This window comes from Lissotriton vulgaris, chromosome 1_1 (genome assembly GCF_964263255.1).
Source record: "Lissotriton vulgaris chromosome 1_1, aLisVul1.2, whole genome shotgun sequence".
Classification (NCBI taxonomy): Eukaryota; Metazoa; Chordata; class Amphibia; order Caudata; family Salamandridae; genus Lissotriton; species Lissotriton vulgaris.
In genome coordinates this window covers 1,238,505,013-1,238,577,101 of record NC_141685.1, presented here as the reverse complement: position 1 = coordinate 1,238,577,101, position 72,089 = coordinate 1,238,505,013, and positions in this window count along the sequence as shown.

Below are 72,089 nucleotides of genomic sequence, written 5' to 3'. Positions count from 1 at the left end.
AGACCATTTCATCAGGCCCGCAGTACCCCACCCCAAACCACCTGTTCCAACCCCCCCAGTGGAAGATCCTGTGAGTATTTTATGCGGACACTGGTATGCTGGAGGCAGCACCTCCAGCAGTGTTGAATAACCTGCAAGTCCATAGGACCCACTCTAAGTGGCCTCTTGGGATTCAGAAATACCTGAAATATAGTGCAGACAGAGGCTCAGTACCATGTCATTGGTATCCCCCCAGTGCCCATCCATTTGAAGATCGTCTGGTTGTACCACTGGAGCTGTGCCGCTAAATAGTAGGACTCGAGATCCGGTGCCTCTAGTCCCCCCTCCATTGTCGGGTGCTGCAGCTTGGACAGTTTCCCCCCTGCGTCTGCCCGTTACCCAGAAAAGTTCAATTCTAAATTAATCCAAGTCCTGCAATATTGGATGGAGAATGATGATAGGCAGCATGGAAAAGAAGTAGGGCAGTCATGTGAGTGCCACCATTTTTGCCACTGTAGTTCTCCTGGCTACAGATAGCAGTAAGGACTTCCCAAAGTCTACCCTAGTTTGGAGCACCCTGAGAGCTGAGCCAATGTTACCCTCCAGGAGATCATGAGGGTTGTGGTAAATTCAGACCCCTAAATATTTCAGGCAGACCCCTTACCAGACAAGTCCTCACAGATCCTGAGGCTGGGGCACATCACTGCAAAGCAGGAATAGATTCAATTTTTGTCAAATAATGCCCTGGTCTGATGCACTTCCAAAACGCTCCAGGAGTGCAATCGCACCGACAGGTCCTTGTCCACATCACGCAGGAACAAGAGCATATTGTCTGCATATAAGACGTTGTAGTGTGACATGCCCTGCAATTCTAACCCTTGAAATGAAGCACCAGAGTGTGTGCAGCTAGCAAATGGCTAAACTGCGATGGCACACTGTAACAGGGAAAGTTGGCATCCCTATCTAGTTCGCCGTCCTACAACATAGGAGTCGGAGATACATTTACTGGTTCAAACTCATGCGGTATGCACCAAATAAAGGAGCCTAGTCCACTGGAGGAACCCAAGCCCCAGACCTGTTTCAACATCACCTAATATGGAAAATCTAATGTAGGCTATCGAAGGCTTTTGCAAAGTCAAATGCCACAATCACTGCCCTGTGTTTATCTAGAACCTCCACTTCGAGGATCAATAGGAGCCTGCGAATATTGATTGCTGTGTTGCACCCTGGAATGAACCTAGCTTGGTCAGCATGGATCACCTTGGGCATGAAAGGCATGAAAGGCAAGAGGCAAGTAGCTAATATCTGACTTCGAATTTTATAGTCCATGTTAAGCATCGATTGGGGCGGCATGCCCTAACATTGTGAGGGGGTAGCCTGGTTTTTGTAGTGGGATCACTAAAGCCTTGGTGGTGGAGTCGAGTAAGGGGCCCGCTTATTGGGCAGAGCATAGAAGACTACCAACTTCAGCACCAGTTCCTTGGCATACATTGCAAAAAATTCTACTGACAGGCCATTGGTCCATGGGACTTTGCCTTGTGCCATTGCCTTGGTTGCAACCTGTCTTGCTGAAGTGTGATAGCATCTCCTAAGTTATTGACCTCCTCCCTCTTAAGCATCAGAAGTACCACCGGGTGCAAAAATTGGGCTATTATTTGGGAGGGAAATATCAGTGGGGGAAGCATTTTGTATTATATAGTACTCCTCAAATCTACTATTTATGTTGTTCTGAGTGTAGAAATGCTCACCCAGCTCTAATTCTACCTCTAGGATTTAGGAGCTCCTGTATACTGTGTTGGGGAGCCATGCCAGTAGGGTGCCTGCTTTATCTCGCTCAGCATGGGCATGTATCATGTACTCACGATGGTCAAAGCAGAGGATCTTCTCAGTCTGGACCACCAGCAGTTAGTTAGCATCCAAAAGTGGTTGCTTTAGACCTGGGTTCCCAGGCCTGGCTAGGTCCATGTCTCTTAACTCCCTCTCATGGGCTTTGACTTCCGCCACTAGTGTGTGCCATACTCCCACTATCTCAGCTACATACCACCCCCTAATGACTGCTTTAAAAGCATACAACTCAGTCAGGGGGGAATCGGTAGTAGCCTCATTGTTTACAAAGTAGTCCCATATGGCCTCTCTAATAGTATGTAAGAACACAGGGTCCTTTAAGGTTTTGCCATAGGCGTCTGTCCAGCATTTGTGGACACTCTCTAGGGATAGTAACTGTGGGTTGTGGCTCAAGACCGGCCGACCGAGATATTCTATATTCTGGACAGCTCTGTGGACCCTCGGGTGCACAGGAAAGCATTGAGATGCATATGTAGTTTATGCATTTCCTAGTACAATGAGTAATCCCTGATCCCGGTTTGTAGGCTCCTCCAAAAGTCCACCAAACCCCATCCCTGTTGCCAGTTTGTGAAAACCCATGCCAACCGGAGAACCAGGGAATCCCCAGTGGTGGGTGGGATCTGTGAAGAATCTGATTCACAACAATATTATAATCTCCATCCAGTAAAATGCTCTGAGCCTTATATGAGGCTAGAATTGTAGACAATTCAGCAAAGAACCCATCTTGGTCTTTGTTAGATTTATAGATCCCAACAATAGTCAAGTCACGACCTACAAGATGAGCCAGCACTATCACGTACCTCCTGTCAGGATCGATCAATATACTTGTTTTTTGGAATGGCACCCCCGGTCGAATCTACAGGAGAACCCCTCTGGGAAAGGCCGAGCGTGAAGCTGTATATATCTGACACATCTATTTCTAGCATATCTCTTCCTTCTCAGTGGTAGTGAGATGGATCTCATGTAGGAGAGCTATATGTGCTCCCCGTCTCTTTAGGTATGTATCTACCTAGTACCATTTGGCCATTTTGTTGAGACCCCATACATTCCAGCTCAGTTAGGTGTCCATACCACCTTGGGAGATATCTGGTTGAGCAGGCAGAGGCAATCAAACATATAAACTCCAGAAAACATAACTCAATGATCCAATTCCCCAAAACCAGGACTAGAAGTAAACGACTCCCCATCCAAACCATTGAACAAACATTCAACACACGTGCAGTCATTACACGCAAAACTTCAGCACGGATGCGCCAGCCATGATGCCTCCTGGCTTCATATTACACCATGCAAAAGGCAGGAAAAGTAAGTAAGCCCACAATTGGCCCAGTGGCAAAATAACAATAGAGCAAGTGCAGTTTACAGTTTCAGACATGCCTCACACAGGGTACTGTTCCATATCTTCAACATCTGCACAGTGAAATTATTTCATCTTAAAGTGCCGGCGGTAACGTGGGGCAGGGAATTCTCAGAATTTTGTGTTGAGACCGAGGCGCGGTCAGAATCAGTGTCATCCTCTCCAATCACAGAAGGGGGGATTAGAGCCAGCTCAGCTGATGGCCGCCACCCCCCTCTGACATTTGTGGAGTGCCTGGAAGTGAGGTAAGACCACACCAGTTAACCCCCACCTTCTTCCTAGGAAGTCTCAGGATCGTCCCCTGATTGGCAGCAGCTGAACCTTCCCCAGTCTGACGGAGGCAGTCATACCAGTCCCAGAGCAATAGAGGGGAGGTACAAAAAATGTACTTCAAATGTACTTCATCCCCATGAGTCACTCGTAGCCAGGCAGGAAATAACATTGCATAAGAAATACCAAGAGTGCTGAGACGCTTTTTGTCATCCAAAAATGAGACTCGCTGTTTTTGAACATCTCTGGAGAAGACCAGAAAGACCATTACCCATTGGTTTTCCACCATAATGTTTCCTTTCATCTGGGTGTGGTTTAAACTGTGATTGCAATCTATGTATAGTGTTAGGGTTTGGCCACCACGAGTATGGGGGATTCTCCTGACAGTGGCACTCACACCGGCAAGTGCATGGAGCTGAGAGAGTCCTTCTGGGGCCATTTTGTTGTCAAGCCATTGCTCCAGAAAGCTGGTCATGTTCGCATTGGGTCCCTCTATGAACTCTGGTTGTCCTATGATCCAAAGATTATTCCTCCTGGCCCTATTTTCAGCACCTTCATCTCTACTCTCTAAGGTATTAACTCTGCCCACCATGTGTGACATCTGTTCACGCATGGATCCCACTTAAGGGGTAATGTCCTCTAGTCAGCGTTCTGTAGTAGCGACACTTTCCTCCAGTCTTCGATGTTCATCTCTCAGAAGCCCTATAACCCTTACTGTAGTATCAGTTTTCTGCTCACAGGCCTCCTGTAGCAATGGCCTGTAGCAAAGTGTGTAGTGTTGTGCCATGCTGACCTTCAGGTTGAGGCCCAGGGCCCGAGGCCATCTCATCCATAGTAGTGGGATTCGACTCCAGAGGGCGACAGCAGTCATTTGATTCTTTCTTTTTTTAATATTTACTCATCTCTGCTCGCTAGAATAAGCTTTGGGGAGGGACGGTGGGTGGCACAATAGGCAAGTTTAATGCGTCTGTTTGTTTGACTCCCTAAGGTTCCAGGGCCTATGTATGGATGGAATCCAAGATATGTGCTGTAGTTAACACTCACGTTCTGGTACAAGGAGTAAACTTGGGGGGGCAACCCAGTCCTCATTGCTCTCAGGCAGGTCTCCAGGGAAGTCTCAAGCCCAGGGAGTCATGTGGGGGAGGGGTGTAGTTCTGTCTGCAAATATGGATCAGTGTTCAGGGTAATGGGTCACTCCTTACAAGCACTGTGAATGATTTCCGGGTCCTCACCAGGTTGGGAATGTGCCCCATGCAATAGCTCCTCATTTTGCTAAATGACAGCATTGAAAGGAGAAGAGAGGGAAGATAAACCCCAGCACCAAGTCATCAAGGGGGGAAGAGGGGAAATGCAAGAGGTCCCCCAGACTGTCCAAGTATTATGGCTGGGCTGTGCACTCACAGCTATTCAATGCATGATCACCAGGTCATTAGGATATACAGGGACTTCGAGACACATGCACAGTGACAATGATGTGCTGCACTCCTGGTCTCCTGTTCATGGTGCAGTACAGCGTCAGGTAGCTAGGTCGTGGTGGTTGGGGAAGGGGAGGCCTATGTACCCTCTACCATACAGTGCCAGCAGAAACCGGTGATGCCAGGAGCTTGATCAGGTATGGTAGGCCTCACACCACAGAGTGCTGATAGTCACGCCAGCTCACCTGACATGTTGTTTCCTTGCAGGGCCGTCCACACCTCGAGGTTGCATGGGGCCACCCAGTGAGATCCCCGCTCAGGTCTGCTATGTTGTAATCATCTCAGGCCCCTGCAGCCCTTCACTGTGAGCTGCTGAAGACAAGCACCCCTTGGCTCTCTCGTAGAAGACACACGGCACATCTTCCGGCACTCTGTGTCCTCGCTCCACAGTTTGCTCCCACTGCCTTCACTTGGGTAGGGGCCTCATCAGGTCTCTGAGGATACACTTGCAGTTCAATGCTGCTTGTTACAGCCCATACAGGCCCTGGAGGCATTAACTTCAGTGGGAGACGCCCCAGAACGAAAGGCGTGCCCCAGTCACAATCACCAGTCCCAGGCAGTTGGGATCCCCGGTCGGTAGCAGACGGAGGTCCCGGGAAGATAAGGAGGCAGGGAAGTGGAAGCCGGCGGTCCGGCCCTACAGTTCGCTCCCGTAAGGCCCTTCTGGGCACTCTTGAAGCCGCAGCACCAGAAACTGTGTAATATATAACAAGGACAACCCTAAATGTCCTCAGGGACTAGGGTAAGTACTAGCTACATGAACAGAGTTGATTGTAGGTCTCTGTCTAGTGTAAGGGTACATCCACTATTACTCCAATGGGGAGACCCACAATCAATTTATTCTTCAACTAATCCAGTGGTAAATACTCACTCAGAACATAATTGTAAGAAGCAAATGGACTGTAATAGATACAGTTACAGATACACCTCAGTAAGCCGGGAGCACAAGGCAGGCAATATGTGCCTCATCTCACCACATCTTGCGCACTCTGCACCGGCTGGCCTCTGCTGCTCATCCAGCAACCCAATGAGCGATCCTGGGTCAGGGCTTGCCGCCTTCGCCCAGGGTCCCACCACAGTCCAGGGAATCAGGGATGTTGACAAAGCAATGCATGGCCGCTACATTAGGGCTGCTCCACCATCTTGAAAATCAGTCAACCTGGTCTCCACTGCAAACTGGCCAATTTAATGGATCAAATATCCCCAAAGGGCACAGTGCAGGGTGGCAGATAGGCTGGGGGCCTTGGTCTCTTGTGAGACCCGGCCTATTCTGGCAATTAATGTGTAGGATAACCCCGTATGACGGTGTGCGTTGCGGGAATGCCACAGCTCATGTCCTATGCCTTTGTCACCTAGCCACACCCCCCTGGCTCGAGGGCAATTAGACCATGGCAAGATATTTGTTTTGTGTGTGTATACTGGAATGTGAGCCATCACAGTGATCTTGGCATGCTTTGTTATTGTTTTCTTAATGCACATTACCAAATAAAAATATTCAAACCATTGAAAACTATGTCTGAGGGGTTCCCCATTTTATTCTATATTATTCAACAAAGTACAGTGCCTCAAAGTCTTCAGTGAAGTTCTGAATAAACATCCACACATTATAAATGTCAACTTTACATAGAATGTCTCTATAGCACTGCATAATATCTACTCAACATGGGCACATTTCCAGACATTGGCTGGTGGATAATCTGTTCTGAAGAGAAGGTTTGGCATTTCTCACAGATTTTTGGCAAAACGCTTTAAACCACTACCTGCTTTGAAATGTACCTCTCCAAACCACACCAGGTGCACTCAGCCTTTACCTTATTTAACATGGACTGATTGCACCTAAACGTTTACTGACAGGTAAACCGTACACTATGCAATGTTCACCTCTGCAGTCAGGCTTGGCTCGAGGCCCTACACTATCCTCATTCTGTGTAAGCACACGTGTACAGACAACAATTCTATGCTGTATTTTAACGCAGGCTGTTTAATAAGATTTTTTTTTCAAATTATGAAACAGTTTAAGGGGTAATGTGAATAGCAGGATCATGGACGATGCCTTCAGTGATGTCATGTGAGATGTCACCAGTGATGTCCAGAACATGTAATTAGTGATGCAATATGGTAATGTGTGAGATTATAAACTGTGTATGATGGGGCCATAAGTTATAGTTAGTTGACTCAACTGTGAAGGATGAATATCAGTGTTTTTCGGGGTTTTTGAAATGTTAGTTTTTGTGGCAATACTACATTACTTTAACTTTTTTCAATGAATTCCTTGTAATTTTTTAACTTGAGTTAAGATCTTATTACCATGCCTAACTATACTATCATTTTAACCTGTGCTTTTGTCAGTGTGTTTCTGTTTTTTTTGGATCATATTCAAAATGCTACATGTATAACGGATTCTTCAGGTGGGTAAATCCACTGTGCACGGTGTACGACCATGCACAGTGGGGACTGGGCACAAGGCATCTCCTCTGGCTAGACCATGCACCCAACTGTTTGCAAACATCCACCTAATCCAGTCTGCACACAATCTCTAGTTGTGTGTAGAGTAGATCAAGTGAAGGGTGTTGTCTCTGGACAATAATTTGTTTGCCATCATTTAAAGGTTTTTACTTTTTTTAGCTTATTTTTGTTTATAACTTTTCAAATGATTTAAATTGTTTTTTAACAGTATTCAACTATTGTATATGTTTTTACTTTGTAAATAATTGTAAAATTCTTTTTTATGTAATTTTTTTTATATCTTATGTTTGGTGCAAGCCTTGCTGTTCTCTTTTTAGGAGGCACTGCATGTTTTATTGAGAATGTATTTTTAATTGTCATACTATAAGCAACAACGTTCAGAGAATGTTTACAATATGTAGCAAAATGCTACATATTGTCATCATACAATCTTTCTTTTGGCACTGTACTTCGTGTGCTGCAGTTTTTCTCCTTTTTCTACTTCTTGTACTCTTTGACATTCTTCGTGAGCTACATGGTTGGAATGCATAGCCCACAGGTGCTTTCACATACCACTTGTACCTTTGGAGTACTGACCAGGTCTACCGTTGTGGAGCACCTGCTACATAAGGTGAATGGAATTTCTTGTGTATTTTTTTTTTGTTTTGCCCCCTGGAAAAGAAAAGAATTCTCCATACAAAAAAATTATATTTCGGACATAGTTAGTCGTTTTGTTGCAGAGGTTGCAGATGTTGATGGCAGTGCTATGAGGTCGTCACACTGTGAGGATCCAGATCTGGAAGGGCCTGTAAATAGTGTGACAGTAGCTTCTCCAGTGGAATTTTCCCTGAGACCATAATGGAGGTTGATTGTTTTCACAACAATCTGACTCTATAAAACACCAATGTGCTTATGGTGCTCAAGAAATTTATATGTCCCTCAGTGGCCAATCGGATGGCTGCTTTCATTTTTATTGTTTTATTTTGTTGCTGTCCCATTGGTACCGGGGTACTCCCATGTGGCCCATAAAGCCAATGATTGAGTGTGGTATCACTCCTAAGAGGCCTTTGCTTCCCTTTTTTGGGTCCTGCAGTAGTAACACCGGCCCCCAAAGAGTTTAAGTTTATTTTCCTATGAAGATCTCATCTAGTTACACGTTTGAGACTAGGGTTTTGTTGACAGGCCAAAATGACTAAGTCGATTTGTAGTTTTTTATTTTTTTTAAACTCCCCTTTTAGGTGTTACTGTCCCGTGGTTCCTAAGCTCCCGCCAAATGTTCTGCATTAGGGGGCACATGCATCATTGCAAATTGCATTCGCAAATGGTGAGATTCGCAAAAACCGTCCATTTGCGAATGCAATTTGAATTTTTGGGATGCATGAAGGGTGAAGGCCCTCGCAATTTGAGAATTCGCAAATATTTGAGAATTCTCAAATTACGATTGCATTTAAGGAATCGCATTTTGCAATTTTTTAAATGCAATGCATGACATTTTAAAAAATTGCGAATTCACACTTAGGGGGAGCAAATTACCATGAGGTTGAACCTCATGGTAATTTGCGAAAACTTGGAAAAAATAAACCGTTGTGCATTTTTCAAAGTTTCATGTTGTGCACACACATGCCCTTAGGGCATGTATGTGCACAACATATGTGCACAGATTGATTTCAGGGGTGCAACAGGGTGTCCTTTGGACACCCCTGCACCCTTGAAATTGCATTCTCAATTTGTGATTCGCTAATTGCTAATCGCAAATTGAGATTTCTTCCCATTCATTCCTATAGGCCTCAAGGACCATAGGAATGAATGAGGAGGTATTCCTTGATTGCGATTCGCAATTTGCGAGTCGCAATTAAGGAATAATAAGAAATCGCAATTTATTTAGCAATTTCTTCATGCATAGCCATTTGTGATTCCTTATTAGTGATTCCTTATTTTTCGCTAATAAGGAATCACAAATGGCAGTGTTTATTTATTTATTTATTTATTTATTGACATTTGTAGAGCGCGGCGAATACCCGTGGGCGTCTCGGCGCTAATTAAGGGATGGATCAGCAACTGGGGTAAAGAAGATATACAAGGCTATTGGTCAAATAACCACGTCTTTAGCTGTTTGCGGAATGTGAACAGGGAGGGACTTGCTCGGATATGTGCAGGAAGGGTGTTCCAGAGTCTAGGGGCGGCAACCAGGAAACGCCTGTTGCCCCAGGTGACTGTTCTAGTGCGAGGCACAGCCAAGAGGTTCTGAATAGAGGAACGAAGAGATCGGGTTGGGACATGATGGAGAAGATTCTGTTTGAGAAAGTGGGGACCTTGATTATTGAGTGACTTGTAAACAATACACAGCGATTTGAATTTGATACGGCTGCGTATCGGGAGCCAATGGAGATCCCTAATGATGTTTGTAACTGGTGCGAACTTGGGGATCCCAGCCAGCATTCGTGCGGCTGCATTTTGGATTGACTGCATCTTATTTGTCACTCGGACTTGGGCATTTAAGAATAGAGCGTTACAATAGTCCAAGGAGGACAGGACTAGTGAGCTGACCAGTGTTTTCCCGGCCGTGTTCGGTAGGAAAGGTAGTATTTTCCTAATCATTCTCAATTTCATATGAGCTGAAGCCGCAGTTTTATTCGCATGTGCCATAAAATTGAGGCCAGCATCGAAGATGACGCCTAGATTTCTCACTTTGCTAGCTGGACTCGGCGTAGTAGGCCTAGGTATCTGGAGGAGACTAGGTTCACACGTTGTGTAATCTGTCCTAAATTATTTGAGGGGGATTATTCAAAAAGTAAATTTCAAAATGGAATCAGGAGGAGAACACCCTGAACCTTAAGACCCTGAACAAGTAGAGGAGGAAAACAGAGGCCCTACAGAATCCATAGTTTAAGAATTGTCTACAATTCCACCTGCCGAGAAAACGGTCAATGCCAAGAAATCTAGGTGCAAAATCTGTGTCAAGGAGTTGAGCTTTGGTACTTGAATGCATAAACACCTAAATGCATGGAGGTGAACGCTGCAAAAAGAAGAATACAGGAGGTGCCGGTGGTATCTACATTTGCCACTTCCCTCCAACATGCGGTGACTCCTGGAGACCCCTTCCACAGGATCTTTTGCTGGCACTGTGGCAAAGTTATCTCTGTGAGCAAGCAGAGTGCCATGGCTTGGAAGAACTAGCTAATAGCTCATACGGAAAATTACCTACAAAATAAAAATCATTTAAAAACATAAAATCAGGGTTCCTTTTAGAACCACATACATTGGTATAAATATTAAAGAAAAACTTATGTTGTTTGTCATGTCTCTCCCCAATTGTTAAAGTATGTTACTGTGGACAAGTACCTAGAAGTAGTCATGTTATATTTGCAAATATTGCCACAGACGTTTTACAAATCCAATGATATTTTTTAACTAACCTAAACAAATATGTCCTTCCTGCCTCCAGGCCCCGCGCTCAACCCTCCATGAAGTGGCCAAAACATGTGTCCAATCTGCCACAAGACGGCTAATCCCTGCTGTGTGTTGCTGAAGGGTGTGTACTTCGCGGGTTGGCCAACCCCAACTGCACACAGACATTCCCTGCACCCAACCCCCCAACAGGTTGCCATTCCTTTTTTTTTAATCGGTTTTATTTTTGGTACCGCTGCACTCACGGAGGCCTTGCTGGATTGCTGGATTGCTGGATCCCATGGTAGTACTTCAGTACCTTAGACAAAACAAGCATTGGAAATGCAATAGGTCTCGCATTAGGAAAGTTTGAGCTATTGGTATTTTAAATGACACTTTTTTTATTTATGTGTTGGTTTTGAAAGTAGCAAAATTAATAGCTTTGTCAGTGACAATGTCAATAGTTTTAACTTTTGCAAATGTGACACCTATAGCATTTGTAATGCAATGTGTGTTTTATTTACGTGACTTAGATGTCTGGATATTACAAATAACAATGGCTTTTAATTTTGTAAATAATGAATACTTAAATAAAAGTTATTGTAATTTATAATGGCAATAGCTTAAACGTTTGTAAATAACTTTTGTGAAGATTATGTTCAGTGTATTTTATTGTGACGAAAATCCAAGAACATTGCATTTGCACCTACACACACACAGAGCCACACACACACACACACACATAGATGTGGTAGTGGTGGATCTGGGGGATATGGTGGTGGTTAATGTGGTGGTGGTGGTGATGGTGGATGTGGTGGTGATGGTGGTGGTTGAGGGGGTGGATGTGGTGGTGGATGTGGTGGTGGTGGTGGATGTGGTGGTGGTGGAGGTGGTGGATGTGCTGGTGATGTGGTGGATGTGGTGGTTGTGGATGTGGTGAAAGTGGTGGTGGATGTGGTGGTGGATGTGGTGTTGGAAGTGATGGTGGTGGGTGTGGTGGATGTGGTGGTGGTGGATGCGGTGGTGGATGAGGTGGTGGATGTGGTGGTGGATGTGGTGGTGGTGGTGGATGTGGTGGTGGTGGATAAGGTGGTGGTGGTGGATGTGGTGGTGGATGTGGTGGTGGTGGTGGATGCGGTGGTGTGGTGGTGGTGGTGGATATGGTGGTGGTGGATGCGGTGGTGGTGGAAGTGGTGGTGGATGTGGTGGTGGTGGTGGATGTGGTGGTGGTGGATGTGGTGGTGGTGGATGTGGTGGTAAATGTGGCGGTGGATGTGGAGGTGGATGTGGAGGTGATGGTGGATGTGGTGGTGGATGTGGTGGTGATGGTGGATGTGGTGGTGATGGTGGATGTGGTGGTGGATGCGGTGGATGTGGTGGTGATGGATGCGGTGGATGTGGTGATGGTGGATGCAATGGTGGTGGTGGATGCGGTGGTGGTGGTAGTGGTAGATGGGGTGGTGGTTGTAGTGGATGTGGTGGTGGATGTAGTGGTGGTGGGTGTGGTGGTGGTGGATGCGGTGGTGGTGGATGCGGTGGTGGTGGATGTGGTGGATGTGGTGGTAGGTGTGGTGGTGGATGTCATGGTGGATGTGGAGGAGATGGTGGATGTGATGGTGGATGTGGTGGTGGTGGTGGATGTGATGGTGGATGTGGTGGTGACGGTGGATGTGGTAGTGGATGTGGTGGTGGATGCTGTGGATGCGGTGGTGGTGGATGCAGTGGATGTGGTGGTGGTGGATGCGGTGGTGGTGGTGGATGGGGTGGTGGTTGTGGTGGATGTCATGGTGGATGTGGAGGTGATGGTAGATGTGGTGGTGGTGGTGGATGTGATGGTGGATGTGGTGGTGATGGTGGATGTGGTGGTGGATGTGGCGGTGGTGGATGTGGCGGTGGTGGTGGTGGATGTGGCGGTGGATGTCATGGTGGATGTGGAGGTGATGGTGGATGTGGAGGTGATGGCGGATGTGGTGGTGGATGTGGTGGTGTGGTGGATGTGATGGTGGATGTGGTGGTGATGGTGGATGTGGTGGTGGATGCGGTGGATGTGGTGGTGGTGGTGGATGCGGTGGTGGTGGTAGTGGTGGATGGGGTGGTGGTTGTAGTGGATGTAGTGGTGGTGGGTGTGGTGGTGGTGGTGGATGCGGTGGTGGTGGATGTGGTGGTGATGTATGTGGTGGATGTGGTGGTGGTGGATGTGGTGGTTGTGGTGGTGGTGGATGTGGCGGTGGATGTCATGGTGGATGTGGAGGTGATGGTGGATGTGATGGTGGATGTGGTGGTGGTGCTGGATGTGATGGTGGATGTGGTGGTGATGGTGGATGTGGTGTTGGATGCGGTGGATGTGGTGGTGGTGGTGGATGTGGTGGTGGTGGATGCGGTAGTGGTGGAAGTGGTGGTGGATGTGGTGGTGGTGGTGGATGTGGCGGTGGTGGATGTGATGGTGGTGGATGTGGTGGTAAAGGTGGCGGTGGATGTGGAGGTGGATGTGGAGGTGATGGTGGATGTGGTGGTGGATGTGGTGGTGATGGTGGATGTGGTGGTGATGGTGGATGTGGTGGTGGATGCGGTGGATGTGGTGGTGATGGATGCGGTGGATGTGGTGATGGTGGATGCGATGGTGGTGGTGGATGCGGTGGTGGTAGTGGTAGATGGGGTGGTGGTTGTAGTGGATGTGGTGGTGGATGTAGTGGTGGTGGGTGTGGTGGTGGTGGATGCGGTGGTGGTGGATGCGGTGGTGGTGGATGTGGTGGATGTGGTGGTAGATGTGGTGGTGGATGTCATGGTGGATGTGGAGGTGATGGTGAATGTGATGGTGGATGTGGTGGTGGTGGTGGATGTGATGGTGGATGTGGTGGTGATGGTGGATGTGGTGGTGGATGCTGTGGATGCGGTGGTGGTGGATGCGGTGGATGTGGTGGTGGTGGATGCGGTGGTGGTGGTGGATGGGGTGGTGGTTGTGGTGGATGTCATGGTGGATGTGGAGGTGATGGTGGATGTGGTGGTGGTGGTGGATGTGATGGTGGATGTGGTGGTGATGGTGGATGTGGTGGTGGATGTGGCGGTGGATGTCATGGTGGATGTGGAGGTGATGGTGGAAGTGGAGGTGATGGAGGATGTGGTGGTGGATGTGGTGGTGTGGTGGATGTGATGGTGGATGTGGTGGTGATGGTGGATGTGGTGGTGGATGTGGTGGTGGATGCGGTGGATGTGGTGGTGGTGGATGCGGCGGATGTGGTGATGGTGGATGTGGTGGTGGTGGTGGATGCGGTGGTGGTGGTAGTGGTGGATGGGGTGGTGGTTGTAGTGGATGTAGTGGTGGTGGGTGTGGTGGTGGTGGTGGATGCGGTGGTGGTGGATGCGGTGGTGATGTATGTGGTGGATGTGGTGGTGGTGGATGTGGTGGTTGTGGTGGTGGTGGATGTGGCGGTGGATGTCATGCTGGATGTGGAGGTGATGGTGGATGTGATGGTGGATGTGGTGGTGGTGCTGGATGTGATGGTGGATGTGGTGGTGATGGTGGATGTGGTGTTGGATACGGTGGATGTGGTGGTGGTGGTAGATGTGGTGGTGGTGGATGCGGTGGTGGTGGAAGTGGTGGTGGATGTGGTGGTGGTGGTGGATGTGGCAGTGGTGGATGTGGTGGTGGTGGATGTGGTGGTAAATGTGGCGGTGGATGTGGAGGTGGATGTGGAGGTGATGGTGGATGTGGTGGTGGATGTGGTGGTGATGGTGGATGTGGTGGTGATGGTGGATGTGGTGGTGGATGCGGTGGATGTGGTGGTGATGGATGCGGTGGATGTGGTGATGGTGGATGCGATGGTGGTGGTGGATGCGGTGGCGGTAGTGGTAGATGGGGTGGTGGTTGTAGTGGATGTGGTGGTGGATGTAGTGGTGGTGGGTGTGGTGGTGGTGGATGCGGTGGTGGTGGATGCGGTGGATGTGGTGGATGTGGTGGTAGATGTGGTGGTGGATGTCATGGTGGATGTGGAGGTGATGGTGGATGTGATAGTGGATGTGGTGGTGGTGGTGGATGTGATGGTGGATGTGGTGGTGATGGTGGATGTGGTGGTGGATGTGGTGGTGGATGCTGTGGATGCGGTGGTGGTGGATGCGGTGGATGTGGTGGTGGTGGATGCGGTGGTGGTGTTGGATGGGGTGGTGGTTGTGGTGGATGTCATGGTGGATGTGGAGGTGATGGTGTATGTGGTGGTGGTGGTGGATGTGATGGTGGATGTGGTGGTGATGGTGGATGTGGTGGTGGATGTGGCGGTGGTGGATGTGGCGGTGGTGGTGGTGGATGTGGCGGTGGATGTCATGGTGGATGTGGAGGTGATGGTGGATGTGGAGGTGATGGTGGATGTGGTGGTGGATGTGGTGGTGTGGTGGATGTGATGGTGGATGTGGTGGTGATGGTGGATGTGGTGGTGGATGTGGTGGTGGATGCGGTGGATGTGGTGGTGGTGGATGCGGCGGATGTGGTGATGGTGGATGTGGTGGTGGTGGTGGATGCGGTGGTGGTGGTAGTGGTGGATGGGGTGGTGGTTGTAGTGGATGTAGTGGTGGTGGGTGTGGTGGTGGTGGTGGATGCGGTGGTGGATGCGGTGGTGATGTATGTGGTGGATGTGGTGGTGGTGGATGTGGTGGTTGTGGTGGTGGTGGATGTGGCGGTGGATGTCATGGTGGATGTGGAGGTGATGGTGGATATGATGGTGGATGTGGTGGTGGTGCTGGATGTGATGGTGGATGTGGTGGTGATGGTGGATGTGGTGGTGGATGCGGTGGATGCGGTGGTGGTGGATGTGGTGGTGGTGGATGCAGTGGTGGTGGTGGATGCAGTGGTGGATGGGGTGGTGGTTGTGGTGGATGTGGTGGTGGATGTCATGGTGGATGTGGAGGTGATGGTGAATGTGTTGGTGGATGTGGTGGTGGTGGTGGATGTGATGGTGGATGTGGTGGTGATGGTGGATGTGGTGGTGGATGTGGTGGTGGATGCAGTGGATGTGGTGATGGTGGATGTGGTGGTGGTGGATGCAGTGGTGGTGGTAGTGGTGGTTGTAGTGAATGTGGTGGTGGATGTAGTGGTGGTGGGTGTGGTGATGGTGGTGGATGCGGTGGTGGTAGATGAGGATGTGGTGGTGGATGTGGCGGTGGATGTCATGGTGGATGTGGTGGTGGTGGTGGATGTGATGGTGGATGTGGTGGTGATGGTGGATGTGGTGGTGGATGTGGTGGTGGATGCTGTGGATGCGGTGGTGGTGGATGTGGTGGATGTGATGGTGGTGGATGCGGTGGTGGTGGTGGATGGGGTAGTGGTTGTGGTGGATGTCATGGTGGATGTGGAGGTGATGGTGGATGTGGTGGTGGTGGTGGATGTGATGGTGGATGTGGTGGTGATGGTGGATGTGGTGGTGGATGTGGTGGTGGATGTGGCGGTGGTGGATGTGGCGGTGGTGGTGGTGGATGTGGCGGTGGATGTCATGGTGGATGTGGAGGTGATGGTGGATGTGGTGGTGGTGGTGGATGCGGTGGTGGTGGTAGTGGTGGATGGGGTGGTGGTTGTAGTGGATGTAGTGGTGGTGGGTGTGGTGGTGGTGGTGAATGCGGTGGTGGTGGATGCGGTGGTGATGTATGTGGTGGATGTGGTGGTGGTGGATGTGGTGGTTGTGGTGGTGGTGGATGTGGCGGTGGATGTCATGCTGGATGTGGATGTGATGGTGGATGTGGTGGTGGTGCTGGATGTGATGGTGGATGTGGTGGTGATGGTGGATGTGGTGTTGGATACGGTGGATGTGGTGGTGGTGGTAGATGTGGTGGTGGTGGATGCGGTGGTGGTGGAAGTGGTGGTGGATGTGGTGGTGGTGGTGGATGTGGCGGTGGTGGATGTGGTGGTGGTGGATGTGGTGGTAAATGTGGCGGTGGATGTGGAGGTGGATGTGGAGGTGATGGTGGATGTGGTGGTGGATGTGGTGGTGATGGTGGATGTGGTGGTGATGGTGGATGTGGTGGTGGATGCGGTGGATGTGGTGGTGATGGATGCGGTGGATGTGGTGATGGTGGATGCGATGGTGGTGGTGGATGCGGTGGCGGTAGTGGTAGATGGGGTGGTGGTTGTAGTGGATGTGGTGGTGGATGTAGTGGTGGTGGGTGTGGTGGTGGTGGATGCGGTGGTGGTGGATGCGGTGGTGGTGGATGTGGTGGATGTGGTGGTAGATGTGGTGGTGGATGTCATGGTGGATGTGGAGGTGATGGTGGATGTGATAGTGGATGTGGTGGTGGTGGTGGATGTGATGGTGGATGTGGTGGTGATGGTGGATGTGGTGGTGGATGTGGTTTTGGATGCTGTGGATGCGGTGGTGGTGGATGCGGTGGATGTGGTGGTGGTGGATGCGGTGGTGGTGTTGGATGGGGTGGTGGTTGTGGTGGATGTCATGGTGGATGTGGAGGTGATGGTGGATGTGGTGGTGGTGGTGGATGTGATGGTGGATGTGGTGGTGATGGTGGATGTGGTGGTGGATGTGGCGGTGGTGGATGTGGCGGTGGTGGTGGTGGATGTGGCGGTGGATGTCATGGTGGATGTGGAGGTGATGGTGGATGTGGAGGTGATGGTGGATGTGGTGGTGGATGTGGTGGTGTGGTGGATGTGATGGTGGATGTGGTGGTGATGGTGGATGTGGTGGTGGATGTGGTGGTGGATGCGGTGGATGTGGTGGTGGTGGATGCGGCGGATGTGGTGATGGTGGATGTGGTGGTGGTGGTGGATGCGGTGGTGGTGGTAGTGGTGGATGGGGTGGTGGTTGTAGTGGATGTAGTGGTGGTGGGTGTGGTGGTGGTGGTGGATGCGGTGGTGGATGCGGTGGTGATGTATGTGGGGGATGTGGTGGTGGTGGATGTGGTGGTTGTGGTGGTGGTGGATGTGGCGGTGGATGTCATGGTGGATGTGGAGGTGATGGTGGATGTGATGGTGGATGTGGTGGTGGTGCTGGATGTGATGGTGGATGTGGTGGTGATGGTGGATGTGGTGGTGGATGCGGTGGATGCGGTGGTGGTGGATGTGGTGGTGGTGGATGCAGTGGTGGTTTGTGGATGCGGTGGTGGATGGGGTGGTGGTTGTGGTGGATGTGGTGGTGGATGTCATGGTGGATGTGGAGGTGATGGTGAATGTGTTGGTGGATGTGGTGGTGGTGGTGGATGTGATGGTGGATGTGGTGGTGATGGTGGATGTGGTGGTGGATGTGGTGGTGGATGCAGTGGATGTGGTGATGGTGGATGTGGTGGTGGTGGATGCAGTGGTGGTGGTAGTGGTAGTGGTGGTTGTAGTGAATGTGGTGGTGGATGTAGTGGTGGTGGGTGTGGTGATGGTGGTGGATGCGGTGGTGGTAGATGAGGATGTGGTGGTGGTAGATGAGGATGTGGTGGTGGATGTGGCGGTGGATGTCATGGTGGATGTGGTGGTGGTGGTGGATGTGATGGTGGATGTGGTGGTGATGGTGGATGTGGTGGTGGATGTGGTGGTGGATGCTGTGGATGCGGTGGTGGTGGATGTGGTGGATGTGATGGTGGTGGATGCGGTGGTGGTGGTGGATGGGGTAGTGGTTGTGGTGGATGTCATGGTGGATGTGGAGGTGATGGTGGATGTGGTGGTGGTGGTGGATGTGATGGTGGATGTGGTGGTGATGGTGGATGTGGTGGTGGATGTGGTGGTGGATGTGGCAGTGGTGGATGTGGCGGTGGTGGTGGTGGATGTGGCGGTGGATGTCATGGTGGATGTGGAGGTGATGGTGGATGTGGAGGTGATGGTGGATGTGGTGGTGGATGTGGTGGTGTGGTGGATGTGATGGTGGATGTGGTGGTGATGGTGGATGTGGTGGTGGATGTGGTGGTGGATGCGGTGGATGTGGTGGTGGTGGATGCGGCGGATGTGGTGATGGTGGATGTGGTGGTGGTGGTGGATGCGGTGGTGGTGGTAGTGGTGGATGGGGTGGTGGTTGTAGTGGATGTAGTGGTGTTGGGTGTGGTGGTGGTGGTGGATGCGGTGGTGGTGGATGCGGTGGTGATGTATGTGGTGGATGTGGTGATGGTGGATGTGGTGGTTGTGGTGGTGGTGCATGTGGCGGTGGATGTCATGGTGGATGTGGAGGTGATGGTGGATGTGATGGTGGATGTGGTGGTGGTGCTGGATGTGATGGTGGATGTGGTGGTGATGGTGGATGTGGTGGTGGATGCGGTGGATGCGGTGGTGGTGGATGCGGTGGATGTGGTGGTGGTGGATGCAGTGGTGGTGGTGGATGTGGTGGTGGATGGGGTGGTGGTTGTGGTGGATGTGGTGGTGGATGTCATGGTGGATGTGGAGGTGATGGTGAATGTGTTGGTGGATGTGGTGGTGGTGGTGGATGTGATGGTGGATGTGGTGGTGATGGTGGATGTGGTGGTGGATGTGGTGGTGGATGCAGTGGATGTGGTGATGGTGGATGTGGTGGTGGTGGATGCGGTGGTGGTGGTAGTGGTAGTGGTGGTTGTAGTGGATGTGGTGGTGGATGTAGTGGTGGTGGGTGTGGTGATGGTGGTGGATGCGGTGGTGGTAGATGTGGATGTGGTGGTGGATGTGGCGGTGGATGTCATGGTGGATGTGGAGGTGATGGTGGATGTGGTGGTGGTGGTGGATGTGGTGGTGGTGGTGGATGTGGTGGTGATGGTGGATGCGGTGGTGGTGGATGCAGTGGATGTGGTGATGGTGGATGCGGTGGTGGATGCGGTGGTCGTGGTGGATGGGGTGGTGGTTGTGGTGGATGTGGTGGTGGATGTAGTGCTTGTGGGTGTGGTGGTGGATGCGGTAGTGGTGGATGCGGTGGTGGTGGATGTGGTGGGTGTGGTGGTGGTGGATGTGGTGGTTGATGTGGCGGTGGATGTGATGGTGGATGTGGAGGTGATGGTGGATGTGGTGGTGGTGGTGGTGGTGGATGTGGTGGTGATGGTGGATGTGGTGGTGGTGGATGCGGTGGATGTGGTGATGGTGAATGCGGTGGTGGTGGTGGATGCGGTGGTGGTGGTGGATGGGGTGGTGGGTGTGGTGGTGGATGTAGTGGTGGTGGGTGTGGTGGATGTGGTGGTGGTGGGTGCACCTACACACACACAGAGCCACACACACACACACATATAGATGTGGTAGTGGTGGATCTGGGGGATATGGTGGTGGTGGATGTGGTGGTGGATGTGGTGGTGGTGGTGATGTTGGATGTGGTGGTGATGGTGGTGGATGAGGGGGTGGATGTGGTGGTGGATTTGGTGGTGGTGGTGGATGTGGAGGTGGTGGTGATGTTGTGGATGTGGTGGTGGTGGATATGGTGGTTGTGGATGTGGTGAAAGTGGTGGCGGATGTGGTGGTGGATGAGGTGGTGGAAGTGATGGTGGTGGGTGTGGTGGATGTGGTGGTGGTGGATGCGGTGGTGGATGCGGTGGTGGATGAGGTAGTGGAGGTGGTGGTGGATGCGGTGGTGGTGGATGTGGTGGTGGTGGATGCGGTGGTGGATGTGGTGGTGGATGTGGTGGTGGTGGTGGATGTGGTGGTGGTGGATGAGGTGGTGGTGGAAGTGGTGGATGTGGTGGATGAGGTGGTGGATGTGGTGGTGTTGGTGGTGGTGGATGTGGTGGTGGTGGATGTGGTGGTGGTGGAAGTGGTGGTGGATGTATTGGTGGTGGTGGATGTGGTGGTGGATGTGGCGGTGGTGGATGTGGATGTGGTTGTGGTGGATGTGGTGGTGGATGTGGCGCTGGCGGTGGATGTCATGGTGGATGTGGAGGTGATGGTGGATGTGGTGGTGGATGTGGTGGTGGATGTGGTGGTGGATGTGGTGGTGGTGGTGGATGTGGTGGTGATGGTGGATGTGGTGGTGGATGTGGTGGTGGATGCGGTGGATGTGGTGGTGGTGGATGCGGTGGATGTGGTGATGGTGGATGCGGTGGTGGTGGTGGATGCGGTGGTGGTGGTAGTGGTGGATGGGGTGGTGGTTGTAGTGGATGTGGTGGTGGATGTTGTGGTGGTGGGTGTGGTGGTGGATGCGGTGGTGGTGGATGTGGTGGTGGTGGATGTGGTGTTGGATATGGCATTGGATGTCATGGTGGAGGTGATGGTGGATGTTGTGGGGTTGGTGGATGTGATGGTGGATGTGATGGTGATGGTGGATGTGGTGGTGGATGCAGTGGATGTGGTGGTGGATGCGGTGGATGTGGTGGTGCTGGATGCTGTGGTGGTGGTGTATGCGGTGGTGGTGGTGGATGGGGTGGTGGTTGTGGTGGATGTCATGGTGGATGTGGAGGGGATGGTGGATGTGGTGGTGGATGTGGTGGTGGTGGTGGATGTGATGGTGGATGTGGTGGTGATAGTGGTTGTGGTGGTGATGGTGGATGTGGTGGTGGATGTGGCGGTGGTGGATGTGGTGGTGGTGGATGTGGTGGTGGTGGATGTGGTGGATGTGGTGGTGGATGTGGCGGTGGATGTCATGGTGGATGCGTAACTACAATTACAGCAGGAACCAGAACATGCCGATCTGAGGACTGTTCAGCAACACCCATTCAAAGATACAAGCTGTGGAATCAAGACTGGGGAGCCTTGGGGTTTGTTAACCAAACAAAGTTTGTGCTCCAAAATTAACCATTAGGGTATCAAATGCTGCAGCTCATGGGATGCAAACTGCACATGTAAATGAAGGACACACATTATGTGAGCCCTGGGTGCACGTAGGTATCAAAGCATTTGGTAGAACTATTCATAAATTAAGAATCGAATAACCAATATTAAAAATATACCTTTTCAAATTAGACCGTAGCAGTTCATATTTAACCTCCACATAATGTATTGCAACTTGAGGATTTGAACAGGAAGTCTGTAAAAGCCTATAAAAAATAGCGTCAAAAACACCTTCCCGTGATGAGGTGGGTTAAGCGCAAACAGACAACGCTCAATCTTTATTCTGGTTCCACCTGTCGCCCCTTTGAAGGGATTGCCCCAGCACATCACAAAGTACTTGGACAGGAAGGCGCCAGATGGGCAGAAAAACAAAGCGCCACGAGACGGGGTGAGCGCAGGTAAGAGGATGCACGTAAACAGGCCTCGCAGTCAGGCGTGGAGAGGCACGCGACCCGCAGTGCATGCGTGCTTCTGTTATTGTGTACAGAGAGTGGTGCACGCCCCTGAAGCGGCCGTGGATTTAAAACTGGAACTTCCCGTCCAGCAGGTTTCACGGTGGCTCGGTGTCGGTCACGTGAAACTCGCCTCACTTAACAGAAAAAAATGGCAGCTAATTGTTGGACGTTTGCTTGTGTTGGTGCACGATTCAGGTATCTCTGCCTGGCCCTGCAGGCTTCTTTCAAATGTGATTTCGATGAGACACGTTCTGCTGGAGGTAAATCTTTTGCGTCGTCAGTGCTGAGGGAGGGAGGGAGGAGAAATACGAGACGGCCTGCCGGCCGTGAGACGTGTGAAGCAGGGGGCGGGGGAGCGGATACCTTTGAAGTGAAGCTAAGCTTCACTTCAAAGGCTTGTTGGCACAGCGCACGCTGGGGGATGACTGTGGGAGGGAGGCTGGTGTCTGTGCACGCGCTTTTTATGGCAATGCACATGCGTATTGAGAGAGCTTTTCACGGGCACTTCATGGAATCACCCGATCTCGGTAAGCTCTGATTAAGCCCCTTTATATCTCGCCCCGCTCACTCAATGCGCATGCACATTGAGATAGGTCGGGAGACCTAAACAACCACTTTGGGGGCAGGGGGGGAATTTTAATTGCTGAGTGGTCTCTATGGGCCCCTCTCTCACACTGGCCTTTGTGTCAGGGTGTACGCACCCTGCCTCCTTATATGACTTTTTTTCATTAATAGTTAGGACTCAGGTACCCAGTCTGTGAGTCCTGTAATTGGAGACTCAATATTTTCTCAATGATGTGTTCAGCCAATCAGGTAATTTGGGATTAATTGTACCAGTACCTGCACCACAGGACTGAAAAGGCCTCTGGTAGGAAAAGCTCCCTTAACAAATCAGTCTTCATTTTTTTAAAAATTTTGGTTTGGTATCGTACTGCAGGAGTACCATTAGACCAACCGTCCAGATACCTCTAACTTTTCTGAAGCTTAACCCCATACCGAACCGAGGCGCCTCTTTAAATGTAAATGCCTTAAAAATGGCTGAACAGACCTACACAAAATTACAAAAAAGCATACCCTCAAAGTGAAGCTCTAACTTTGTGCAAAATTCGTGTGAATCTATTGAATCATTTTTTTTGCACTGGAGAACAAACTTTCCAATGGGAATTAAAATAGGAAATAGCAGTTTTGGGAACACCCTTCTATCTCTTGGCTTTATAATAGATAGATAAAAAGATTGATAGACAGACTACTAGACAGACAGACAGACAGGCACTCCGACGGGTAGGTATATAGAAAGACAGACAGACAGGCAGATGGACGGACGGAGAGATTACAATGCTAACAATGTCATTTTATCAATTACAATTATAGTCCATACTGAGCTGTCCACATAACATCACTTACAAACATTTCAAAGTGTAGCTTTACCACAAAGATTGTTGTATACACTATACAAAAGCTTACCATGCTTTAGTGCAATCAGCCTTTAGAAGACAAATGGGAGCTTCATATATTCATACAGAGTACTCATTTAGAAATCAGATGATATGAAATGATCAAATCATTCTACATTACTGAAAAAGCAAAGACTGGAATATATGAGCCATTGTCTTAACTGCCAACTGTAGAATAAGAAATCCTGGGCAAAAATCCCAGCTTCCTCCGTCCGTCAAAACTGTTTGATTCTGGGCAAACCATTTCAAACGCTGTACTTCATTTTCTTTAGCTGGCACAGTTGGGAGCAGAAGTGATTCAGTTTCCAGAATGTGCACCATAAACAAAGGCCTTTGATATATGTGATTGAATTGATTATAATCGCTCATGAGAACATCAGATCGGCCAAACATGTTTGCTGTTAGAGGCTAGTTCTACTGTTGCCTTGGACCTTGATGCCTTTCGCTAGTCCAGCCTTTTGTTGATTTCAGAATTCTCTGCCCTTCATCTTTTGTTCATCCCTGGTTGGAGATTGTAAACTTCTCTTTTACTGTAACTCTGTGGATCCAATGATTCCCAACATCACGGGACCTGCGCTTTCTCAGAGACTGTCTTTATGGATCCATTATGGACCGATTATGAATTGTACATAGGAAGGGGGGGGAACTAGTGTCCCCTCCTATTAGGGAGTCACCATGGCATGTATCAATGGTTTGTGATCACAACTGCGGTCACAAGCCATTGATCAGATACCAACGCTTCAAAGAGAGTAGTGGTTGATTCGTGAAGGGGAAGATGTCCCCAGGGTACTTCAATGGAAAAAGATGTTTCCTTTAGAAAAAGCAATTCCAGGAATGTTGCCAATTGTAGCCCATCATTGCTGCATTTACAGTCAACCAAAGGAGAAAGCAAATTGCAACCCCCATAATTCACATTCATTTGGCAGGTCATTGTAAAAATTGCACTTCCTGGTTTGTGAATGGGTCTTTATACTTCGAGCCACAAGAAAAGAGGAAAGCGCCTTTTGGTAGCTAGTTCCAAAGCTGCTGAACAGGCTGCCACAAGGTATCAAGCGATGTCTGTAGGAAATCTAGCAAAACGCATCTGCTCTGTTAGTCTCTATGGCTGGATTCGGGTGAACGGAATTGAATGGAATTCAAATTCATATCGTGCTGAAGACTTTGGAAAGGCGGGAAATTTCAATCTAGAATTTGAACCAGATCTCTAGAATCCCGTCACAGGTCGATTAGACCTTTGTACCTGTCATAGAGTGTAGAAGGCAATCTTTTTCAATAATCAATTCGAACCACTTCCATCCCCTTCCCCAAAGAACCACTGACAAAAGGTCAAGTTTGAAAATTTATTATAAAGCCAAAAGCAATTGTGTATATAAACACCTCAGTAAAAGGTTCAGCAAATACACAGGTACTAGTACAAACATAATCCTACGGAAACGTCTCAAGCGACTGAGAAACAACCCTAATATAATTTCCAAGACCACCAGGCTTGCAAGAATTGCTATAATTTGGGTCTTGGTAGGCATGGAAGAAAAGATGAAATACATCAAGATAAGTCTGTCCCTACACTATACTAAGTGTCATCCCTACAACCAGGTTCTCTCCTAACAAAAGGTGTCAGCCATGGTGACTTCCAAAGAGGTTCACTCACTCAGTTCGGACTTAGCCTCTTGAGTTCATCTCGCACAGCAGCTCTCTGCCTACCCAACATCTTTCTTTGCCCTCGTGCGCTTCTACTCTGCTCTCCTCCCGGGGTGCTGTCCCTAATACGAAACCCACAATTCGGATGACACGCCCAAAGGGACGCCCCTCTCAAAGTATTAGTTTTCAAAGGGTCTTCATCATGATGTCTTCATCCTTGTTCGTTGAAAAACGGCCTTGGGTCCCACAGTCGTCTCCTCTTGAAGTTGCTTCCCTAAAATTCCACAGCCACTCCTCCGGGTCTGTAACTACCATCCTAACTCTCATACACAATGGGCCCTTCTCTACTATCTTTGGTTAACCTTGCACCTGCAAAGGAACGCACATAAATCGATTCGCGGCCACATGCTACTTGCAATTAATTCCTTCTAGGAAAAAGGCAGTTCCATGATTTAATGTTAGCAGAAACATTCCTAGCTCGGCCTACACAATCCGCTATCCCTACCTGGGCCTCTGCACATTCGAGATGTCACCCCCTAACATTGGCAAACAATTCTACTCGTTAGGCCTACATCATTATAGCAAAAGAAAGAATACATTTTCCCACTAAACACTTCTATGTCGTTACATGAATACAAAAATGAATTACTAAACATGCATTAAAATACATCCATGCCCCTTTAAGCATCTTTTAACTGAATTAGCATTACTTCACAAATACATTTCTAAGTTAACATGGCATTTGTATTTCAGAGAAACACTTTTACGTTATAATAATGTAAATTCGGGTACATGGTTTCACAGTTGTGTCACACTTAAACATGATTATAATCCTCTATATATGCGGGTGCAGATTACTTGTAAATATGATGCACCCCTACAAATTCTAACACAGTTTTGCGCTCTCTCAGTCCCCCCTTTGATGACCTGTGTCATCACCACCATCCCACATTCCTTTAGGGTAGGGACCGGTCTAAACAGCACTCGTGGCGACGTTTCCCCGCCGGAGCATTTCTAAAGCTCTTAAACTTCTGTATTGATTGTCCTGCAACTCTTCCATTCTTTGTGCCTGTCCCCTCACTGTTCTATCCAACCTATTGGACCTATAGCATTTGTACAATCTCAACAAACCCCATATTCCAACCACACAGGCCACTATGATGAGGAGGGGCTCCAAAATGTATTCAAGAAAACTCCTTCCCAGGTTTGTAAACCAACTTCCAACACTTCCAAAACCCTTGCCAACCTTTTCCCATGTGTTTTCTTGTGTCAAATCGTTAATCTCATAGTGGATTGCAGTAATGTTGCGTATATACTTCTTCAGATCTTTAGAATTGTCCGGAATATACGTGCAACATTCCTGGACCTTCAAAAGTTTACAGACTCCGCCCTCTTTTGCTAATAGGACGTCTAAGGCAAGGCGGTTTTGTAAAACCATCGCCCGTATCGACAGCATCTCACCATGAATCAACACCAGTGATTTTGCCGTACTCATCGACAATTCATCCACCACTGTTGCTAATCTCCGTATTTTTACGTCATTTAAGATCACTCCCAACATTGGTATCGCAGCTCCAAACACATCTCCCACAATTGCACCAGCACTTTCTCCTCTCTTTACTCTCGTCAACTTGCCACCCTCTACTTGAGCAATATCCTCAGTGTGATATATCTTAGGAAAGATAATCGCCAGGTAACATGTTCCATACCACTTATCCGGCAACCTCACGTATGCATTTCTTCCACAAACAAAATACACCGTAGGGATCACTTGCACCACACTCTTCAGAAAGTCCTTGGTATAATATTCTAATTTGAAAGTGTGTTCACAAGTTGTTTCTTCCACATACACATTTTCGTAGTATGTCTTTGGCCTATGCAAACACAACTTCCCTTTCTGTACCACATCTAAGGCTATCGGACCATAACTTCCCTCTGACTTATGTCCAACTCTTCATCCGTCCAATCTACCTTACCCTGACCTGACGTCTGTAACTGCTTCTGTTTTTGGTATCTGTCCTCAACCTGTTCTACGAACTTCTTCTCTACCTCGGTCAAGGAGCAGGTCAAGTTGTGTCGGTGTGCATATGAGGTATCTATGGTTTTCGTTGGAATGAAAAAGTATCTAAGTCTATCCTCTGATTTATAATAATCCCACTTGTTCAGATGCTTATAATTTGGGACTTCGGGTAACACTGCATCATCATTCGAAAAGAAATATTCAAAATGGGATCTCCCATAAAATATGCTAAGCAGCAAACTACATGAAATTCCATACGTTAATGGCAGGTGATGGTATCTAATACCGTCGTCTACTGAAGCTGGCAATTGCATACACACGTAACAATCTTTCGCATCCATCGCATCAATATACTCATACAACAATTTAGCATAAGCATTCTTCCCAAAGTTCCCTTTGGACAAATCAGCATGTAATCTGCGGCTCTCTTCAGCTAGCAAAGCTTTCTCGGCTCCTATGTTTACCTCTTTGTGGCTAGGAGTGGTAGGTGTAGGTGTTCCCTTGACCTCCACTTCCTGCTCTTGTGGTACTAAATAAGAAACTAAGACTCCTACAAATATAAAGAATATCACTAACCCTAATAGTGTACCTATAATACATTTTGCCCTACGAGTCGGGTTCCCAGCCTCCATGGTCTCAGACAGTGTGATTTGATTCTAGCAGCAACACAAAGTCTTGGCAATACAAAGTCTCTTGCTTGGCTTTATGAATTTTCTCGAACCACACCTAGAAGCAGAGATCCCCTTTCAGATTTTCATTGTCCATTTCGTATTCAGGTGGCCCTACCCTTCTCCGTCCTCTAAGGGATGTCCCTGGGTTTCTTCTTCTTCCACTCGGCTCTAAGTAACTTCCGTAGCTATTTACAAAGTCTTTACTGCGCATCGATGATAAGATTTTCTCCCAGTGCACAGAGTACGTAATCCAAAAGTTCCATGTGAAAGACTATCGAATCATAGGCAGGTATTTCAGGGCCAAATGTAGGAAAAGTCAATCTATTTAAGATCAAATCATTTATCTTGCTTAGGAGAGGGGGGTTAGGAACAGTGATTGTCAGTAAGCCTTCGATTTCCAGTCCAGGCACCAACAATATCACGTCCAACTTATAGTTCGGGGCCGTATCGGTCACCAGCACCGACCTCACCCTCCTGGATCTCAGTACACCTGGCATTTGTCAAAGGGTAGGTCCACTCCGGAGTGGCATATCTTCTGCAAGGTACTCTCACCCTCCTTGATCTCCTCTGACCCTTTTCCTCTGATTCTTGGCTTTCTCCTTCCGGGTCTGATTTAAGCATGGGCGGAAAATCCGTTCCGCTCGCGGATTTTGCGGATTTTCGGGAAATCCGCAATCCGCGAGATTTGCGGATTTCCCGCAAAATCCGCAAATTCGCACGCAGCGGATTTTTTTGGCGGCGTGCGGCGTTGGTGATACAATTTTTGCGGCGCGCGGCGTTTATCATCGTTTGCCGAGTTGTTTTTTTCGATAGTTTGCGAGTGCTGCGCCATTTTGGATCTTGCTGTGTGATCCCGCGGGAATTTGCGAGCGCGATTACGTCATCGCGGCTTGCCAGCGATAGTTTGTCAACGCGAGTACGGCGAGATCACGTCTCGCGGTACTTCGCAATTGCGAGATTTGAGATGCGGCGAGCGAAAATATAAATTTGCAATTCTGCACAAGAAATCCACCAGCAAGCAGCATAAACCTTCTAGAAATGATGATTTTTATGTGAATAACTCCTTAGTTTGACATTTGCCTGCACTTTTTTAGCGAGGAGTCCATTTTGGGGAGGGGGGCAGGGGGGTGGGAGGAAGGAAGTGCCCCATAGTCTTCAACTTCCTGTTCCTGTTCAGCAGGCTCCTCCCAGTGCTTTGTCCATCTCCTGGTCACTTTTCATTCGGATGTGGACCTGGAAGGATTACTTTTTGTGGATGCTGCTGGATCTTTGGATTTGAGGCCTTTTTGACTTTCTTTGGATCACTGTTGGATTAGAAATTTTACAAGTAAGTTTGTTTGGGGCATTACAGTTGCTGCAACTAAAATTTTGGGATTTTCGATTTTTGGGCTGTTTTGGGGCCTTTTCCCCAGGGGTACTCAGTGGTGGGTGGACTGATTCTTTCTGTGGGTTGTCTTGAACTTAAACATCATGGAGGCCATAGATGAATTGGGATTGTGCTGATTTTTCTGTGTTTTTCGATTTTTTTTTTTTGTAAAATTTTGTGTTTTTCGATTTTTGACCTGTTGTTGGGGCCTTGACCAGGGGTAGTGAGTGGTGCATGGGCCTAGTCTTTCTGTGGGCTGTCTTGAATTTAAACATCATGGAGGCCATGGATGGAATGGGATTGTGCTGATTTTGCAGTGTTTTTCGATTTTTGGGCCTGTACTTGTGGCCTTTTCACCAGGGGTATTTGAGTCTAGCATGGGCCTAGTCTTTCTGTGGGCTGTCTTGAATTTAAACATCATGGAGGCCATGGATGGAATGGGATTGTGCTGATTTTGCAGTGTTTTTCGATTTTTGGGGGTGTTCATGGGGAGGGACATGCCATGTGGCTGGTGGCCATTTTGAGTGCAGCTACAGGCACTGGCCATGTGCTGGCAGGCAAGTGGCCATTTTGAATGCAGGCTTTGTTGTTAGGCCTCCAACCATTTTGCCTACTTTTCAACCTTTATTTATGCCCAGGGGTAGTGAGTCTTGCATGGGCCTAGTATTTCTGTGGGTTGTCTTGAATTTAAACATCATGGAGGCCATGGATTGAATGGGATTGTGCTGATTTTGCAGTGTTTTTCGATTTTTGGGCCTGTACTTGTGGCCTTTTCACCAGGGGTATTTGAGTCTAGCATGGGCCTAGTCTTTCTGTGGGCTGTCTTGAATTTAAACATCATGGAGGCCATGGATGGAATGGGATTGTGCTGATTTTGCAGTGTTTTTCGATTTTTGGGCCTGTACTTGTGGCCTTTTCACCAGGGGTATTTGAGTCTAGCATGGGCCTAGTCTTTCTGTGGGCTGTCTTGAATTTAAACATCATGGAGGCCATGGATGGAATGGGATTGTGCTGATTTTGCAGTGTTTTTCGATTTTTGGGGGTGTTCATGGGGAGGGACATGCCATGTGGCTGGTGGCCATTTTGAGTGCAGCTACAGGCACTGGCCATGTGCTGGCAGGCAAGTGGCCATTTTGAATGCAGGCTTTGTTGTTAGGCCTCCAACCATTTTGCCTACTTTTCAACCTTTATTTATGCCCAGGGGTAGTGAGTCTTGCATGGGCCTAGTATTTCTGTGGGTTGTCTTGAATTTAAACATCATGGAGGCCATGGATTGAATGGGATTGTGCTGATTTTGCAGTGTTTTTCGATTTTTGGGCCTGTACTTGTGGCCTTTTCACCAGGGGTATTTGAGTCTAGCATGGGCCTAGTCTTTCTGTGGGCTGTCTTGAATTTAAACATCATGGAGGCCATGGATGGAATGGGATTGTGCTGATTTTGCAGTGTTTTTCGATTTTTGGGCCTGTACTTGTGGCCTTTTCACCAGGGGTATTTGAGTCTAGCATGGGCCTAGTCTTTCTGTGGGCTGTCTTGAATTTAAACATCATGGAGGCCATGGATGGAATGGGATTGTGCTGATTTTGCAGTGTTTTTCGATTTTTGGGGGTGTTCATGGGGAGGGACATGCCATGTGGCTGGTGGCCATTTTGAGTGCAGCTACAGGCACTGGCCATGTGCTGGCAGGCAAGTGGCCATTTTGAATGCAGGCTTTGTTGTTAGGCCTCCAACCATTTTGCCTACTTTTCAACCTTTATTTATGCCCAGGGGTAGTGAGTCTTGCATGGGCCTAGTATTTCTGTGGGTTGTCTTGAATTTAAACATCATGGAGGCCATGGATTGAATGGGATTGTGCTGATTTTGCAGTGTTTTTCGATTTTTGGGCCTGTACTTGTGGCCTTTTCACCAGGGGTATTTGAGTCTAGCATGGGCCTAGTCTTTCTGTGGGCTGTCTTGAATTTAAACATCATGGAGGCCATGGATGGAATGGGATTGTGCTGATTTTGCAGTGTTTTTCGATTTTTGGGCCTGTACTTGTGGCCTTTTCACCAGGGGTATTTGAGTCTAGCATGGGCCTAGTCTTTCTGTGGGCTGTCTTGAATTTAAACATCATGGAGGCCATGGATGGAATGGGATTGTGCTGATTTTGCAGTGTTTTTCGATTTTTGGGGGTGTTCATGGGGAGGGACATGCCATGTGGCTGGTGGCCATTTTGAGTGCAGCTACAGGCACTGGCCATGTGCTGGCAGGCAAGTGGCCATTTTGAATGCAGGCTTTGTTGTTAGGCCTCCAACCATTTTGCCTACTTTTCAACCTTTATTTATGCCCAGGGGTAGTGAGTCTTGCATGGGCCTAGTATTTCTGTGGGTTGTCTTGAATTTAAACATCATGGAGGCCATGGATTGAATGGGATTGTGCTGATTTTGCAGTGTTTTTCGATTTTTGGGCCTGTACTTGTGGCCTTTTCACCAGGGGTATTTCAGTCTAGCATGGGCCTAGTCTTTCTGTGGGCTGTCTTGAATTTAAACATCATGGAGGCCATGGATGGAATAGGATTGTGCTGATTTTGCAGTGTTTTTCGATTTTTGGGCCTGTACTTGTGGCCTTTTCACCAGGGGTATTTGAGTCTAGCATGGGCCTAGTCTTTCTGTGGGCTGTCTTGAATTTAAACATCATGGAGGCCATGGATGGAATAGGATTGTGCTGATTTTGCAGTGTTTTTCGATTTTTGGGCCTGTACTTGTGGCCTTTTCACCAGGGGTATTTGAGTCTAGCATGGGCCTAGTCTTTCTGTGGGCTGTCTTGAATTTAAACATCATGGAGGCCATGGATGGAATGGGATTGTGCTGATTTTGCAGTGTTTTTCGATTTTTGGGGGTGTTCATGGGGAGGGACATGCCATGTGGCTGGTGGCCATTTTGAGTGCAGCTACAGGCACTGGCCATGTGCTGGCAGGCAAGTGGCCATTTTGAATGCAGGCTTTGTTGTTAGGCCTCCAACCATTTTGCCTACTTTTCAACCTTTATTTATGCCCAGGGGTAGTGAGTCTTGCATGGGCCTAGTATTTCTGTGGGTTGTCTTGAATTTAAACATCATGGAGGCCATGGATTGAATGGGATTGTGCTGATTTTGCAGTGTTTTTCGATTTTTGGGCCTGTACTTGTGGCCTTTTCACCAGGGGTATTTGAGTCTAGCATGGGCCTAGTCTTTCTGTGGGTTGTCTTGAATTTAAACATTATGGAGGGCATGGATGGATTGGGATTGTGCTGATTTTGCAGTGTTTTTCGATTTTTTTGTGCTCTATAACTGAACTGATGTTCCTCTGTCTTCCATTTTTTTTAGGTGCACAAGACTCAAGAGAACCACCAGTGCCAGGAAGAAGTCCTGCAGCGGTGTGTGTGTGCAGCATAACGTCACGCGACGTCACGTCTGGCCTCAGACAACTCTACAATTCGTGCAACTGCGGCCTGCTGTCTGACCTGCTCTGAAGAAGATGGCCCCGCCCCCAAAGAAAGTTCTCCGTAGCTCCTCTAGCAAGAAAGTTGCTAGTAAGGAGCAGAAGAAGCAAGTTACCAAGGAGGCTGGTGTGCCACCCGCCACTTTTTTTGGGAGCAAAAAAAAAAGTACGCCTGCAGCAGCAGGATCTGCTGGGGACCAACCTGAGAGCAGCACCCCTGCTCCATTGGGTTCAGTGCCTCCACCACCACGCCAACTTAAGTCAAAGCCCTTGAGTGCTTCAGAGGCAGTCAGTGTACTTCTCCAATCACCATCGACCAGTGATGTTGGCTCATCGCAAGAAAGTAGCAGCAATGTCCCTGAATCAACACAGGTTGTTGTAACTCATCTGACAAGTGTTGAACAACCACAGCCGCAACAACAACACCATGTGCAAGTACACGCCCAAGTACATGTGGAAGGAGAGGCAGCAAAAGGAGATGCGCAAGCAAAGGTGCATGGACGTTCACAAGTGCCCACAATAGTTGTTCCTCCCGAAGTAGGGGCACATTTGGAAATCGACAATGAAGCTGAGGTATCATTGGAAGCCACTCCTCCTGATGATCATTCATTGTCTTCCACATCCCTAGCAAGGAAAAGATCAAGGGGGGTGTCTACATCTTCTTCAAGCCCACCTCGTTCTGGTGCAAGTGATCTGTCTTGGGAACCACAACTGCGGTCTGACAGTGAGGCAGAGGCACACCATGATCTGACACCGGTACCTAAGCGTAAAAGGAAGGTCGTCCAAAAACTCAAACCTATGGAGTGTGATGAGGCTCAACAAGAAGTGACAGATACTGCTGGTGATGAAGCCTCTCACGATGACGACGAGCCAGTCATCACAAAGGTCACTGCAGCCCCACCGGGCATGCAGCAAAGAGACATTTTGACCCTATCCCGAGAAGCTGCTGAGCGTGATGATGATGTCGGCGAGGAGGCAATGGAAATGGAATCATTAGATTTGGAGTTAAGTAGTACACCAAAACCTACCGCTTCCATATTTCTTCGCAAGAAGGTACCCACCTCGTCCTCGACCTCAATTCGTGGTGGTGAAAGTGCAAAACGTACTGAAGTTCGGCAATCCACATCCTCCACTTCATCTGTCATTAGCAGCAGGACCACCACCACCAGTATCGCCGCCTCCTCCGGCCCCCGAAGACATTTCAAGTCTCCAGTTTGGGACTTCTTTAGTGTTTGCCCAAAAAAGGAAAACGTAGCCATTTGTAGCCTTTGTAAGCTTCGATTTAGTCGTGGTAAGCTTGGTTCTAACTATGGTACCGGAGGCCAGAGAGGTCATCTTGAGAGAAGGCACGCTGTCGAATGGTTTCCGCACCTAGAGGCGGTCAAGAAAGCCGGAATTGCACGTAATGAAAACGTTGATTTGTCATCTGCTGATGACGAGGAGGTAGAAGAAGACGATTCAAACACTTCACTTACACCCAGTTCCCATGTCAGCAGCACACCCCATGGGAGCCACACTAAGAGTGTGGGAGAGAGTGAGACATCAATGCGGAAAAGTTCATCAGCGAGCGTAACTGGGTCGAAGAGATCATCATCATCCCGTAAATCATTGGTCCAGGGCAACATTAAAAAGATGTTGTTTACAGAAGCGCAATATGAACGCAACCACCCAATGACCCGTCTGTATAACACTAAGCTGGCTAAAATGCTAGCTCTGGACCTTCTCCCTTTTTCTTTTGTAGAAGGGGTTGGTTTTCTAGAATTAGTGACAGCGCTCTGCCCTAAATGGAAGGTTCCTAGCCGGTTCTATTTTGCCCGAGTTGCGGTTCCAGCACTACATGAAGATGTTCTGAAGGTGATTGGGGCAGCTTTGCAGAAGAGTGCTGTTCACACTATACATCTGACAACAGACATGTGGACCAGTGGCGCAGGCGCTGATTACATGTGCATCACTGCACACTGGGTCTCTTTTTCAGGGGCTAAAGCAAAGCTAAACTCAGGTGTTGACACTAACATTGTTTTTAAAGGTGCTCGGAAACATGCAACACTAGCCATGTTTGGTTTGGAGAAACGTCACACAGCAGAAAACATTTTGGATGTCTTTAACACAAAGGTCCTTAACTGTCTGTCCCCACTAAAACGCAAGGTTGGTTATGTTTCCACGGACAATGGCTCCAATATAGTTAAGGCCATGAGGGACGGTTACTATTTCAGAGTGCCGTGTTTGGCGCACTGTATAAACCTGGTTGTCCAAAAATTCTTGGGTAATAAACGCAGTGCAGCGTACAGTGTATTGGAGAACTGCCGAAAAATTTGCAAGCATTTCAGGCATTCTTTTAAGGCCCGCAAGCAGCTGAGGAGCATGCTATATCAATGTCAAATGCCAGTGAAAGCACTCATCCAGGAGGTGGTAACACGTTGGAACTCAACCTTCTACATGCTTGAGCGTCTGTATGAGCAGTATACGCAACTCGATCAATATTTCTTGAAAGAGGGTATAGAGGAGCTGAGGATGGGTGGGCCGCAATGGAACATAGTTGAAAGCCTAACACGCATGCTTCGTCCTTTTGAGGTCTTCACACGTGCAGTCAGCAAGGAGGACTCTAATTTGGGAAAAGCTATCCCATTGTTGTACATGCTGGAGGACCAACTGAAGGAGGTGTGTTCTGTGTTTCGAAAAGATGACAAAAAGAAAGACTCTTTGCTTCTGGCTGAGCAATTATTAGAGCTCCTACAAGGTGATGAACGTCTTAAAAAGATCCACTCAGAACAGCATTACATTTGTGCTACTATTCTGGATCCACGCTACAAAAAGGCGCTGGCAGGCAGAGCATTCTTTCCTTTTGCTGATGAAGATGTTACAAAGTACAAACGTTGGCTAGCCTTGTCAGCCAAGAAGTTTGAAACAGAACGGCTGGAAATTGAAGGAAATGGCAGTACATCAGCAGGCCATCCCCAGTCAAAACAATCCACTTATGCACCTGTGGCTGTGGCACAAGTGACCTCTCAGCCGTTAAAGACACCGGCAACCGGATCATCTGCACGAAAGACAACAGAAACATTGGAGGCTGAAGAGGATTGGCTAGCTCTGCGTGGGTTTGGTTCTCAAAAGGTCAGAGGCACAGCAAGAGCTACGCAAAGTGGAGGAACCTTGGAGGAGGACCTTGAGTCGATGGTGAAGGACTATCTGAATGACTCCACAGAGGTCTATGTTAATTCTGACCCATTGGCGTATTGGCATGGGAAAAAAGAATTGTGGCCACAGCTCACCAACCTGGCTTTAAACTACTTGCCTTGCCCACTCGCAAGTGTGTCTTCTGAATGGGTTTTCAGTGCGGCTGGTGGGATTGTAACTCCCAAACGGAGCCGCCTCTCGCCCAAAAATGTGGAGAGGTTAACAATGATCAAGATGAATCAGCACCTCATACCACCAGATATAAGAGTACGAGAGAGCGTGCCGGATGAAGAGGAGGTGGCCAGCACCATAGATGAGGGAATTTCTACTCTGTCAGGTGGCACTGACCTCACCCTGGCTGAATTCGCAGAGTATGATGACGAAGCCTTATTCTTATTCCTGGACCGTGATACCGACTTCGAGCCCTGAAAATGAGACAACGAATCAATAACTTTCTTTTTCATCCTTATTCACTTTTATTCCTGTGTGTCTGTCTTTCTTTGTTGTGCACAGTTAATATAATTCAAACTTTAATCAGATAATCACAAAAACAAGCCCATCAGCAGAACTGTCTTCACTTGTTTGCTAATTTATTTGAAGGTGCCGCAGTCTGCATTCCTCAGGTTCACAAGTTCAGAAGAACATGCTCCTCTATCCTCCTCCTCCAGACTCCTATTTCCATCAAAGCAGAGGGCTGGTTTACGCCCAATGAAGAAAGACTCAGCACTTGTGGGGGTGTTGTTCTACCTCTTTGCAGGTGAGTTGACGGGTCTGGGGCCATTGCTGGGAAGCACTAAAAGTGGTTTGTGCCAAATCCGAGGCGGAAAATTTTTTGTGTTTTTGATGACTTGCTTGCCTTTGAGGTGCTCTTAGGGGGGGTTCCGTCTGTTTGTGGGTGAGTTTCGTGGTCTGAGAGCATTGCTGGGACACTCTAATCTTGATTGCATTTGCTTTTCAGGAAATCCGTCGTGCCAACCCCGACTTATGGCCTAGCTACGCAGCGCGTTTGGACCGAAGGCCCAGAAATATTGCAAGTATGAGATTTTGCTTTTGGCCTGTTTGGGGGTGTTATGCTTCTTGGCGGGTGGGTTGCCGGGTCTTGGGGCATTCCTGGGAAGGTCTAATACCGGGTAGAAGTGGTTGGGACAAAATCCAGGCCGAATTTTTTTTTGGGCTATTTCTGACATTTTGCTCTATGTAGCGTTTTCGGGGGCCTGTTTGGGGGGCTTCCTGGTGTTTGTGGGTGAGTTTCGTGGTCTGGGAGCACTGCTGGGACACTCTAATCTTGATTGCATTTGCTTTTCAGGAAATCCGTCGTGCCAACCCCGACTTATGGCCTAGCTACGCAGCGCGTTTGGACCGAAGGCCCAGAAATATTGCAAGTATGAGATTTTGCTTTTGGCCTGTTTGGGGGTGTTATGCTTCTTGGCGGGTGGGTTGCCGGGTCTTGGGGCATTCCTGGGAAGGTCTAATACCGGGTAGAAGTGGTTGGGACAAAATCCAGGCCGATTTTTTTTTGGGCTATTTCTGACATTTTGCTCTATGTAGCGTTTTCGGGGGCCTGTTTGGGGGGCTTCCTGGTGTTTGTGGGTGAGTTTCGTGGTCTGGGAGCACTGCTGGGACACTCTAATCTTGATTGCATTTGCTTTTCAGGAAATCCGTCGTGCCAACCCCGACTTATGGCCTAGCTACGCAGCGCGTTTGGACCGAAGGCCCAGAAATATTGCAAGTATGAGATTTTGCTTTTGGCCTGTTTGGGGGTGTTATGCTTCTTGGCGGGTGGGTTGCCGGGTCTTGGGGCATTCCTGGGAAGGTCTAATACCGGGTAGAAGTGGTTGGGACAAAATCCAGGCCGATTTTTTTTTGGGCTATTTCTGACATTTTGCTCTATGTAGCGTTTTCGGGGGCCTGTTTGGGGGGCTTCCTGGTGTTTGTGGGTGAGTTTCGTGGTCTGGGAGCACTGCTGGGACACTCTAATCTTGATTGCATTTGCTTTTCAGGAAATCCGTTGTGCCAACCCCGACTTATGGCCTAGCTACGCAGCGCGTTTGGACCGAAGGCCCAGAAATATTGCAAGTATGAGATTTTGCTTTTGGCCTGTTTGGGGGTGTTATGCTTCTTGGCGGGTGGGTTGCCGGGTCTTGGGGCATTCCTGGGAAGGTCTAATACCGGGTAGAAGTGGTTGGGACAAAATCCAGGCCGATTTTTTTTTGGGCTATTTCTGACATTTTGCTCTATGTAGCGTTTTCGGGGGCCTGTTTGGGGGGCTTCCTGGTGTTTGTGGGTGAGTTTCGTGGTCTGGGAGCACTGCTGGCTATATATACTTTACTTTGCAAGAGGTTTGAAGCAAATCCATGGTGGCTGAGGGGACTTAGGGCCTAGCTGCAGAGCGCGCGCGGAGTGATTTGGGAAATTTGTGAAAAAGTGACTAAGTCCCCATTTTTGTACTTTTGCTCTTTGGCTGTTTGGGGGTCTTCTACTCGTTTTCTCCTGGGTTGACGGCTCTGGGGCCATTGCTGGGAAGCTCTAATACCGGATAAAAGTGTTTTGGACCAAATCCCAGGCGGAATTTTTTTTGTGTTTTTGATGACTTGCTTGCCTTTGAGGTGCTCTTAGGGGGGGTTCCGTCTGTTTGCGGGTGAGTTTCGTGGTCTGGGAGCACTGCTGGGACACTCTAATCTTGATTGCATTTGCTTTTCAGGAAATCCGTCGTGCCAACCCCGACTTATGGCCTAGCTACGCAGCGCGTTTGGACCGAAGGCCCAGAAATATTGCAAGTATGAGATTTTGCTTTTGGCCTGTTTGGGGGTGTTACGCTTCTTGGCGGGTGGGTTGCCGGGTCTTGGGGCATTCCTGGGAAGGTCTAATACCGGGTAGAAGTGGTTGGGACAAAATCCGCGCGGAAAAGCCTTTAGTTTTGGCACTTTTTGTAACTTAGGGTTCGTTAGGGTTAGCCCTAGCAGCAGGATTGCATGTGTTTCCGGGTGTTCTAGATTTTTCAAACTGAGTTCTGGGGTCTTAGAGCACTCGTGAGAATGTGTAATTTTGGTTGCAAGTCATTTGAAGAAAATCCATGGTGGGAAAGGGGGGATTTGGCATAGTTAAAGAAAGCCTTTGCCACTATTCTTAACTTAGGGTTCGTTAGGGTTAGCAGTATTTCTATTGCATGTGTTTGAGTGGGGGGGATTTCGAGTCTTGGAGCGATGCTGGCTATGGCTACTTTTGCTTGGTTGCTTGCAAGTGGTTTGAATGCAATCCACGGTGGGTAATGGGTAATTAGGGTACTTCGGCCTACTTTTACTTTCAAAGTAAGTTTTGTCACCAGTTTTCTGCTAGGCCTCGTTTTTTGAGATTTGATTGGGGGTCTTCTACATTTTTGCGACTGGCTTTAGTAAGGGTCTGGGTGGGAGCACTGCTAGGAAGATCTAATTTTGTTCTAAAACACAGTTTACAGTACACCTAGCTTGAGGGGCAAGATCCGATACATTAATTTGCCCATACTTATTTATCCTTCAAAAGGTGACTCAGAGTACGCACTTTCAAAAACATTGTACTGTCTACTAGGAAAAACAAATTGTGACTTTTTGCACTCCACAGCCTACATACCTTATATTTATTTATCAGTGGTGTTGTAATATTATATCACTTCCTGTTTTTCGTTGAATAATTACAGGCCGGGTTTCAGTCTCTGCAATGGGGAAAAAAGGATGGAGTCAGGCTTCACAGTAGCGAGCCACAATTCAGCATCAGGCAGGCAGTGGACAGGGTGTCTTCTGGTGACCAACATCGATGGACGAAGCGTCGGCTGCAATGGAGGAGTGCCGCTAATAGGAGGATTTTTTTTCTGCGGGCAACTTACTTACCACTTCCAACAGGACCACTACAACCACATAGATACAGTATCCCTTGCCTTTTTCTCTGACTGTGACTGCATTTCTTGGCTCTCTCTCTGCTTCTACATTGATCCCTTAACACATCACTTAGTCCACTCCACTATCACATCTGCACCACACATAGTCATTTGTAAGTGCTCCTACGTAATTCGCAAGTCGCAGCACGCCCCAGGCTGTAGAGGACTGGGATGGCCCCAATGATGAAGCATGTCACCAAGGGGCAACCCTGGTGAGTGAGGGAACACCTAGAAAAAAAGCAATTTCTCCTTTTCTATCTACTATACCTTCTGTCAGGTTACGCAGCCCCTAAGCGCCTACCGTACTATGAAACTACATTTCCCATGAGTAGGCGGGAGACTTGCAGAATATTTAGTGAGACTATATGAGAGTACCCTTGTATGTTAGGACAGCACTTCACTGATGCCTGTCTTGTCTTCTGTTACAGGTATCCTTTCCCTGCTGACCCTACCTTTACCCATCCCACATTTTTTATTTTAGTTTGTTATTTTTCTCCCCCGCCTAATGCCTCGAACACCCTGTGTTTACACTTCTGGGTGTTGGTGACATTTGGAGGTGGAACCATATTTGCATCGACTGGATCACGGGGAGTAAACCTGACACCTTCCAGACCAACCCCATTGAGTGTTGTTGTGAATGGATTTATAGTGACCAGCAAGGCTCTCAGGTATCTGGCTACAGAGACCTTATGTTGAATATAGTTATCAATATTTCCACCCACGCCCTGTACTGTCGCATTCTTTCTTCCACAGTTGTCGAAAGTACTAATTACTTTTAACTGACATGCATGCAGTTACAGTAGTGTATGCACTTTCAAAGATTGATGGATAGGTTTGTACCCAAAGATTTGTTTATGTTCACAATTGTTCGTCCATGCTGTGCTACTTTTTCTTGTCTCCCAAAACCTTTCCCAAAAACCCCCGTACCCATCCATTTTTCAAACCCTAACCCTCTTCCCCCGGGCTGTGTGGTTTTGATTGATGTGTGACTAAATTACAGCAATAAATCCACACACTTGCTGGGGAGGATAAGGTGATAGCAACAGGCTGGTGAAGAAATCCGAGGATATATTCTTACTCTGCTTGACAAAGACCCATGGCTAATGTCAAAGAACTTCAACCGAATTAGTTATACTTTAACATTTGTTAGGCTACAACGTGGCACTGTTCTAGTGTACTTCTGTCACCTGCTATATTCTGTATTGTACCTTTGTATTGCTCAGGAGGACAAACCAGATTTCATTTTCTTTTTTTCATAGGCAAGCAACTGCCACTGTGTCACACCACTAGTACCACCGCTATGAGGAAATTTTATCCGCCCAGGATTGCCAACCTTATTTGCTGTTTCCCGTGGAGCCAGCCCTGGGCCTAGCCCTACTTGCAAACAGAAATTACAGGTAAGATAGGCGTTTGGTTGGAGGTAGTATAATGGAGTATTAGGAGAGACGAGAGATTTGATTGACGGTAGTACTACTAAAGTCCTAGGACTATTCAGGAAAACAAACTTACTGTTATGTTAAACCCCCACCCACCAGACTCAAAAGCAGTAAAAAACAGGTATGGTCAGATAAAGTTTCAAAAAGTATATTTTTATAGCCCTAACAAAAGAATCTCCCGCAAGACCCTCCCTAACCCCAACGATTGTCCTTCAAAAGTCCCCAAAAATCACAACTCCCAATTCCCACCCCCCAAAAGTCTCTAAAAAAGGGGCAAGGGACACTATGGCAGGGTGCTGTTGGAATTAGCAGCCAGGGCATCATGCTCCTTGCGGAGGGTGGCAAGTTCGAAGCGGAGGCCCTCCACCACGTTCTTATAATTATGGACCTCCTGCTCCAGGTAGGACAGTCTGAGGGATAAGCGGCGCCGGTGTGCCTTGCAAATCCTGTGAGGGGCAGCTGCTTTCTTTGCTGCTGGGCGGTGGCGTTTGGCTTTGGTAGCCCGGCTCCGTACCGCTGGAGCACTGCGCTGGCTGGCAGCCCGCACGGAGGAGGAGGCAGCTGTCCCAGTGGACGTTGTTGTTGTTCCAGACTGCGTCTCCTCCTCCTCCAGGGCCACCAGCCGCCGATATTCAGCAACAGTGGCATCCAGCCTCCGTTGCCGGGCCATTCGAGCCAGCTCCTTCCTCCTTGATGGTGTCTTGGATTTGGAAGGAGCAACTACATGAAAAAAGAAAGACATAGTCTGTAACCAATGCTCCTTAAGATTAACACAAAATGATTGAGCAGAAAGTTGTCACAGTACAAGTAGCAAATTGAAAGCACAGTGCATAACTATTGAGGACAGTATCTATGTAACCTCCGACTTCTTCATCCTTGCTCTAACATTAGTGGGAGTTTAAGGAACAAATTCTACGAGCACTATGGACTTCTATTACAGTCGACTATGACAGTACACCACTCTTATTCTTCTTCTTCTCTCTTGTTTAGGAAAATTGGTACGTTATCTTATGCAAGCCGGCATAATGCCAGCGCAGTGAACTTGCACCCGAGAAAAACAGACGCACACCATGGTGAGTGAGACAGACTTGCGTTACTGTACCGGTCCAGTACATGCAGGTGGTGAAGCTCTTACTTTTCTATTACGGGTGGCACTGAGAATACTCTGTTAAAAGGGCTACTGCTTAATTAATTTAGCTTTCACCCTACAGTGCAAATGAGTATTAGAAAAGGAAAATGAAGAAGCTAAATTATCTGATTATCTATCACTTCACATGGGATGTATTTGATGACATATGGGATGACTTTAGGTGCTTTGCTTATTATTGAGTGAACAGTGATACCCCCACACATGAATGACGTACTACTACTAAACTAAAGTTATTAAGGGAGGTAGGGAGTGCCCACCGTAATAACTGGATATATGCTGTGCTTGCAGTTGCAATACAAACTACTGCTACTATTCATGGTAGTCTTTGGACAACGTTACAACTTCTTTTCCTTGCCTTTCCTACACTGGAACGGACGTGCGGGTGCGGTGTTACATGCTCTTCAAAGTAACACTTAGTTCATCCAGTGACCGTCTACTCTCTCTAGATTCACATATGCTATCTAAGAGTCAGATAGTACCATGAATGATCCAGGCATCCATCCATTCAAAGTATATTGCACACATACAGTTTCTGTCTCACCCACCCAGGCTGTTCTCCTTCCACCCATCCTTGCTTCATCATTCACCCAGCCATGCACCATACCATTTTCTTACCTTCCCAGCCACCTCGGGGACCAAGCAAACACATATCATTCTTCTTTGCCAGTCATCATTACATTTCTCGTGCTTCCACACTTACTTACACCCTTCTTTCGCTTTTCGTTCATCCCATCCATCAAGTTCACCTCAGATCTGATTGGGATTCTTCTCGCCAAAAACTTCACAGCTAAGTCGAAGTACATTTAGAGGAGGCTACTACCTGCTTTTTTTATAATACACCCGTGCAGAAAGCACACTCTGCAGTCTTCAATCTCAATGACTAAGGAATGTATAGCTTACCTCTGCCCGCCACCACCGTGTGAACCCTCACAGGCATGTCCTTTTCCGGCACTTGCACCGCCTCCTCCCCAGAGTTGTCCTCCTCGTCCAATGCCACCACCTCCGCGCTGGCCCCGTCTCCAGATGTTCCACCTACAAAGTACATTTAATAATGTTAGAATACACCACTCACTACTATATAATATTTGGTCTAGGAGGAAGAAAGAAATGTGAAAAAAAGTGTACAATTTAATAATTTTTGACTGTGTACTCTAGAGTAAAAATGTCCCTTTTTCCAGGGAAGGCTGTTGTCTTGCTGCACTTTTTGGCACAACTGATGAATGTTTGCTTTTTACTTTTTAACACGCACCACTTTTTCTCCTAACAGACAGAACCTTGACTTCTAAGAACACGAGCAGGATCAAGTTCAAACCAGGTGAGAGCTCGGCTCGACCACAAGAAATGTGTCCAATTAATCGTCAGCACTAAGCACTTTTCCATTTTCAGTTACACGTTCACTTTTATGACAAACTTGAATTTAATAAATGTGTTTACTTTTAATAAAGCTTTTAAACTTAAATAGACTCTGTGGTTTTTGGTCCTCCAGACTAGAGTGGATGAGCTAAAGGTTTTCGAATTTTTGCAAGCATGAGTCCGTGCCTCTGCCATCGGTGACTTTGGGAGCTAAATGACTCTGCCACACTATCTAGTCAGTAAGGAGATTGGGGGTTCAACTACAAAGTCTGTTATCACTGAGGTATGTGGAAAGTCTAACAGTTACAGCACCTATTATAATTGATAAGCTAAGCGATGCATTATTTAGTGTCCATAGTTCTGTTTGTGCAGATTTGTCCCTGCAACAGTAGTAGAATGGATTGTCCTATCCAAACCAAAAGTAAAGTAGTATCTTATTATTTCTTGGTGGTGGTCATTCACCTTTTTATTGTTGGCAATGGTCAAAGCATAAACATTTAGAATACTTGAAAAGACATTATGGACAATCCCAGAGGACTACACTCAGTGCATAGAGCTATTGCTGACTAGAATGGGAGTCCAATGGAAATGCCAAATGTGCAATCTTAGTTAGCTACACAGACAGACTAATAAGAATAATCTAGTAATACCACACGGAGTCATAGGGATAAGAATTTAGATCCTGTCTACAAGAAGATCAAAGACGATTTAGAAAAAATCGAATGAGGAACGCTAGGAAAAAATAAGTACTCTATATTAAAATTAAAACTTACTGGGGCCAGCAAAGGAGCCCTCGACTGCCCGGTCCTGGCCTGCATCGACAACAGCACCCTCCTCCTCCTCCTCCTGTGTCCTCCTCTTGCCCCTGGGGGAAGCTGATGTACAACATGAAAGAAAGAAAAACAGAAAACATGGATGATATTTATTTCTCAACCAAATCAAACATTTAAAAAAGAACTAACAAAGTAACAAAATATTTTTGCGAAATAGCAAATAGGGAACGACTCCACGGGATATATTATTGACCAATCTCATGTGGTCGACTACGTCATTACTTTAGTATTGCTTGATTTGCGGACCGTCGAATTGGAAACTACCCTATGTAACTCACTAAACAAAGTACTAAAAAGGTTTGCCTAGGATTGGCAGGCAGCAGTCCGCAGCACGCAAAGTGACAGCCAAAGTCCATCGTGATTGAAGATCAGCGACAACACTAAAGTTTCCTACTACATTCACCAGTCATTAAAATACTCAAACTATTAATCCACCACCACTATTTCTTCTTATCGCCATGTGTACAAAGGAAGGACTGGACTTGAGTCTGTAGGGGCTGATTTATAAGGCCCTTGCGGCTCTTTTGCTCCATTGTTGCGTGACTTTTGTGACGCAGCGACAGCACAAAAGAGGCGCAATGGTGCGGCGTATATTAACAACGTGACGCATCTGGGAGATGCATCACGTTGTAAAGCCCTGCGCCAATAGGGGTGTTCCGGCGCAAGGGAGGGCGTTCCTGCGCAGGAACGCATCCTAAAAGTGGCTGAGGGAAATCTACAAGATTTCAATCAGTCACTTTGAGGACATTGATGCGTGACTCAAACCCTGCGCCTGCTTGAAGCAGACGTACGGCTTGACGCAGCATTGGGGAGATAGGGCACCCCAGAGAATTGATGGAGCTGCACCATCGTTGCGACGCAACTCCAGCAATGCGCCACCTTTACGGCACAGATGCGTAACGCTTTGGTGACGTTTTGGGCCCATGGCGCGCCGCATTGTAATACGGCGCACCATGGGTGATGGTGGCGTGACGCACAATTACTGGCGCATCCCTGCAACTTTGCAGGGATGCGCCGGTAATTAAAAATCTGAACCTTAGTGTGTAGCATTGCGCAGTTCTTTCAACTACACTCATACATAATTTCACAGGCCAATGAAATGAACACAAAATCTAAAACAAATAAGCATAGTAGCAACACTACTGAGAAGGAGAGCAGTGTACCTGAAATGCACAGAAGATTTTGAAATAAAATGTACCTACAATGTAATGAGCAGCATTATTGCTCTTGGTAAAAAACAAAAATTTGCAATATAATAACACAGCAGGAGAAAACATAGTAGTAAAGACATAGCTACTACTACTCACCAAGCCCGGGGATCTCAAGGCCAAGGAGGTCGAGCAGATCTCGCTCACGGGTCAGGACATCCGTCCAGCGGTGGGTGGCCTGGTTGTAGGTGCGCCAGACCCGAGAGTGGTGGTAAATGGCCTGGCACACCTTCTCCCACCGCTTCCGGCGCTCCCGGGCCCCGTACCCGGCACTGATCCTGCCGCCTCCCATGATGGTCCTGGGGAGGCGGCGCTGAACATAAAAAATGAGTTGGGCCACCTCCTCCGGGGTAAAGATCTCCCGTGGCATCACTAGCTCCCCCCTCAAACGCCCGCACGGGAGCCGGACACGGGGTGCGGGACCCTTCCCCTTCTCGGGATGCTTCCCGGCTCCCTTCACCATGGTCTGGGCGGAAAGGAATAAAGAAAATAGAATAGGGAAGAGAAGAAAAGAAAAGAGTTTACAAAAGTAGTTTAAAATTAACCAAAAGTAGCAGTAAACACAAAAATATAGGGCTAGAAAAATAGAGGGATAGATAATAAGTAAAATAGATTAAAAAAAACTTCAAACAAGCAAAGGATGGCAGAGATTGACAGAGGATACAAAGACCATGCCCAGAACCATAGCAATGAATGAGAAACAAGATGGCCGCGCCCGTTCACGACCGCGCGGGTAAGTTCGCGCGAGATTTTCCTTGCGAACACGCGCGAGACTGTACTGGCAAACCGCGGACTTTGCGAGATTACACTTCGCGCCCGGAAACGGAAATACGTCAGGCAAACAAGATGGCTGCGCCCTTGAACGACCGCGAGGGTAACTTCGCGTCTTGCGCTATGAGCGGCTCGCAAAAACGCACAAAACCTTGCCAACTAACACGCCGCAAAAAAACCAAATTGCATATTCGCACGAATTTGCGGCTTCCGAATCCGATCTTGCGCGTGTTCGCACCCCGCGAACCCCGCGAAATTGCAGAAAAACGAGTTTTTCAAAAGTGAAAGCACTCGGCAGGGGCAAGAGTTCAAACTCATCATTAGTAACAATTCCCGGTAGTGCTTCCTGACTGGGGCCCCTCCAGAATTCAGTTGCTAGTTGCAACAATTGTATGACCCTGCTCTGACCCTCACAGCAGGCTCATACAATAGCTACAAGTAGGCCACAAAGAAGGTCCTGGGGAAAAAAAATGCACTGCAACAGAAAGCAAAATTACAGATAAGGAAGCAGGTGCCAGACTGGAATTTTAAAACAGTGACACATTAATAAACTAACCCCAAATTAATTCATCTGAGTTGAAGCAGGGATGGTGTGCTTGCTTTTCCCCCCCATAATCTACAGTAATGATGAACCAGAGGGTGGCATTGATGTAACAGAGGGTTGCAGTGGTGAAACAGAGGGTGCTGTGACTTGTGATGATGAACCAGACGTAGAAACAACATAATTCGCGACCGTTGCGCGACGAAATGTAAGTTCGCAATTGCGAACTGGTACGAAACCCTCGCGAACTGGCAGAAATCCTTGCGAACACAAAAAAAAAAAAAATCCGCAAATTCGCAAGAATTCGCGGATTTTGCGGATTGCGAGTTCGCAAATCCGCAAATTCGCGAACGCGAGATCCGCAAAATTCGCCCATGCTTAGTCTGATTCTTCAGATACAGGTGCAAGATCTCTTTCAGAGGTCAGCCTCACATTCAGCCTTTTCCGTCTTTCAGGCCAACTTGCCTCGGTGCCTTTCACTCCTCTGCTCCTTATCGGCACAACCTGCTCGTCCCTGCCTTCAGCCCTTTCAGAGTTGAGATCACCTTCACAGCAGCTTTCCCATTCAGTGGCAGATTCAGTGTCACTGCCGCTGTGATCTCTTTCGGCTCTGTCGGATGGGTCACCAGCCTCTTCATACGCCCCCACAGCTTGACTTGTCCCCTCTTGTGGATCTTCCTCCACAGCTGGATTTTCTTCAACGAGAGGAGCTGTTTCTTCCAGGGGCGCTGGGACTCTTCGGGTGTGGGAAGCGTGGATCCAGTTTGGCAGTCCACCACACTTCACAGCAGTATTCATCACCAGGATGACTTGGAATGGCCCTCTCCAGCGGACGTCCAGGCAGCTCTTCCTCACGTGCTTCCGCACTAGGACCCAGTCTCCGGGACACAGGTCGTGACAGAGGTCTCTAGAAGTTGGGATTTCTGCCGTCTGCACCTGATGGGACACAGAATGGATGACGTCAGATAGTCCTTTGCAGTAATCAAGAATCAGATCATCTGTGATATTTAGCAAGGCTGCTGAGGGGACTGATGGCAATCTCATAGCTCTTCCCATCAGCACCTCATGGGGTGAAAGTCCTGTTCTCCTGTCTGGGGTACTACGCATGCTCATCAACACCAACGGCAAAGCATCTGGCCATTTCAGGGACGTGGAGGAAAATACTTTCGCCATTCGTGCTTTGAGAGTTCCATTTATTTGTTCCACTATGCCAGAAGCCTCCGGCCGATAGCTACAATGCAACCTCTGATCAATGTTTAATGCAGAACAGAGCATCTTCACGACTTCACTTTTGAAATGTGTTCCTCTGTCCGATTCCAAAGAGGTCGGGACCCCGAATCTAGGTACTAACTCCCTCAACAACAATTTAGCTACTGTGAGTGTATCGCACCTACGAGTGGGATATGCCTCGACCCACCTGGAGAACACACATACAATTACCAAGACATATCTGAGGCTGTTACACTTTGGCATCTCAATGAAATCCAATTGCATTCTATTGAAAGGCCCTCCAGACCGCCCCACATGGCTCAACATAACTGGTGTCCTCTTTCCAACATTCATCTGTTGACACGTAACACACCTCTGACACACTGCTTCTGCAGCCGTTCTGATATACCAGGTCTGCCTGAACACTCGTATCATAGCATCTCTTCCCAAATGCACAGAGCCGTGTATTTGTCGAGCCATCGGGCTCACCAGTTCATTTGGCAAGACAGCTCTCCCATCTGCCGAAATCCACAAATCCAGATCCCCTTTTGTACAACCAGAAGTCACCCACACTCTTTTCTCAAAGTCTGACGCTTGTTCCTGCATCTTCCTCAATTCATCCCAAGTATCTGCCACTTCAAGTACCATGTTTAGCTCGGTCCCTCTGTGTATTTACTCGACAACCTGGTCAGTGAAGGAGTTAGCTTGCTCGGCACAATAACGTGCTACCTCATCCGCATATCTGTTACCCAGGGACACAAAATCAGCACCTTTGCTATGTGCTGTGCATTTCACCACTGCAATTTCTGCTGGCCCCTGCAGAGCCTCCAGCAGTAACCTGACAAATTCTCCATTCCTGATAGGGGAACCTGATGATGTCATGTAACCCCTCTGAGACCATAACTGACCGAAGTCATGAACCACACCGAACCCATATCTGCTGTCGGTGTATATGGTGACTCGAATCTTGTTGGCTGCCAAACAGCCACGTGTCAACGCAACTATCTCAGCTACCTGAGTGGAGTGTACTCCTTCTAAACAGGCAGCTTCGATTATTCCATGAATCGTGCAAACGGCAAAAGCCACCCTTAGCTGTCCAGCATTGTCCCTTATACATGAGCCATCTACAAAGAGAATTTCATCTGGGTCTTCCAAAGGCTCATCGACAATATCTGGTCTCGGTTTGGTGCACAGTTCAGTCACTTCAAGGCAGTCATGGTCTTCACAATCATCATCTAAAACATTTGGCAATGGCATCAACGTAGCAGGGTTCAAAACTGAGCACCTCTTTAGGGTCACATTCTCTGCGGCAAGTATAACCTGCTCGTAACGTGTGAGCCTGTTGTTAGTCAGGTGCTGCATTTTGGTCCTTGTCATTAACAATTCTACTGAATGTGGAACGTGTACCACCAATGGATGCCCCATCACAATGCTCTCACATCTCTCAATGCTGACACCTGTTGCAGCAACGGATTTGAGACATCCGGGCAACGCTGCGGCTACTGGATCTAAGGTAGCCGAGAAATATGCAACTGGTCTACGGGCCCCTCCGTGATCTTGGGTCAAAACTGCTAACGTGCAGCCCTCTCGCTCGCAGCAGAACAATGAAAACAGTTTGTTATAATCAGGCATCCCCAGGGCCGGAGCATGACATAAGTCTTCTCTCAGAAAAGTTATGTATAGGGAGCTACCCTTTCTGTCAGGAAAAGGACTGGGTCAATAACTGAGAAAAAACAGGGTGCCTTTTCCTGAATGTTATACCTTCTTAGGTGTGCCTCTTCCACTGGAGGAAGCCACCTATGCATGTACTGGAATTGTGCAATCTTATCTAGGTTACCAAATTTACAATATGAATTATCAACCTTTCAGTATCATAAGGGACCATGTATGAAGCATAGACTTGTTAAAAATTTGTAACGTATTTATTCAAAAAAGTTTTTGTTTAAAAAGTCATAGTTTTACAAAACTATTGCGTTAAAAACCATTACACGATATATTCAATGTATATAGACAATATTACTAACACATTTCTTAAAAGACAATATCCCATGTATTAAAACAAAGTTTTACTTTTATATAACATAATTTTCAAAAAAACATATTCATAAAAACTCAAATGTTAGGAACAAAACAGTTTTGTTCCTAACATTTGAGTTTTTATGAATATGTTTTTTTGAAAATTATGTTATATAAAAGTAAAACTTTGTTTTAATACATGGGATATTGTCTTTTAAGAAATGTGTTAGTAATATTGTCTATATACATTGAATATATCGTGTAATGGTTTTTAACGCAATAGTTTTGTAAAACTATGACTTTTTAAACAAAAACTTTTTTGAATAAATACGTTACAAATTTTTAACAAGTCTATGCTTCATACATGGTCCCTTATGATACTGAAAGGTTGATAATTCATATTGTAAATTTGGTAACCTAGATAAGATTGCACAATTCCAGTACATGCATAGGTGGCTTCCTCCAGTGGAAGAGGCACACCTAAGAAGGTATAAGTCTTCTCTCAACGCTAGGAAAGCCATCATACAGTCTGTGTCCCATGGTACCGGATCACTCACGTCCTTGAGCGTCAGTTTCTGTAAGGGCTTCGCCTTCAGTGAGAAATTTGCAATCCACTGGCGACAGTAGCCAACCATTCCCAGGAACATTCTAACCTCTCTTTGTGTGGTAGGCACCATCATTTTCATTATTGCCTCTATTCTGTCTGGGGACACTTTTCTTATTCCCTTCTCTATTCTGTGTCCCAAATACTGTACTTCAGGAAGACAGTATTGTAACTTGCTAGGAGATACCTTGTGACCATTTTCAGCCAGATGGTTTAACAAGGCAATGGTGTCTATTGTACAGGCATCTTCTGTCTCTGACGCAACAAGGAGGTCGTCTATGTACTGTACAAGAACCGAGTTCTGGGGCAGTACTAGACTTTCAAGATTCTTCTTCAATAATTGATTAAAGATCGATGGACTTTCTGTATACCCCTGTGGGATACGACACCATGTTAATACACGGTTTTCCAGCTTAAAAGCGAAAAGAAATTGGCTCTCCTCATGTAACGGTATTGAGAAAAATGCCTGACATAAATCAATCACGGTGAACCACTCAGCCTGTGCTGGAATCTGAAACAGTATTACTGATGGATTCGGTACCACTGTCAGCATGGAACAACAATGTTGTTTACTTTTCGTAAATCCTGCACTATCCTGAACTTCCCACTAGGCTTCTGCAATCCCATAATCGGAGAGTTACACGGACTGCCCATTATCTCCTTTAGGATTCCTTGTTTAATCATGGACTCAATCACAGGTTTTATTCCCGCAATTGTTTCTGGAGTCAGCTTGTACTGGGGTGTTCTTGGAATTTCTGCATCATGTCCTATTTGTATCCTGACTGGTTCTACACCCTTGATCAGCCCAATCTCTTCTCCTGTAAAATCCCAAACTTCCTGTCTGACTGTCTCCCTTAAGTCCCAGCGGAGTTCCTCCACTGTCAGTGCAGGATACAATTCTATGCACAGACGTGTGTTTGCAACCTTAAAGGCAGCATCATCCTCAATTGTCTCCAACTCTACTCCCTTTGGTGTACAGTAGATGGTACAGTTTAGTTTACACAATAAATCCCTTCCTAACAGACACACAGGACTAGAATCACATACCACAAATTGATGGTTGTCCCTGAAATTTCCTATCTTTACTGGGACTGGCTCGGTCAGTGGATTCCTCATTTTCCTATTTGCTACACCCACAACTTGGATGGTCTGTCCCGACAGAGGCAGGTTAGGAACTACTGCGGACCGTACAGTAGAACGAGTCGCACCCGTATCCACCAGAAAGGTAGTGGGGTGTCCGGCTACATCCGCTTCTACAAAGGGTCCTCTCTGGTCTATCTCTAATGCTGCTCCCAAGGTGCACTCTTCCTCCCCGTCCAGACACCTTCCTGTCACTGGGCTAAAGGCATGGTATTCGTTTCAGTCTATCAGGAGAGGCATCTGCTGATATATCTTGTTCCCTGCTCCGATCTTCGGTGGCTGGGGAACGGGAGCTCTAGGAGCGGAAGCCCCCCCTTTTGTCACCTTAAGCTTGGCGAATGTTGATCTTGGAGCTTGGGGAGCCTGACTCTCCTCTTCCTCCTCCTGTACTTGATTCTCTGGGTTGTGGGGACACTCACGTCTCCAGTGCCCGATCTCGTGACACTGATGGCACCTTGTTGTCTTTTTCAGAGTCGCCAGATATACCCTTGGCCTTGGGCCATCCTCGCTGTCCCTTTTCTGGCTGCTCGACCTTCTCCCCAATGTTCCATTTCCTGACTGACCCTGTCCTCCCGATTGCATTTGGACTAGCATCAGTTTATCTTTAAGCTTCTTAGTCTTAGAATCTATCTCATCACTGCAGTACCTTGCGTACCTCAGGATCTCGTCTAGAGGTTTGTTCTGCCAACAGATCAAATATTGCTGTATCATTAGACAGATCTCGGGTCTCAAGCCCAAAACAAACTTGGACACAAACTGTCCCATGTCCTTTGGATCCATCACATCCAGGCCACTGCACTGCTTAAATATCTGTAATAGTCTCTCATAATATTCATGAACTGTCTCCTTTGGTTCTTGTCTAGTTCGATCTATTTTCCCCCAATCTATGTCTTGTGGTGGCACCTTGGTTTTCAACCACGTAATCACTTGCTCATATTTTACCATCACTCTTGTTGAAGGTCCATTCGTATGTGCATCCCGTTCTGGCTCCTCTGTGGGCCACTCGACACTGACCTTGCACGCTACCCACAGATCTCCTGGAACCACAATGTCAAACAGTGTGTTCAGATCAACCCACAGTACCTTTGAAATTTTGACAAACCTCTCTACCTGCTTGTACCATTCTACTGGGTTCTCCCTCAATTTTGGAAATGTGTTCATAAAGGCAGCCAAATCTCCCCTACTCCAGGGTACGTGCACATATCCTCTGTGGGCAACCTCTCTCAAGGGGTATGCTTCTGCATGCATTAGCCCTGTTCCTGGAGAAGTCTCTATTGTGCTCCGCCTAACACTCTTCTTTTTGGACCACCTTTCCTCCCACTTATCCAATTGTATCCATGTTCGGATACCCACTACTAGTTCTCTGATGTGGGTTTTCAATCCGATCACTCTCTTTTCGTCTAGATCCTGATCTGTATACTGCAGCCTATGGCCACCCTGTAACGCCTTTGTCCTGGTCAAATCCACTGAATATTTGTTCGCTAATTCCGTTAACTTCTCGTGAGCTGCTCTAGATCGACGAGTAACATCCTTCGCTACGAACAGCAATTCATATGGTTCGTAAAGTTCTATTCTCTCCAAAGGGATTGTACCTTCCACTATCTCTTCTACTTCTGACTTCAGTTTTAGCACATCTATTCTCCTTGCCTTTATCACCGCTCTCAATGTGCCTTGGCTAGAAGTTTCGCTTCGGTCTTTCCCTTTACATTCCTGACTCACTCGTCTGTCTTCCTCAGGGGAGTTATGGGGAACACTTCCTCTCTCCCATCTTTCGCAGTCCCACTCTTGTCTTCTTTCTGCTGTTCCAGGGGTAAACGTACCCCTATTTTCCTCACTCCCACGGTCCCCCTCCTGTCTATTTCCATTAGACCTGCACTGGGATCCTTCCCTATTCTCCAAACCCCAATGTCTACTATCGTCTCTTGACCTGTCGCTCTGAGTATCCGCGACTGTCTCCCAAGTTCTCAAATCTGGCCTCAATTCCCTAATCGACCGGGGCCGTGGTCCTCTCAAATCCATCGGTCCTCTTAAGCCCCCTTGCTCCCTAGAAAAATCTGCCGATGCTGCCAGAGGGGTGCTCCTTTCTACAGGTCTGGACCATTGGTTCCACTCGTCTGCCACGTTACTCCTACCTTCGCTGGTATTTCTTTCCCTATCCATCTGGGGCAGACTCTCGGTTTGTGGTTGCTCTGGATTGTATACTGACACTATCGGACCTATGGTAACAGGTACCGTAAGGGCGTCTGGTAACCTCAGAGCATTGGCCCCCTCTTCACAGTGTACCTTCTGCACAGTGAATCTTCCCACTACTCTTGCTTCCGGGGCCAGTTGAGGTACCTCACCTTCCACTGAGCCGGCCCTGTTCCCTACCGGACCTAAGTCACTCTCCCTTAGGATTACACCGTCCACTGTCAATGTCTCTCTTCCTGTTGGTGGTGGTGAGGTCCCTTCTATTTCTGGATTATATGGAGGTGGTCTGTCTGACAGCAACCTCTCTATCAGACTATCTTCCGTTTCACTGTCATCATCCTCTGTACTCTTTTTCTGCGCATCCAACAGTGGGTACAACCTGTCTCCTTCTATGGTCTGTATTCTCCATCTCTTGGCTAGTGCGTCCCATCTCGCGTCCTGCACCGCCCTAACTGATCTGTTCACTCTTTCCTGTCTTCTAACCCTGTTCTTCTCGTGGGCTGCCCTGATCCATGCATTCAATGCCTCGAACTGTGTTGGTCTAGGCAAAGGTCGCAAGGAAGACATAATCGCTTTTAGCTGGTACAACACTTCTAATCTGAACGTCCCATAGTTAGGAAACGTCAGTTCCTCATTCCCATCAGTCATCTTACACCAGTTCTCAAGCCACAATATAGTATGTAACCCAACGTTCGTAGCCATGTAATGAGCCGGCGTATTCTTGGGTGGAGCCTCTTCCCCACCCCGAGGTTCTAGCCTCTTTTCTCCAGAAAAACAACTTCACAATCCTTTTAAACATTTCATGATGATACCCACAACAATTTCTTGTTTACTACTTTCGTTCGTTTCCCAATGACAATCCACCAATCCCAGCGCGGCTTCACTCTGGCCGTCCTATCCTAGCGCGGCTCTTCGCTGACGTCACTCACTTCCCGCTAACCGCCCTATCTCAGCGCGGCTTCACGCTAACAGTCCTATCCCAACGCGGCGCTTCCTGACATCACTCTCCTCCGTTTGCAGCAGTTCCCCTCCTTTCTCCGCTCGTCTCTCGGTCATGCATGCGTCCCAATCATACGCTTTGAAATGATCACTTTCGACCAAGCAATCACTTCTCTGACTGTACGTCCACAGTCTGACTGTAATTGTCACCGACTGGCAAATGTCTGTCCGCTTAACGACCAAACAATCGCCTTTCTGATAGGTTTCATACACACTGTAACTTCCGACCAGCGTCCGTTACCCACGCATTCACACATTCGTTCCCCTTATCTCGGTCCTGCGGGCAATCAATGGTACCTCATGATCCCCTTTCAATGGTCGACAATTACTGTGGGTGTTCGATACACCCGAACCACTTAAACTCTCCTTGAGCTTAAGATTTTCACCGGTTGCGCGCGCTCACAACCTGATTTCCTTTCACACTACAGGCACTCAACTCCGCTAGACAATACAATTACACAATAACACAGTACACACCGCAATCTAACACACATGACCCTTTTTATACTCACACTCTTACGACCTGCTGCTTTCTGCCGCACCGTCACTTTCCGTCATCTTCCGTGGATCGCCATCCTCCGTCCGCTGCTCTATGGACGCACATCTTCGGATCTCTATGGGCCTTGGGGAAATCTTAACCTATGTGGATTACCTTCACTCCAGAAGATAAACCATCCTACTCTGCTACCAACTGGAAAGGCGGGAAATTTCAATCTAGATATTGAACCAGATCTCTAGAATCCCGTCACAGGTCGATTAGACCTTTGTACCTGTCATAGAGTGTAGAAGGCAATCTTTTTCAATAATCAATTCGAACCACTTCCATCTCCTTCCCCAAAGAACCACTGACAAAAGGTCAAGTTTGAAAATTTATTATAAAGCCAAAAGCAATTGTGTATATAAACACCTCAGTAAAAGGTTCAGCAAATACACAGGTACTAGTACAAACATAATCCTACAGAAAAGTCTCAAGCGACTGAGAAACAACACTAATATAATTTCCAAGACCACCAGGCTTGCAAGAATTGCTATAATTTGGGTCTTGGTAGGCATGGAAGAAAAGACGAAATACATCAAGATAAGTCTGTCCCTACACTATACTAAGTGTCATCCCTACAACCAGGTTCTCTCCTAACAAAAGGTGTCAGCCGTGGTGACTTCCAAAGAAGTTCACTCACTCAGTTCGGACTTAGCCTCTTGAGTTCATCTCGCACAGCAGCTCTCTGCCTACCCAACATCTTTCTTCGCCCTCGTGCGCTTCTACTCTGCTCTCCTCCCGGGGTGCTGTCCCTAATACGAAACCCACAATTCGGATGACACGCCCCAAGGGACGCCCCTCTCAAAGTATTAGTTTTCAAAGGGTCTTCATCATGATGTCTTCATCCTTGTTTGTTGAAAAACGGCCTTGGGTCCCACAGTCGTCTCCTCTTGAAGTTGCTTCCCTAAAATTCCACAGCCACTCCTCCGGGTCTGTAACTACCATCCTAACTCTCATACATAATGGGCCCTTCTCTACTATCTTTGGTTAACCTTGTACCTGCAAAGGAACGCACATAAATCGATTCGCGGCCACATGCTACTTGCAATTAATTCCTTCTAGGAAAAAGGCAGTTCCATGATTTAATGTTAGCAGAAACATTCCTAGCTCGGCCTACACAATCCGCTATCCCCACCTGGGCCTCTGCACATTCGAGATGTCACCCCCTAACATTGGCAAACAATTCTACTCGTTAGGCCTACATCATTATAGCAAAAGAAAGAATACATTTTCCCACTAAACACTTCTATGTCGTTACATGAATACAATAATGAATTACTAAACATGCATTAAAATACATCCATGCCCCTTTAAGCATCTTTTAACTGAATTAGCATTAGTTCACAAATACATTTCTAAGTTAACATGGCATTTGTATTTCAGAGAAATGCTTTTACGTTATAATAATGTAAATTCGGGTACATGGTTTCACAGTTGTGTCACACTTAAACATGATTATAATCCTCTATATATGCGGGTGCAGATTACTTGTAAACATGATGCACCCCTACAAATTCTAACACAGTTTTGCGCTCTCTCAACTTCAAGTAGCAAATGAGCGCTGGCTACCTGATCAGCCCGGTGACGTAGCAGAGTAAGTTTCATTTTTAAAGATCTCCAGAATGAAGAAACATGATGAACGCATCTAATCCCCTCTGGTGAAAAGTTCCATGGAAGGCTCACCATCATGGCTGGACAAGATATGCCACCTGGATTTATCTTCCTGATGATTTTGGCCAGCACTAGTAGGATATAATATAAATAGAATATTATTCTATCCTTGGTGACATAGAGGCACTTGATAATTTAAACATATTGCACTGAGCACATTCTCTAGCATTCCCCTGATCCAGTGCTGCTGATTCTTCTTGATTATCGCCAGTTCAGACAACTGTGCCTGACTCTTGGAGGCGCCCAGCACTGAAGTTTGACCTGGGCTTCCACATATTTCACACCGAAGCTTTTGTTTCACACATGTGTGTTTCTAGACCTATTTGTGCAATTGGTCGAATTAAAGTGATCCAGGACTACAATTGCCAGAATGTATTAGCCTGGTACATGAAAATGTATCACACTAGGTAGTGTACTATTAGAGGGGTACAAGCCATGCAGCCCCTGTGGTGCACCCCCCGCCCCTCCCAGTCCTTCAAGGGAACCCCAACCCTTCAAGGCAAAAGTCAGATGAAAGCCATATTTGTGAGATATGAGAGACCCAGGGGCCCCTCATTATATTCTGCAAGGGGCCCCCTCATTTTCGGTGCACTATATAAAGTGGTCGTACTCGCTTTGTAAACAAAAGCTCAGGCAGGACTCGAATATGTGATCCCTACATGTGGGATAACACGTTTTCAGATTTTCAAATTTTTCACTGACATAGACAGGGTTAAAATAGACTATGCGCCCTTCGATGTAACATTATCGCAAATAGCAATACAGCTCGTGCTACAGATCGGCTGATTCTGAGGTCATGGAGCAGATGCTCCTCACCACACATGGGATGTTTATCCATAATTAAATGACTGTGTGCTGTCACCTGGGTGATGAACAGGGAGCTGAGCAATCATGTGTCTCGCCCCCCAGCCGCAGTGCACAGGTCTTCCCTGGTGACTAAACACATGAATGAAAGCACGACGGCCACGCAGAGCCGGCTCACACCACGCTCCGATCAATGCAGCTGTCACAGCCACATGCTGCAGCTGAGGACGACTGCAGTCATGTGTCGTCGTGTCACCAGCTAGAACCGCGAGACTGGGTTGCTTTAGCAACCGCTACAAATATAGAGCGTATGTGTGACCTCTCATGGGGCTCTCACAGAGGACATTTTTTTCTGTGCAGGAGTACGGCATTGCCCTGTTGATATATGCTGTGGCAAGCTCTCGAGATGCTGACTACTCCCTTCCACTGAGGTGAATAAAGCGCGCACCAGACCCACATGCCTCATGGCCCTCTGCAGCAGGTGCCATCGCAGACACCCACATGACAGACGAATGCCAGCTCTGCTGGTACCAGCTAGGGTCAGGAAGGAACGTGACGAAAAGGGAATCTGAATATAAATGTTATTTATAGAGCGGTAATGGCGTGAAAACAGTGTATGGCATGGTGTGGCCTGTCATATACTGTGGTATGGTATGGCATAGTAAGGTATGGTATGGCCTGTCATTATATAGTATGGTATGGTGTGACATGTCATATACTATTGAATGGTATGGTATGGCATAGTATGGTATGGCCTGTCAATATATAGTATAGCATGGTGTGGCCTGTCATATACTATGGTATGGTATGGTATGGTATGGTATGGTATGGTATGGTATGGTATGGTATGGTATGGTATAGCATAGTATGGAATGATACGGCCTATCATAATATAGTATGGTGTGGTTGGGCCTGTCATTGGATAGTATGGTGCAGTATGGTATGGTATCGCCTGATTGTATAGTATGGTATGATATGGCTTGGCATTGTATTGTATTGTATGGTATGGCCTGCCATTGTTTAATATGGTATGGTATGCTATTGTGTGGCTTGTCATTGTACCATATAGCATGGTATTGTTTTTTATGGCATGGTCTGTCATATGGTTTGGTATGTTATGGTATGGTAATGTACAGCCTTCTTTATAAAGTATGGTATGGTGTAGCCTGTAATTGTATAGTAAGGTGCTCTATGGTATAGTATGGAATTGTACGGTATGGGATGGACTGTTTTTGTATATCAGGGTATGAAAAGGCTTATCATTGTATGGTATGATGTGCTATGGCTTGTCATTGTTTATTATAGTATGGTACTGCTTTTATGGAATGGTCTTATTGTAATGAATGTAGAGAATGAAGAAGGCCTACTCATGTCAATGCAAGCATCAGCAGAAAGACGTGTACAGATGTATGTGTTAAAGGAGAAATACAGACCTAAGCTATTTACAGTTGCTGAATAATAAGCACAAATGAAGTCAGGACCTGGGGAGTGGGAAGTAGGCATGAGCTTTAGTAGAATAGAGAAATATAATTAAGCACAGCTGAAATTGAAGGTCACAGACTTCTTAAATTGGTGGCGCCTTGTGCGACAATCATTCTTGGCACCCCCACACTCCATGACTGCTTCTTTGGACTCTCTCACTACCACCGGGCAAAAGTGCCCCTCATCTCTCCAATCACAAGTTATTACAAAACACATTGCGCCCCCACTGAGGTCAGCGCCCCTTCCACAGGTCAGCGCCCAGTGCGGCTGCACCGGTCGCACTGCCCTAAAGCCGGCCCTGCAGATCCGCATTGCAAGAACATGTCGCTGTGAAAATGTGTAGATAAAGCAGCACAGAATAAGTGGGAGGTTAGGTCTTGCAGAGCAGTAGACGTGTAGGAAGCAGAGAATTGCTCGGCTTCAAAGCACAAAACAAGCCAAGGACACCTATAGTGCTGCGTTGGTGTGCAAATGTAGCAATAACACATGCACATGAGTCACATTCCATAAACAGGTGGTTAGATTGTTTTTGATGAAAGTTACCTTTTTAAAGATAATGTTGTGCTTGAGCAAACGTTTGATTTAATATGCAAATGTATGACATGTTTGCGGTTACAAAGGTATAAAAGAAACTGTCCATCACATTGTAAGTTGAAGTTCAGATTCCAGTTCCACAGAGCTGACTGACCTTGCGCGTGCATTTTATAAACTTTGTACTGTATTGCAAACAGAAGTTGTGTCATCTTTTTCTTTTATCCGGCAACAGTCTGTCATAGAGTATGGTATGGTATGGTATCCTATGGTATGACCTGCTATTCTATAGTATGGTATGCCATGGCATGACCTGCTATTGTATAGTATGGCATTGTATGTTATAGCCTGTCATTGTAAACAATGGTATTGAATGGTATGATATCTAATGGGCCTTCATTGTATGGTATGGTATGGTATTGCAACCCATTGTATAGGGTGGCATGTTATGGGATGGTATAACCTTTTCTTTTATGGGAAGGAATGGTTGGTACAGTGAGGTATGGTATAGTATGTTATGACATTGTATAGTATTTCATGGTATGATATGGTTATGTATGGTAAGATATAGAATGGTATGTTACGGTAATGTAATGTAATGTATGTGTTCTTGTAAAGCGCACTGCTGCCCTGAGGCGTCGTGGCGCTGTAGACAACTGGGGAACCCGTCCTGGCTATCCCTGTGAGATGGTCCCTACTGGGTATCTCCAAGGTGAAACCAGGCATCCCCGGCGTCTGTGGGGGGCCGTTGTAGAGATGAGACAAGCTAATGCCCAGAGTTGCCGAGTGTGATCCCTGGTTAGAGTAGGCACCGAGGCGAGAATTATCGAGTCCATTGACCCTGGTAATTGTATGATATGGTATGGGATGGTAATATAAGGTACGGTCAGTAATTGTATAGTATGTTATGGAATAGTATGGTATGGTATGCCTTGTAATTTTATAGTATGTTATGGTATTGTCTGGTATTGTACAGTATGGGATGGTTAGAGCTGTCATTTTATGGCATGAAGTGGAATGGTGTGGTATGGTAGGGTACATTAAAGTATGGTATGGTGCTGTACGGTACGGTATGGTATGGCCTGTAACTCTTTAGTATGGTTTGGACTGTCATTGTATAGTATGATGTGGTATGGTATGGTCTAGTATTGCATGATCTGTAATTTTTGTGGTACGGTTTGCCACAAACTAATTTCTGTGGCTGCAATGTTTGTGCCATAAAGAGATATAGCAGAGAAAACAGTAGCCAGCGCAGGGTGCACCTTAGTGGTCATGTCGGGTTGGATGGCTGCCTTTCTCCGGCCATCCCGACATGCGCACTAGGCTTCCCTCACGGCCTTGCCAATAGTGCACAATACTGAGCAGAGGGTGACCCCCAAGCTGCAGCTCCCGGTCTCAGTAATGAGCAGGGGTCCCTTCCCCCAGACAATCCTGGTGTTGCAGCAACAGCAGGAACAGTATCAGAATTAACTTACAGAGATCCAGCAGTGTTCCTACTAGATGCCTCTGCAATGTGCACATGACCTGAGGCAGGGCAGTGGTTCCATGGCTGGAGATGCTGACTCTCTCTCCCCCTGGACTTTGCATGCCCACAGAACAGGCGTTGGTTGGTGCGAAAATCTTCCTGAGTCCTGGATTGCGAAACCTGAACTTTACACTCACTACAGGTTAATGCATTTAAATAAAACAACAAATAAATTAGCAGGTGACCCACATGGAAGATACGAATTCCTTTAAGTTGGGGAACAGAAACCTCTTTTGCCTTTACTTATTTGCTTATTTTTGTGCACTTGTTCGCTCAGCATGCACTGGGACTGGGTTTGTGCCACATTTGATCGAGGCAACAGGCACATTTATGAGTTAAGCCATTTAGGGCCATATGTAGAAAAACCGAATTTGTGATTCCCAATTTGCGATTCAAAGAGAATCGCATTTTGAGAATCACAAATCAGTATGTAAAAAAAAATCGCAAATAAATAGCGATTCCTTAATAATCGCAGAATTTTTTGCGATTACCCGTTTTGCGATTCCTTAATTGCGTATTCGTAGATTTTGCGAACTCGCAATTAAGGAATCGCAAAACTGGGAAGCTGAAAGTCAGGTGCAGCTTGATGACATCACAACCAGGAAGTGTGACTACCCATGCTGCACCTGAGTTCCAGAATCAGAGGGAGAGGCTGGAAGGAGGGCTGAGGCACCAGTGCACTTCAAAAGAGACTGGAGAAATGGCTACACAGGAGCTGCAGCAGGGTGAAAGCCAAAGAAACAGAAAACAGAAGTTTTTTGAAAGGGAGCAGGAGGTGCTCATCCAGGAGATGGTGGTGAGCCATGAGCTCTTATTTGGGAAAAAAATCCCTCAGAGTGCCAGAGACCCGGAAAAGGAGAATATTGGCAAAGATCCAAAAGAAGGTCAATTCCATAGGCGTCACCCACCGCAGCGTTGAGGAATTGCAAAAACGCTGTTACGATATGAGCCAGAGTTCGAAGGAAAGGGTTGCTGCCAGGCTGCAGGCGGCAAAAGAGACTGGTGGAGAGACATCCACTGCCCCAGCTTCCACGCCAATGGAGGAATTGGTCGAGGGTACTTTACTACCGGAGAGTGTGAGCGGCGTGGCTGACCTCGACAACTCCGACCCACCAGGGCCAACCCAAGGTAAGAAGTATGCTATCACACCCCTGGTACCGACCTACTCCACCCCCACCCCCATGAGAGACCCAGGCCCACATCACAAATGCCAATCCAGTGCCAGCACATACACAACCACAGCAATGCATTATGGGATATGTAGTCACATTAAACAAACAGTTGAACAGTGAAACCCAGATAGGCTCAAGCAGTATATGTGTATGAGTGAAGGCATTATACAGACAGTGAGGACCCACATAATAAACCAAATAGTGTAATTTATTGCATTACCAATGCAAGGCTGGACAGCAAATTAATGTGGGCATTTATGTCCACAGCACCACAAGAAACACAGTGTCACCCAAACGCCCCCGACGCATTGCAGTGGCTCCATTGCCACCGCTGGAGGACAACCTCGGTGACACAGAGTATGAAGACAATCAAGTAAATGTAAATGTACAGGTATTTATATAGCGCAAATCACCAACCAGTCTCTAAGCGCTTGCTTAGGGAACCCGTCCTGGTATTCCCCTGTGAGATATCCCCGGCAGGGTATCCGCAAGGTGAAGCCAGGCATCCCGCCGCGAGGGGTAGTTGTGGAGATTAAGCAAGCTATTGCCCAGAGTCGCAGAGAGTGAACCAGTGAATCGAGTAGGCACCGGAGCGAGAATTGTCGAGTCAATGGACATTTTAGGACTCAAGACCCCGCCGAGCCGGGAATTGAACCCTGGTCCCAGGCTGACCTCTGCTTCCAGGTCTACCTCCTCTAACCAGTGAGCCACACTTCTCCAGGGACAGTCTGTGCCACAATCCAGACGACGAGCAGTTCAAAGTCCCCAACCAGCATTCCATCCAGGGGGGAACATCTCTTACAACGCATTTTTTACAACGCACTACCATTACATCGCAACCATTACAACGCATACCATTACAACGCATTGCGCTGGGGGGCGCTCTAGGATAGGGAATATATTTAATTTACTATCCAACACCTTCCCTGCTATCCAGGGGGACTGGAGTTCGAATAGTAAATTAAATAATTCACTATCCAGCGCCTAAAAGCATTATGCGTTTTAATGGACTGCGTGGTAAAAACCGCGTTGTAAAGGCATGCGTTGTAGTGACACCAATCCCATCCAGGCGCAGGGCCATCCCCAGGTACATCTGCGGCAGGAGCGGAGTCAGTGTTCCGCGGCCTTGAAGGAAACATGCTTCAGGTACAGCTCCTGTAGGGAAGAGGCCAACGGCAAATTCAAAGACACCTTAGGGTGGGCTTCAGGGGCAATGCGGGGTGCCCTGGAGGCACTCTGTGCGGAGATACGGGCGGACCGTGCTGCAAGGCGCCATGAAAGTCAGTGCCTCCACACATGCCTTGAACTGTTCACAAGGGCTATTACCTGACTGGCTTCAGCCACCTATATCCAGTCCTGGCGCAGCATTAGCATACAGCGTGAGGTTGTACACAGCAGTCAGGACATGGCCAGGGGATTACTATAGGTCACATGTGCTGTGGATCAGCTGCGGACAGTTGCTACTGGTGGGACAGGAGTCCTCAGTTCACTAGAGGAGGACGCACAATCAAGCCCTAGCAGCCTCACTCCACCCCTCCAAAAGGAAAGGCGCCATAGTGAGCGTCATGGCAGGGCTGCAGATGCCACTGAAGAGGGGAATGTGCTCTCTGGCGCCGAGCAATGGGACGTCAGCGCCGCTGTTGAGGTGCCAGGACTTACTAATGGCAATAAGTGGATCAACCCATTGCACAAAGAGAACAGTGTACAATTTATTGTTTTTGCACTGTGCATCCAACATGTGCTTACAATGCTATCCACATTGTGTGCCACACAGGCTGTGTGATATTATGAATCCTAACTTTGAGGATATTAAACACAGTTTATCCTGAATACATAGCATTGTGTCATCATTTCTCACCTAGAAATAGTTCTGTGTTATGTCATCTCGCCTCTGTTGACCGGCTGCCACTCCAATCACACTGGCTGGCCTGCAACCTGGACCTGGCCCCTCCTCATCTGATGTGTCTGAATCGCTGAGCTCCACTGGGGTGCCTTTCCAGGTGGTGATGTTATGCAGCATGGCACACGCAACCACCATCTTGCAGCAGGTCTCATGGCTGTATTGCAGTGCTCCTCTACTCTTATGCAGGCATCTGAAAAAACTCTTGAGTATACCAAAGGTCCGCTCAATGGTACTGCGGATGGCAGTGTGGGCACTGTTGTACCTCTGCTCCCTAGCGTTTGCAGGATTTAGGTATGGGGTCCATATGAAGTCCCGGACTGCATACGCACTGTCACCTGTGAGGCAAGATGAAATAGTTTACACACTGTCCTGTCACTGCTGTACTTTACTGTTGTGTCACTGTTTCCTATGCAATTACCTACAAGGTAGCCCTCTCCAAACTCCCCATTAGTGAGTCGACGGTGGATCCCACTGTGGCGATGGATGAACAAGTTGTGGGTGCTGCCTGGGTATTTAGCTACAATACTAGACAGCCAATATTGGTGGAATGAGACACTAGTGTAAAAGAAGAAGAAGTCCTTTTTTGTTTTTAAGGAACCCCTCACTCACCGACCTGGTCGGTGACATGCTTCATCATCGGGGCCACCTTGACAGCCGAGTGCCGTCAAGGTGTGCTGCGACACCTGAGATACAGTGGAGCGGGTATGTGAGTGATTAATGTGAAAAAGAAAAAAGTCAGTGAGTTAAAAATTGTCCTGGTATGACTTATCCAAAGATTATTTATTCTAAGACTACTGGACAATATTAAAAACAGTGTATGTTGATACAATAAAGGCTTTAATAGGACAAAGTGTATCTGTGGTATGTGTTAGGTCTACATGTTTCAAACCAAAATGGGAGTTACCGGTTTTTCTTCAGGACCAAAATGATGTAAAAGGAGTTGTGTGGTCAGGGTACACTAACACCCTGCCATACCTGCAACCCTTTCAGGACCCTAAATAGCAAATTTGCTAAGTGGGTAAAGATAATTGTAACCCAAGAGTGGTTACAATAAAAATTGCAAAAACCTGTGAAGAGAGAGAGGATCATAAGTCATAAAGGCTGTTTACATGCCTGTAACGTAGTGAAGTGACTTAGTCCGCTCTATCTGTGAGTCATTCCACATTCAATTAATGCGAATTATCCATAGTGCGGTGTATCAGCATTGTTTCTGAGTGGGAACTACTTGTTCCTAGAAGGACACTCCTATCAATATGGGAGTGAGGGTGAACACGCACATATATTTCTATATATTAAGCCAGTCTTACACAAGCTAGATTGTGCGTGCCTAAGTCATTACTCTATATAATTAGTGCCAGGGATTACCGACGTGATAATATACCAACTTGATCCAAATTTACATTCAACACAAGACAAACAACACACTAAACACACATTGCCAGAATATTAAAAAACGCTCACTCCTCAATGGGGAAATGCTTGCTGCACGGGGATTGAGGGGAGAGGCCACAAAGCTCAAAACGTATTCTGTGGAGTTAAAGAGAAACGGAAACAAAAATAAGGTCATGAACCGGTATGGTATACCGTATGTTCTCCTTCTCTTGGGATGAAACGGTCCGGAAACTCAAGCGTTTCCTTAAATACAAACTCTACTTACAGTTTCTCAGCTTAGAAATCGGCTATTAACCTAATCCGCCCCTCCGCGCACCCGTGTGGGAGAGAAGGCAGCGCCGAAGTTAAAGGCGGCCGCCATTGCCGGCGCGGAGGGCGTGGTTGGCGTCGCGTGGTGACGACACGTAATCACGTGATCGTCACACGGCTGCTCGGTTGCCAGGGAAATGCTGTGTAAACAAATCCTCCGTAATCGGAGTCAAAACGAGCCGGTTATTAGGATCATTAGATCGCACCAGGGACAGAAAAAAAGGAAACAAAGGGGGGGGGGGGGGAGGGGGGGAACATGGCGAAAAAGAAATTATGGCAAAAAAGGGAGGGGTTTTTTGTTCATATTTATTTATTTATTTATTTTTGCAATTTTTAAAGCGCTACAATTACCCATGGGTCTCTCGGTGCTAGAGGCTAAAGGCAGAAGACCAGTAAATAGAACTTTAAGGCAATGGTTGAGAGGTCTATGAGTCGTGCCGTTGGGAAAACAGCCACGTCTTTATCTGTTTTCTGAAGATAATCAAGGATGGGCTACTTTTTATATTGAGGGGAAGGGAGTTCCATAGTTTTGCTGCTGCTATGGCAAAACATCTGTCTCCCCAGTTTACTTTCCTTGTTCTAGGAATCTGAAGCATATGAGCCGTATTGGAACGCAGCGTTCTGGGGGTTGCCAAAGGCTTAAAAGAACTTCTCAGGAATTTGGGTCCCATATTATTTATTGCCTTATAGACAATACAGAGGGTCTTAAACTTCGTACCACTTCTGACTGGGAGCCAGTGCAGTTGGTCCAGATGTCCAGAAACAGAGCTATGTTTGGGAATACCCAGTAAAACTCTAGCGGAGGCATTTTGTATTAGTTGTAGTTTGGAAATAACCTTTTTTTGGGCATTGAGGAAGAGGGCGTTACAGTAGTCAGTACGTGAAAACACCAGTGTGGATATAAGTGTTTTTCCCGTTGCTATGGGGAGATACGGTAAGAGTTTCTTTATTTTCCTTAAGATGTTAAAGGATGATGAAACAACCGCATTCACGTGATGATGGAAAAGGAGCTTGTCGTCAAATATCACTCCCAGATTTTTGGCTTTACTGACAGGTTGAGGTGGAGTTCCCAGTTCCTCAGGCCACCATAAGGGAGACCACAAAGGTTGGATTTTTCCAAAGAGCATGACCTCCGTCTTAGATGAATTGAGTTTTAAGCAGTTGGAAGCCATCCAACTGCTAATAGCCCTCATACCGTTCTTAAAGTTTGCTGCAACAGTAGGTCCGTTTTTGTGTATGGATAATACCAACTGGGTGTCGTCGGCGTATGTTGTCAAATTGATATTGTACTCTTTTATTACCCTCGCTAAGTCCGAAACATAGATATTAAAAAGAGTCGGACTTAGCGAGGAACCCTGCGGAACTCCACAAGGAAGGCTGAAGGTGGATGAAGTATAAGTACCCATCTTAACAGCTTGCCTACGATCCGCCAGGAAGGATGAGATAAGGTCCCTGGCTCTATGTTTAATGCCTATGGCCTCGACACGGCCGATCAAAGTTGCATGATCGACCGTGTCGAAAGCCGCCGACAGGTCCAACAGAATCAGGACAGCCTGTCCACCTTTGTCCATTGTGGCCCTTATTTCGTCTGCCGCCTTAATTAGCGCAGTCTCTGTCCCGTGACCTTGTCGGAAGCCGAACTGAGTGTCGTCTAACAAGTCATTAGTTTGAATGTAATCGGACAGTTGTTTATTCATGACCGATTCCAGGATCTTAGCTGGGAACGGCAGAGAGGCGATGGGACGATAGCTGGAGGGTAGTGAGGGGTCCAGGGAAGGTTTTTTGAGAAGTGGCCTGATGATGGTATTTTTCCAGATGGTAGGGTAGGAGCCTGTAGAAAACATAATATTGCAAATGTGTGTCAATGGTATAGTAAGGATATTTGGGATATTGTTAAGTATGGAAGGATGGCAAGGATCCAAAGGAGAGCCAGATTTAATTGACTGAATTAGTTTGTAGATGTCTTGTGGATTAATCCTGTTAAATTCAGTTAACGCTGTCTGATTATCATGTGTCTGGGAATCAGGTGAATCGGAGATTTTCACTTGTGGGTTAAAATCTTTAAAAATTGATGTGACCTTATCAGAGAAGAAATCTGCCAGTACATTACAAAGATTTTGAGATGTTTCAGCAGGGGGGTTGGGTGGTTCCGCAAGATGGTTTACAACTTCAAACAATTTCTTCATGCTGCATCGAGCTTGGTCTATTTGAGTAGTATAGTAGATGTTTTTCTCTAATGCTATGCTGTGCTTGTAGCTGAGAAGTGCAGCTTTGTAAGTTGTCTTGTCTGCTGGATTATAGTTTTTGCGCCAATGTCGTTCCAAGTTACGACAATGTTGTCGTTGGAGTCTAAGATTTTCGGTGAACCATGGTGCCGAAGGAGTCTTCCTGTTACGTTTGAGAGTTCTTAGTGGAGCTAAGGTAAGGAAAGCATCTTCTAGAATAGAGGTATATGTAATAGCAGCAATGTTGGGGTCAATTACATTGTCTATACTCATAAAAGCATCAGTGAGATTCTGTGCAAGTTGATTGTAGTCTAGATTTTTCCAATCTCTCGAAGTTAGATGAGGTTTAGGAGATATAATGTTAGGAACTGTGGTTTTGATTTGAATATCGAATAAAATACCAAAGTGATCGGACCACGTTAAGGGAAGTATTTTATTCTTGATGATATGGGGGTTGTTGGAAAATATGCCATCAAGCGTGTGGCCTGCTTCATGGGTTGGGGCTGTAATCAGTTGTTCCATACCAACAGCAAGAAGATCATTGATAAGCTGATCGGTATCTTTATCTAACAGTGATTCTGTGGAAGCGAGTCTGAAATACAAGGGATAATTAATGATAGGAAAGACAGACACAACCACAGAATTTGTCAGCTCAGAATATGGTATATTTATTAGCCACAACAAATACAATTTAACGTGCAACACGGTGACAGTCAGCATAGAAGCTAGAATGTCCAAAGATTTATTGTGTTTGGTATACTTTATAGACTCAAACCACAGGACCACCCATATGACACATGACAATACAAGTATTATACGTAGCACAGTCCACCATGATTCCCACAGCCAATGGGCACAGAACTGTAACAAGAAATCTCCTTGTAAGGTCTGATACATCTGATGCATACATACTGTAGCTAACCATGTGATCTGAATGGGCAGTATTGGGGTCAGTCAATCAAAATGCGAGCTGTCATGGCCTAGTATATTTCCATTCAAAACTGCGACATAAGCAAGGCGATGAGTAATATTGCGAAATCTGTTATTTGCTAAAAATTATATTGTGCAACCGGTGTGTCACTTCAAGCGGTGTGTCACTTATCTCGTCTGGGCATAGAGAAATGCAAGGACAGCACTTCTCTGACTGTGAAAGGGTCTGAACTATCCAAGATGGAGATTACAGACAAAGGCTAAGTTAAGAGGGCCTGAAGCTACAATCATTTGGTATCAAAATCCAAGATGGCTTCAGCAATTCAAGATGAAAGTTAAAATCTCCCAGGAAAGTGAAATATTTATGGTCTGCAGATAACTCGCTCAACTGATGGAGTTGTGAGAGAAAGTTCGAGCGTGAGCCTGGAGGTCGATACAGAAGAGTGCCTGTGAATGTTTGATTAGTGGTAAGAGTAATCGTAAAGGCAAGCGCCTCACAACTCTTATGTTTTAGATCAATAGCTTTAACGCGGAGGCAGTTGCGATATATTATTGCAATCCCCCCGCCTTTATGGGCAGAGATACGGTCCTGCCTATGGACACAGTAATCTTCTGGCATCGCAGCCTTAAAGTCCGGCCCTGATGCACTGTCTCCCCAGGTTTCGGTCAGAAATAGGAGATCGATAGCGTAGGTGTTGAGCAACTCCAAAATATCAATTTTGTGACAGGGAAGTGAGCGGGCGTTAACAAGTGCAGCATGTATGAGTTTCTGGGGAGTCTGGGGTTTATGGGGGTTTTGGTTTGGGGTGACCAAACTCTTATTGGTGCACATAGAGCATAAAAATGGCCCACCAATGGGGTCAGCTAATGAGCATGTCAGAGGGGCATGAACAATCTGTACTCCTAGAATTTTTGTGAATAGGTGTCAATAGAAGGGAATGAATTATATTAAACAAGCAGGTTCATAGAGATTGAGGGACACAGGCCTTGTATTAAAAAACCAGCAGATTAAGTGTACTAACGCCACATCACAGTGGGGTAGATGCTAGTTGGGAATGCATAAATATTAAGGATGGGGTGAAGTACTTAGGAAAGGATAGAGGCCCAAGGACTGGCACTAATTATATAGAGTCATGACTTAGGCACGCACAATCTAGGTTGTGTAAGACTGGCTTAATATATAGAAATATATGTGCGTGTTCACCCTCACACCCATATTGATAGGTGTGTCCTTCTAGGAACAAATAGTTCTCACTCAGAAACAATGCTGATACACCGCACTATGGATAATTCGCATTAATTGAATGTGGAATGACTCACAGATAGAGCGGACTAGGTCACTTCACTACGTTACAGGCATGTAAACAGCCTTTATGACTTATGATCCTCTCTCTCTTCACAGGTTTTTGCAATTTTTATTGTAACCACTCTTGGGTTACAATTATCTTTACCCACTTAGCAAATTTGCTATTTAGGGTCCTGAAAGGGTTGCAGGTATGGCAGGGTGTTAGTGTACCCTGACCACCCAACTCCTTTTACATCATTTTGGTCCTGAAGAAAAACTGGTAACTCCCATTTTGGTTTGAAACATGTAGACCTAACACATACCACAGATACACTTTGTCCTATTAAAGCCTTTATTGTATCAACATACACTGTTTTTAATATTGTCCAGTAGTCTTAGAATAAATAATCTTTGGATAAGTCATACCAGGACAATTTTTAACTCACTGACTTTTTTCTTTTTCACATTCATCACTCACATACCCGCTCCACTGTATCTCAGGTGTCGCAGCACACCTTGACGGCACTCGGCTGTCAAGGTGGCCCCGATGATGAAGCATGTCACCGACCAGGTCGGTGAGTGAGGGGTTCCTTAAAAACAAAAAAGGACTTCTTCTTCTTTTACACTAGTGTCTCATTCCACCAATATTGGCTGTTTAGCCTTATCTTTGGTGGTACTCCTTATTTTTGTTATATAGTTACCTAACCAGGGGATTGGGAGTACCCTTCCGTCCACCTAAGTGGATAAAATCCCTTTGCTCTCTAACCTAGTTAAATACATATTTAGCTACAATGTCAGAGATAATGTGCTTGGCATCACACACCACTTGTATATTCAGGGAATGGTATGACTTGCGATTCCTGAACACATACTCATATTGGGAGGGGGGATATGGTGACATATGTGTTCCATCTATGCATCCAATGACATGGGGGAATTGTGCTATTTGATAGAACTCCTGCTTGATCTGGTTTAGTGCCTGTGGGGTGCAGGGGAAGTGGATGTGTTGGGGCAGCCTCTGAACCATGGCATCAAGGAACGCGTGATAAAAACGTGACAATGCACTCTGTGACACCCCTCCTACTGAGGCTATCACCTCCTGGAAGCAACCTGATGCCAAGAGGTGCAGTGAGCCCAGGACCTGGATGTGGCGGGGATGGTGTGTGTCCTGCGTGTGGGGTGTTCAAGAATAGGTTTGAGTTCCTCAATTAAATCAAGGATGCTCTATTCATCCGGCCTGTTGTGTGTATGGATGTCCTCCTCAGTCCGCTGAAACAGGGTAATG